The sequence below is a fragment of the Rhamphochromis longiceps genome, linkage group LG18 (assembly GCF_057381845.1).
Source record: "Rhamphochromis longiceps isolate RC_006_pf linkage group LG18, R_longiceps_female_GT1.1, whole genome shotgun sequence".
NCBI classification, from domain to species: domain Eukaryota; kingdom Metazoa; phylum Chordata; class Actinopteri; order Cichliformes; family Cichlidae; genus Rhamphochromis; species Rhamphochromis longiceps.
This window is the reverse complement of record NC_140574.1, coordinates 25,938,814-26,007,768: the sequence shown is the minus strand read 5'-3', so window position 1 is coordinate 26,007,768 and position 68,955 is coordinate 25,938,814. Positions and strand designations below refer to the sequence as shown.

Genomic DNA, 68,955 nt, shown 5'->3' with positions numbered 1-68,955 from the left:
TTGATCAACAACTACTGATCAAAAACCATTGATCAATGGCTATGAGTAGCATTCACAGAGAGTTGGGGAATGGCTGCAATCACAGCACTGAAAGATGCTGAAAGATGTACCCTTAGGCTCCCCCCTCAAATCAGAGATGGTCTTTCCCTTTTCACGTAAATGGCCTCCTTCACACCCCACTCAAACCAGCGTTCCTCCTGGAACGCCAGGAAGTGAACCCCCTCATGTCCACTAGCATGTAGGTGTTAATAGACTGCAGAGTCCTGGCCTGACACTTTCACTCTTTGATGTACCAACAAAAGAACTGTGATAATGCAGGTGGAAAAGTAAAGATGCAACGAATAGAAGTAGTAGTGGAGATACCTTGGGTCAACCAAAATAACAGATGGTGCAAAAGAGAAGTGAAGAAGATTGCATGCAGGGTGGAGTGGGTGGAGGTGACTGTCTTGTAGTGAACTCTGACACAATGATAGCAGCAAGAGAGAAAAGGAAGGTTTACCAGACAGTAGTGATACCAGCTCTGATGTATGGCACTGATAAAAAGACAGGAGCTGGAGGCATCAGAGTTGATTTTCATTAGGAGTGCCCAGGAACCAGATTTGACGAAATGAGTGCATCAGAGATGAAGTCAGAGATCTAAGATGCTGAAAATGGAGCTGCCAAGCAGGGAGAAAAGAGGAAGACCTCAGCTCATGGACGTGGTGCAAGAGGAGATGCAGAGGGTTGTTGTGACAGAAGAGGATACTGGGGACAGGATGATTCACTGTGATCACATATCAGGGAGGTACAGCTGGCAGCAGGACTGATTTGTAAGTCAAAGAAGTTTATAAAGTGAAGCTGACTGATGTGTTGTCTGTATATGTGCGTTATCTGCTCTGTATCCTGCAGCATCTTCTAGCACCTCTGATTCAAATAACAGAGACAACAGTCTTATACCAATAAACAGTAAGTTGCTCACAACCTTTCCACTTAATCAGCATATACATCAAATTCAGTTTATATATTTAATTTAGTTATATGAATGACAACAAGCAGCTGGATTGGAGTTAGAAGCCAGCGTTAATGAATGAATGAATCGTTGATCACTGCAGAAATGATTGATGTTGATTGGTTCAGCACGTTGTACAGGAATTCAAAGATTTGGAAAACTAAACAGCTGAGTAAACAATGATCATTTTGTTACACTCACTTTCTTTTATTTTAGTTCAGTCGTGTGGAGCCCGCCCATACATTGAAAATGCTGTAATTGTGGAAGAAGGTCCAATGCATTTGAAATACCAGTGCAATCGTTATTACAAACTAGCTGGTCCAGAGGCTGTGAGTTGTTACAGTGACGCTCACTGGTCCAAACTGCCCACCTGTGAAGGTATCAAAAAAATAATTTTCACTCTAAAAGTTTATTAAAAATGTTCTTAAAATTCTTTTTATGTTTGGTTTTTACTTCTTGTTGTTTTTGCAGAAGCGTTCTGTGTGGTGGATCCTGCTAGATATGCTCGTTATGGTCTTGTAAAAACTTCACCTGAATACATGCGGGAAGGAGAGACGAAGCCTTTCCCTTGTACAACAAAAGACTATTATATCAATGTTCGGTGCACTAATAGAAGAATATTTCTGAGCACATGTAAGTATATAAAGGATCTCTTGTTTTTCTTTCAGTTTCTTTTTTCCTGTAACAGCTAACATACATGAAACTTCATTCTCCAGGATCTAATTAACACATCATTTCAAGAAGAATAGTAAGAGAAAACCAGTAAATAAACATTTCCCACACAGGAACATAATGAAATAGAAACCTAACATTGCTGATTTGTGAAAGGCTGCAGCTGATGTTTGCCTATAGAGTCGTCCCCAACTTCCAACAGCCAAACTCATGTCATGTCAGAGACATTATTAGACAAATATTGAGATAAATATAGAGATATAGGTATAAATACAAACATAAATATATATATAAATATAAAATATGTGTGCAAATATATGCTATGGTGTACAAAAGTAACAGAGTGCAGTTAGGTGTGTTTAATCCTGTTCTGCATGTGTGGATCTGACCCAAGTGGATGAATTAAAGAGTCTGATAGCAGCAGGAAGGAACGGCCTCCTGTAACGTTCCCCTCAGACAGTGAACTTGAAGAAATCTGTTCCTGAAACTGCTCTTCAGATTGTGCAGTGTGTTATGGAGGGAGTGGGAGTCATTGTCTATGATTGCAAGCAGTCTTGACAGCAAATGATAATATGGAATAAAAGTAAAACATGAAGAATAAAAGCAGTCTGGCTCTTTAAGAACAGAGAGGATTTTCCTCCACAGGTTTATCTTTGAATGCAGTAAATCCGTCCTCACTAATAAAGTTTATTGGGTCTGAGCTTCTAACTGACAAACCCACTTTGTTGCTTTTGTCTCATTATGTTTAGGTTGTCCAACAGCTGACATTTTTTATGTAAGTGTAATTCTTTGATTTACTTTTCAAATATATACATTTCAAAGAAGGATATTAAATTGTGAGTAACATTTACACAGCAGTTTGAAAAATATTGTTTTATTTGTAATTTAATCAGGAAGTGTGCAGAGTATTCAGAGAACCCAACTGACAACACGACCTTTCTGAAACACTTCAACCAGAATCTGCAGAGCAACAACAAAACATGTTTCTTTTCTTTGTACAGTTTTAGTGCTGATTGCTCTTTAAACACCAAACTGTCCATAAATGTTTTGAACTTTGAATGCACTCAATACATGATGTGCACACTGAATCCCTAAATTGTTGACGGCTGGCTGAGGTTTGAATTCAATGTTTCATCATCAGAGACGTCTTTGTTTTGCTTTGTCTGCTAAAAGAGTGGAGCTGGGGGGTTTGTACATACCTAGAACATCTACAAATGACTGTTTAAATATTGAAACTAGTCTTTTAGGCAGTTTTCGAGTAGAGGTTTGGATTGTGAGTTCTACACAATGAACACTTTCATAGATGCTGCAATGTCAAATTCTTCATGTGTGTACATGCACAGACCACATGTGCATGTACATGTACCACAATTTGTTATTCTAATTTTAAAAATGTAATACATATAAATTCAATACAGTTTTTAATAGACACCGTTCAGAACACAGCCTGTGCATGATTCTCATACTTGTATTCGTTTAGTCATAATGTGGAAAATTTTCAGGAAAAAAGCAGATGAGCAAATCTGTAGCTGCCACCTGTCCTCTAGGCTTCACCTCCGCAAAACCTGTGTCTCTGAACTGGATCTCAACAGTATTTGTGGTCTCATAAGCTCTCCTGTGAATTTTAGTTTGCATACTAGTTTGCATGCTTGGAATTATTATTATTACAGGCTTTTCCACAATAGATATAAAAGTAAAAGTTAGTAAACCTCTATTAAAGTCTGTTGTTTCTTAGATTCAGCAATGAAACTGAATTTAAAACAAAACATAGATGACATTCTGTCACCTCGGCAAACACCATGATCTCACTGCCTAAAGTCATTCAGTAACTCTTATTGGAGAGTGTTCATTAACATCTTTCACTAAATATCAAAGTTTTCTACCTGCCCTAGTTTAAATTATAAAAGAAATTATTATGCATGAGAATCTCTAGAATGTTGAATACTTTTCCATTAAACAGTCATCTTCTACTTTAGTTAGGGTTTTTAACAACCATTTATTAAACTTATATTTTGCTTTTGCTTTATTTTTTACTGCAATTTCTGTACAGTAGCTTTTATAGTGTTAAATCAGTATATGCTACAAAATAAAAGCCTTTCCTTTACAGTAGGTTTGTAGGCATTTTATTTTGAATTGCTCCAATCATGGCACTTCAAAGGAACAGCCCGTGATGTCAGAGTGAACATTCTACTGGAAAAATCCTTAAATAGGAGAGAAACTCAACCAACTTTAGTGGATCTCGGATGGCAGAAACACACAACAACCTGGTTGTTAAAACTAAGATAAGGCAGACGCAGAGAAACGCAGACACAAACGCTGAACCATCGACAATGGCAGAAGCACAAACGAAAATGGTCATTGCAACAATGAAAACAACAATCCTGCAAGGACCAAAAAATGAGCTTGAAAAACCCGGAAAACCAAATACTGAAAAATCTCCCGTGGCACAAGCTCAAACAGAAACGGTCAAGAAAACAAAGAAAGCAAAAAAGCGAAAACAGCAAAGAGTGGCTGAAGAGCCAAGAAGACCGTTTACTCAGGCAACATCAGTCCAACATCAGTCCAATCCCAGATTTAGACCCCATCAGGGCGCAGTCCAGTATAATCCATGGGATGAGATTGCTGCTCTCAAACAGCAACTGCAAGCCTCCCAAAACTATCAGAACGACATTTATTGGCAAATGGTTGGTGCTAACAAGAGGGCCTCTTATCACCAGTTTCAGCAGAGCAAACTTCATGCACAAATGTACGACAACAACAGAAATCATGAGGAAACAATTAAAGACCTCATAGAGCAGCTGGAAGAGGCTTCTAGAAATAAGCCCGATAACAAGAGTGAAACAGAGGCTCTCACAAATGACAATCAAGCAATTGAAACTGGATGAGGTGATGCTATCCCTGCAGGACCAAATCAGCCACCCTACCACAGAGCAGTGTGTGGAGTCTGCCACTCCAACCGCAGGCACTTCACACGCCGACTCTGTAGGCCTAAAGTCCTCTAAGGAGGCTGAATTGGAGGTCCAATGTAGGAATCAACGAGAGCAGATAGAGATGCTCCAGAAACAGCTGAAAGAGCAGGCCATTAAACATAGCCAGGAGAAGGAGTCACTCAAGACAGAAATCAGTGACCTGAAATCCCAGCTGCTTTCCAACAAGGCCCTTCATGATTTGAAGGTAGAGTCTCTTGACCAAGAGCTGAAAGAAGCCAAAGCTTCCTACCTTAAAGTCACAAAGAAGCAAAAAGAACAAAATTCTGCCGATGCAAATAAAATGCAAAGATCCGAGCCTCTGAAAGAAAATGGCACTGGAGAAATATAGAGAAAGAGGACTCGCTAGCATCGACTGCAATGTCTCTGCAGGAGACTCTGAAAGAAGAAGACACCCGACGACGAGAAAAGATAGAAAAAGAGGACTGCATTGTGCGTCCAGGAATCTTTGCAAAGGCTACGAGATAAACAGAAAATGCTTACTGCCAAGGTGGCTGAACTCGAAACCGAAGTTAAGAGCCTGCCAGAGATACCGCAAATTAAGAAGAAGAAGTGGAACTGGCTGCTTCGGCTTTTCACCTAATTTGGTCTCAACATCGTGTCCTAAAATTCATATTTATATTTGGGGCTTTTTTAACACCAACCACTTATAAGCCCACTGGCATCAATTTTAGGACAATATGTAAATGGATGGAACTGAAGAAAAAAACACATCTTCCTCCACCTCTGTTCCATCTTAATTTTCACCTCTCTTCTTTTCTCTCCCATCTCCGTCCCTTTAACTCCTGACACCTTCCCCATCTCCCCCCCCTATCTCCCTCTCTCTCTCTTTTTTCACCCTCACCCCCCAACCAGTCCCGACAGTTGACTGCTCCCTCTAGAGCCTGGTTCTGTCATAGGTTTCTTCCTTTTAAAGGGAGTTTTTCCTATCCACTATCGCCAAGTGCTTGCTCAGAGGGGATTGTTGGGGTTTTCTCTCCTCTATTTCCTCCTTTCTATCCCTTTTTTTTTACCTCTTTTTCCCCTTCTACCTTTCTTTTACCCTTTTCTTTACAACCCCCACAATTTCCTCCATCATCTCCCTAACCTGTGTTCACTTTTGAACAGACAGGTTAGGGAGGTGGGGTGGAACAATAAACACAATTGGCTACATTTTAGATGTGACTGATCGATGTATTCGTTCAAGAATAAGTTGTCTTAAGTATAAATACAAGAAATGGGTGATAGCTGCATGTGTTTGTATGTGTGCATAATATGAATACTTTACTTGTTAGATCCAAATCCCAGAAGCAATTAAATAAAACAAGAAGACAAACAAAACAAAAACAAAAATACAAAGAAAAATCAGAGAGCTGTTTTATTTCTTTATAACATTTGTATTAATAAGATATTCTTTTGTGTGTGTTTATAACTCTGAACTGGTAACCAAATTTTCATTTTTTTTGGGTGGGGGGGGGGTGCGCACGTGTGTTTTAATTTATTTTCATACTTATGTTGACCCTGTCTGTGTTTACTTTATGGTTAAATGGAAAAACACACACACAAAAAAGAAGAAGACGATTTTTGAAACGAATTAAAACGTACAGCTCTGCTACCACTTCCAACATAAATGAAGACAGAAAACTAAACAGCAGTGGCGTTTGCAGGGTTACTGAAGTTGGACTACCTGGTATATAATGTTGTGCTACGTGATTGCTAGCGACACAGCTATGTTAGCATAACATTAGCACAGTGAAGCTGGAGGATGAACACCAACTTTTTTTCCACTCGATAAAAGTTAACGTGAGGGATTCTGGTGGTCAGGGACAAATGCAATCGCATAGCAGGATGCTATCCGGTTGTTCAGTGATGACACGACGAATCCTACTTCCGGGCCTAAAGTAGTCTGCGTTTAATATGGCTTTTGTGTTGTTAACATGGTTAATGTTATGTATTTTCTTCTATTTAATCTCAAAAAGCTCCTAAAACAGTCAGTGATCACTGTTGACCTCCCTCGGCTTTTATTACCGCTAATCATTTGTTTAAGCTCAGTTTTTAAACCCTTAGGATGTAACTACAGCCCAGCCCATGCAGCAGTATATTAATGACTAACCTCGTATTGTGGATGGATTATCTCAGTTGTTCTCCTGGCTGAAGTTTGGTCCTTTTACAGCATCCTGCCATGCGATTACATTTGTTCCTGACCACCGAGAACACTCACGTTAACTTTTATCGAGTGGAAAAAAAGTTAGCTTGTTTATATTATGCTAACATAGCTGTGTCGCTAGCGGTCACGTAGCACATCATTATATACCAGCTAGCCCAACTTCAGTAACCCTACAAACGTCACTGCTTTTTAGTTTTCTGTCTTCATTTATGCTGGAAGTGATAACAGAGCTGTACGTTTTAATTTGTTTCCAAAACCCCGCAGTCAGGGCATGCTATATTGTATTTAGATAGAAGCTAGCGAGCTAACTCCCTGCTAACTTCTAACTCCGTTAAATGTCATAAATTCCGTTTTCATGGATGCCTGGATGTTAAACTCAATTGTTACACCTGGTAGAGCAGAACGCTGATCATTTTATTAAAGATGAAAGACTTTAGACAGTTTTTCAACTCTCAGTAATGCTATAGTGATCGTTTGATATATGGACCTGCAGCGGAGTTTAGGTCCAGACACGGCTAGTGACGTCAGACTGAACAACCGGATACAGGGGCCAAACTTCAGTCAGGAGAACAACTGAGATTATTCATCCACAATACAAGGTTAGTAATTAATATACTGCAACAATATGGGAACAGAACAGCTGCGAGAGATTTCAACATTAATGAATCAATGTTACGGAAGTGGAGGAAGCGCAGTTTTTGGCTTTCCCCATATTTCAAAAGTGCTTCATCTCTTTGCTATGACTGTCACCATAATTTGCAGACGATAATAGTTTTAGCCGCCGCCATGCTTTCGACCAAAACAGGCGCAGCTTGATGACATCATCAACATGCGCTATCGCAATAGGGCTTTGGAGTTGACGTCACACCACAGTGCATTGTGGGATCGCGGCGCCATGTCAGAAGGCCACAAATCAAAACAAACACACTGTGTTGGAAGCGGGACTGCCAGAACCTTGCTTAAAATCAACGCAAAAGACAAAGGGCTGTATCGCGACCGATTGCGCCCAGACGCCAAGAGATGGTACTTAGAAAAAATAGCATGCATCGGTAATGTGGACCCATATGAAATAAGGCAGTGGAGTGGAAACCCAGACAGCCTACCGCCGTTGTCCTATCCCGATATCTTCGCTTACCCGGTCTGTGGAGTCAGCGCATACACGGCGAATCATTTTCGGAATTATAAATTCCTGGAGACACACATCTAGTTCACAAACGGTTGGGTACAAGATTTGGCCGTTTTTAAGCCTCCATGTTGTGAGTACGTTGACCATATGACCAAGATACAGCCAGGTTGCCAGCTGTGCGTTGCCATGTAAATAGTTTGCATTTCATGTGTATGTACTTGCTAAGTACAGGTGAACAGATCTTGAATAAAAAAAATAAACATACTTTTCTGTTTCATATTTCATATGCTGGTTTGCCTGCAATAATGCCAAATAATAAGCTACTCCGTCAACATGACGTGATTCTATAGCATCACACATTACGGTGTTTTATCTAATTATCTATGACCTCAGCGCATTCAAAATACACTAAAAGCCTATTAAGAGAGATATGAATTTATTTAGAACTCATCGGAAAGAAAATGCTGCGAGCAAAACAACAAAATAATTTTTAAAAAGAAATGTTCATTTACCTGTTACTACCACACACCAAATCCGGTCATTGGTACTTGCTGGCTTGTGTAGCCACTAGGTAACAAAAGCTCAACACTGCCCCTAGCATCCTAGAGCACTTCTGTTGTCTTTTGTACGTGTTTTGAGTTTTTATGTGCTTCTGAGTTTGTACGTGTTTTGGAGTTTGTACGTGCTTCAGGGTTTGTACGTGCTTCAGAGTTCGTACGTGATTTTAAGTTTGTATGTGCTTTGTCTGTAGGGGCCACCGTAAATATACTTTTATTTATTCACTCCACATAAAATGTAATAAATAAATCATATAATACAAAAATCAACTATTCCCAGTTCAACTTTGAACTATTTAAATTTTCAGCTTTTTCCTTTTACAAATTTAAAGTGAAACAACACAAAACACTGCAAACCACAACACAATTAAATATAAATTATAATATGAAAACAAAAAGAACATGCATATTCTCTGTCATATGGACCTGCATAAATAAACTTTCTGAATCCTTTATCATCTGCAACTGAAAATAGTTGTGGATGATTACTATACCTTTCTAATGTGACGTTGTTGTCCCTGGCTCTTTCTCTGTCTCTCCCTCCTGCTCTGTTCCTGTGCTACTGAGTGTAACTACCGCCCCTCCCCCCTCTTCCCAGCGTAAAGCACAAGGCTCATGCTGAGTGAAGCGGGAAAAAAGTGCGAGAGAGAGGGTGAGAGAAAGAAAAAAAAACAAAAACCCATGGCTCGCGATAAGGACCCGGCTCTAAGAGCCATTTCGTTCGCGACCGACCCATCACTAGTCAAAATCTCTATCGTTGGCCAAATTTATATCGTTTCTATCGTATATCGTTTATATTGCCCACCCCTACACTCATTGTGTAATTAGGATTGGCTTATGTGACAGTACATCACTGCAAGCGCCAGGCACAAAATGCACAAGAGGCTTACATGTATCTAAATCCATATTTTATACCGAAATTTTGTTAACCATAATGAAAATATATACTCCTTAGCATAAATTAACCACTGGATGTAAAATAACATATACAAAAGAAAAAAATCTGAATCACATTTAGTGTTTTAATTCAGTGTCGCAATCATTCTATGACTGAGTAGTTTATAAATCCAGCAGTTAGCAGCACTAACTTCAGCTGCTTCAATTCATTGACATTTGCAAGCAATCCTTGATACACAGCATTTCAGTCAGGTTAAGGTCTGGACTTCCATTCTGTAGATTTGCTGCTGTGCTTGGGGTCATTATCCTGTTGCATGGTCTAACTTAGGAGAAGCTTTAGCTGTCAGACAGACGGCCTCAGGTTTGACGCTAGAAAACTTTGGCATACAGAGGAGTTCGTCAACTGCAAGGTGCCTCTCTCTTGTGGCTGCAGAACAAGCCCAAATCACCACCCTTAAACCAGCATGCTCTACATTTGGGTTGAAATATTTGGACTGTGTTTGATTTTTGCTGAAGGTACTGCTGTGCATTATGGCCAAACCTCCACTTTGGTCTCATCTGTTAAAAAGACGTTTCTCCAGACGTCTCCTTCAAGGGCCCAATCACTTGTGTGTGTGTCCGTCCCCAGCTACTCAAGCAGTTGGTTTAGTTCAGCTCTGGTTTCTAGCAGTCGTCACAACATGTCAAAAGTACTGTTCCAATGAGTGGTACAATCCCAAAACAGAGTTTTGCAACACCTTTTGATCATCTCTTACAGCATGTACCAGTTTTCTTGCTTTAGTTATGACTGAATCAGCAGTTGGGTGTTTCATAGCATCGTTCATTGTGAGTTGGAGTGTGCGGTAGGCACGGCTTTCTGTGGAACTTGCTGTTCATCCCATCTTCTTGCAGCTCAAGGTATTAAAAAAAAGAAAAACAGTTAACATTTAAAGATTATAACATTATGAATGTAGAAGCAACAGTCTAAAAATGTTATTCTATTTCCACTTGAGGTATTTATTTCATTAAATAAAAACTACTTGTTAAACTATGGTCATTAGTTCCAGTTTATTCCAGATTATGCTCCAGGTATCTTAAGTAAGCGGACCTGTAAGCGGCAGAGGAGAGCAGCTTGATGACATCATCACCCGGGGCAGAAGAGAGCAGGTTGCTGACATAAGCAGCTGATAAAGATCTGTGGCTATTCATAGTCCACCAAAGTAATTAAGTAATAAATTTTAAAAAAGGAAAAATTTGAAAATTCATGCCTTTTCAATATTTTCAATATTGAGTATATAGAAACTTTTTAGTGGGCCCAGAAAATATATGGGCTCAAAATGTGGTCATAAATATTTTGTACTTGTAAAAAAGATTTGTATGTGTAAAAAAGACTTGTGTGTGCGTAAAAAAGATTTGTATGTGTAAAAAGAATTTGTGTGTGCGTAAAAAAGATTTGTGTGTGCGTAAAAAAGATTTGTATGTGTAAAAAAGATTTGTGTGTGCGTAAAAAAGATTTGTATGTGTAAAAAAGATTTGTGTGTGCGTAAAAAAGATTTGTGTGTGGACTTAGAAAAAAAAACCCTGCAAGTTACAAGTACGGATTTTGACCCTATTTTTCTTCCTTTCATCTGATTCGTCAATGTCATGTCAATCACAAATGTAACAATCCAATCAGAGAACAGATGGGTTTGGCTGTCGGAGGGGCGCTTTTTTGAACTGCAGGTCCTTGAAGGGTGATACAGTTTGAAGCTGGAGGATCGCTATATAAATATCTGATAGCAGCTAGGTCCCCTAACTTTCAGTAGCTGTTGAAAGGAAAAAGTTGTGGTATATCAGTGGTTAGAAATACCATTATTACTTTAGGATTAGTTTAACACAAAGTCAGGGTTGACCCAGGACCATTGCTGTGAGTCACAGTGCGCAGCATAAAAGTCCTTTCACATCGGACGCAGGATGTGCTGCTAATGCTAACTGCTAACTAAAAGCAAAGGATCCAGAATTTGTTACGCTGGCTGCTGGGCTCTGTGGGTTTTTGCAGCAGATCTACCTGTACTAGATGCACCTGCTCCTTGTCTTTTCTATCTCTGACTTTATGTCCTCTACAAGAGTTTGTTTTTTTTGCTAGTTCTTCAAATGTTCAATAAAAACATGTATGCTAATTCATAACGAAGAAAGCTTTGTAATGAAGACTGTCATTTCCAAAACACTGCCCGCCCCCACCCCGCGGTCCGGAAAACGCTGGGTTGGCATGTAAAAGGGCATTTATTCCCTTCAAAGACCTGCAGTTCAAAAAAAGCGCCCCTCGACAGCCAAACCCATCTGTTCTCTGATTGGATTGTTACATTTGTGATTGACATGACATTGACCAATCAGATGAAAGGAAGAAAAATAGGGTCAAAATCCGTACTTGTAACTTGCAGGGGGTTTTTTTCTAAGTCCACACACAAATCTTTTTTACACATACAAATCTTTTTTACGCTCACACAAATCTGTTTTACACATACAAATCTTTTTTACGCACACACAAATCTTTTTTACGCACACACAAATCTTTTTTACGCACACACAAATCTTTTTTACACACACAAATCTTTTTTACACATACAAATCTTTTTTACGCACACACAAATCTTTTTTACACACACAAATCTTTTTTACGCACACACAAATCTTTTTTACACACACAAATCTTTTTTACACATACAAATCTTTTTTACGCACACACAAATCTTTTTTACACATACAAATCTTTTTTACACATACAAATCTTTTTTACGCACATACAAATCTTTTTTACGCACACACAAATTCTTTTTACACATACAAATCTTTTTTACGCACACAAATCTTTTTTACACATACAAATCTTTTTTACACATACAAATCTTTTTTACAAGTACAAAATATTTATGACCACATTTTGAGCCCATAGAAATAGGACAATTTCTTTGAATTCACAGAAACGTTCTTGTTTTATAATTACTGCACAATCTGGGCAACGAGCTAATTTAATCAGCCAATTTTCTTTGGTCATTTTACACATTTATTTATTCCAATTTATGCTCAAAGAGTATCACTGAAATATTTATTTCATTACAGCAGCATTTTTTTATTATGTGGAAAAACTTAGTTGTACTGTTCAAATAGTCGTTTGTTTTTCTTTCTTACGACGTCTCAGTGCTTTGATTTTTAACTAAACTTATTTTCACCGATGGACAGTTTCACTGGTCGAGCCCACTTTAGATCAGTGGGCTATAGTGCCACACAATGTAAGATGAGTTTGACATCCCTGAATTAGACTCAAACACACTTCACAAGATTAATGTTGGATTCTTTTAATATGTAATACTGAATTTAATAAACACCGGCAGCCTTGCAGAGCACGCTGACAACAAACTAATAGTAATTAATAAAAATGATGCACAGGTTTTAAGACGCTGTAACAAAGCCTATATTCATCAGCATAGCGATGTGTCAGGATCTAACAATTTATATAAACTGCTGTCCTGTGATTCCCCTGAGATGTCACATTTATCCAGAGAAAGCTCCGAGCTCTCAGCCAGCTGTCAATAGAGTGAGAATAGTAGGAAACTAAAACTCATATGTAATTCATCCATTACTATTTTGTTTTTTTAAACAGCTGTCCTTTTACTTAATTTTACTTCAATCTACCCAACACATGTCCCTCAAAAGAAAATATAGAGAGCATGCAAGGATCAATAAGAACTGAATCTTTCACCGCAAAACAAATATCATGATAACAATATTACTGAACACAGTCAACATCCTTTTTGCTTGTTTTGTTTCTGGCTTTAGGATTCAGTCTTTGCTGAACGTCTGTGCGTTGACGTGGCTGCTGTTTGATGTTTCACAATGTTGAACTCTGATTACGGCTGTCCGGGAAGTCAGTTTGAAATCTGGACTGTAAATAACCTCATAGATTTTTGTACAAAAACATTATCTGACAAATGCAGGAGGAAAGAAATAAATACAAGCAGTTCCAACTGAGCGGTGTTTTCTTAACGTTCACTATGTGTACAAAATGTGTGTCTGCGTACTTTGTGTGCATTTGTCAGGACCCCAATTTAAGCTTTATACATTTATAAAATGTGCACGCAGTGTCTATTTGTGAATTGATTTCAACAGCAGCCAGAATTACTCAGCCGTTTGTTTACTGTTTCCCAACTTTTAGGCTTTGATGACTAATTATTAACTGGTTCAGAAGAACAAGGTTCTACTCTGCTCTGCTTTGTGAATTAATTCCTGCAAAATGTGTCTCAGGTCTCTTGGATTTGTCCTGATTTTATTTCCTGGAGTGCTTCTCGGTGAGGACATTTATTTATTTATTTGAAGTTGTTGGTTATATATCTAATGTGCGTTTTTATGGGGCTTGTTTGTTTGTTTTTATTGTATTTCAGCACAGCGCTGTGACGCTCCCAGGCTTCATGCTTATTTTATCCCCGAACAAGAGACTTACTCTGACAGAACCACGATCACTTATTCCTGTGATAACGGATATAAACCTGTAGTGGAGGGTTGGTGGGCAACCAGTACCTGTGAACATGGGCAATGGTCTCATGAACCACAATGCATAGGTAAGTGTTACATATATATGTCTATACTGGGAATGGTAAATGTGCTTAAAAACTTAAATAAATATATATATATTATTAAAAGATTGTGTAATCAGTTGTCTCAAAACATAAGAAATAAGCTAAAAATCAGACTGATCAGCAAATAAAGACAATGTTCAATCTTATGTCAGGATGGTGAAGCTTTCATTTTAACTCTAAAAAAGTTATAAACTAAATAAAAAATAATATTATGAGGTACAGGACATACAAATCAGAGTTTGGGACTCCTAATTCTCTTTGAATTAACCGTTCATGCAGGGACACATTTTGCTGTTTGTGGAGTTTTAAAGTTAAATACCACAAATCACAGAAGTCCAAGCCTGTCAAGAATCATTCTGCCACGAATAAAAGAAAATTGCATTTCTTCCAAGAAAATACGTGTTTGTTAGGTTTTTTGTTTTGTTTAGTTTTTGTCTGTTTGTTCTTTTTTTGTTGTTGTTTTGATTTGTTTTGTTTTGTTTTTTTCCCCTCCACTGTGATTAAGTTGTATTGTTGTTCATGTTGTATAAATAAGAAAACCAATAAAACATAAATTATAATTAAAAAGAAAATACATGTTGCTTGTCTTCATGGTTAAGATGGGAATTTGTCATTGATCGTGACTTTTATGAACACTTACACTAACCCTGAACCCCAACAGTTAATATTGTTAAACTGTTGATGGTGACTTTTGTCTGGTTTTCCTCAGATTTAAAGGAACAATTAAAAAAAACTTTCTTCCAGTAATTCCTTGAATTAACTCTTCACAACGTTTAATGCGACATGTTGCTGTTCGCAGTCAGAAAGTTTTAATTATGAATGTAAAAGTTACTCTGTGAAATCTCAAAGTGTTGATGGTGACTCTGGTCTGTTCTTCCACAGATGAAAGCAGCTGCCTTCCACCAACTATTCCCAATGGAAAGTACCCTAAAAACTCAAATGGCTGGTATGAGGATGGAAGTACACTAACGATAACATGTGATGGAGGATTTGAGCACCAAAACCAGATCAACACCACTACCTGTGGAAATGGAAAATGGTCCTCTGCACCAGTCTGTGAGAGTAAGTCTGCTACATGTTTGACTCCAGTTAGCTGTTCAACACTTTTTTTCTGCTTCTATTCATGACTTTTTATTTTTACAGGAAGTATGAGTGCATGCAGTGCACCTCCTAAAATCCCCCATGCAGTCATCATTCATGGATACCAGGAAGTGTTTGCAGCAGGTTCAGAAGTGCAGTATGAGTGTGAAGACAGATACACTGCACACACCGAGAAATCTGTTTGTATACAGGGAAACTGGACAGCAGTGCCAACATGCAGTAAGCTGACTGTTTAATGAGATCTGCATTTATGTATTTACTTTTTATGAATTGGCAATAATCCACAGTAAGTTTAAAAACAACTGATTACATGACACTTGTATCAGTGCACAAATGAATGAGAATGTTTAGTGAATGATCAGGTGGTCAGAAATATAATAAATAAAAAATAATAAGTATTCTGCAATCAATCGAAGTTTACAGTCTACAAATGATGCACGTTTAAACAGGAAGTGGACTGTCAGTGTCTGTTTACAGTCTTTTCTGCTGTTCATAGTGAAATTTAATAAAATACAAAAAAAACAGATATTTAATACATATTACAGTGACTTTATCCTTTTATTTTTGGGTGTTTTTGAGCAGTAAAAGTTCTTGGATGCATATGTAGTGTGTGTAGAATATGTGATGTATTTTCTGTCTCTCTGACAGAGATTGAAACCAGACCAGGTGGTGAACATACTGAATCAACAGTTACAGAAACAGGAGACGGCAGTGTGATACAGCCAGGACATGGAGGTAGGTTATGATTTACATTATGTCTCACTGGGGGTTAAAAGTTCTCTAGCATGAATACCTTGTTAACATAAAAATGACTGACAAACTTTATAAAATAATAATAGAGAAAATGTTCAAATTGGCCTAATCTCAAAGCAAAATAACTGTTTTGTATCTTTCAGGATCTTCAAATGAGAGAGACACACGTCTTCGTTATACAACAAGTAAATAAGTACATTATTTTCTCCTTGAATTTATTCATGCTGACCAATCAGAATGTTAAGTGCATTACCTCAGCGACAGTTTGGTATGTTTTCAGAAATATTCCTGCGTTTTCATTTCAGTTCAAAGTTGCGGAAACTTCCCTGTTATTGAAAATGCTGTTGCTCAGCAAACTTCACGATACTATTTGATATACCAATGCCAACGTTTGTACAGATTAGTGGGTCCAGAAAGAGTGAAGTGTATCAGCAATGGCACGTGGTCAAACTTACCTGAGTGCAGAGGTATAAACACATCAATGATAATCATTTTTAAGGATCTCTTAAAGCGTTGGGGAGAAATTTTAATTTAATGGTTGTTTCTTGTGTCCAGCTAACTTCTGTGCTGTCAACACCGATGACAATCCTGCATACAAATCTGTGGGAACTGTGCACATAGAAAATGGTAAGGAAGAGAGAGTGGAGTGTGTGAAACCACACAGCTGGTCGTTTGAACATTATTCTAAGGTTCGATGCATCAATGGAAGAGTGGAGGCAACTAACTGTAAGTATTACTGTAAACTCTCTATGTTTGAACGTGTCAGTCAGAAAAGTATTCAGTGCTGTTGCCTACATGTTAACACGTTTTTATTACCTATAAGAAAGAAAACTTTGAAATAAATAAAACAACTGAACATGAATCGTTTTAATAACAACTACATTTTAAAAGCACTTAATGTCTCTGTGTGTCGTCATATCCAACCAAGCTTTTACAACTTTAAACTCCTTTAAACACACAGAAAAAAACTGCAGCAACTCTGCTGATTCACTGATTCGTTGTTGCCTTCATTACTTGTCACCAGAAGTACTGCACAGGCACCTGTCACACCTTGTAGTGTATGCTGCTGCCCTGACAGCTTCCCTTTCCCTGCACTAATGCCTGTGATGTGGAAATTATTAAAATGAGTAACAGATATACACAATAGATCTTATAGACCCAATGAATATGTATTTCTTTAACATACACAGGAAAGCTTTAAACAGAGTTTACTGTGTGATCACCTTTAACGAGGCTGATAAATATGTTGTTTACTTTGTGCCTCGTGTAAACACAGGGGACTATTTTGTAAACAAACATATCCACTTCTATAGAAACTTTGTAGAAACTTGTAGACATGTAGAAAACTGAACACACCTCATCTGCAAATGTTAAGTAATTGAAGTGTTCACACTGAGCTTCTGCATCACTGTTTACAGGTTGTAACAGGGCAGAGCATGCAGTGGTGAGTGTTCCTCTTTAAAAGAATTGCTGTTATTGCTCTGATCTGTCATTTAAAGAGCTTTCATATGAAGAAACACATCTTGGTTTTTTGTTTGTTTGTTTTTTTGGTGGGGGGGGGGGGGGGGGGGTTCTTGTTTTTTGTTTTTACACTTGTAATTTATTCACAAAATATATTTTCTTCTAACCAGAGGTGCAAAACACAGCCGTAGCTGAGGATTTGATCACCACCTTGGAGCTTTTAAAGGAGACACCTGACATATGATCACATCATCACATCTTCATTGTCATCTTGAAGAGTGTGAGAGAAAATGATTTGTGTGCTCATATATGAAACAAACACCGGTGAACTGAATAAAGTCTCAGTATTTACTATCATTACTCCTGCTGCTCTTGATTTCAGGGTGTTCCTGTTCAGGGTGACAAGTTGCTGAAAGTTCTCACATGTGGTTTTCTTTTCTGGAGCCTCCAGACAGTCATACACCTACAAACTCACACATTTCTTTTTGCCGTTTGTTTGTTTTTGCAGTTTTGATTTATTGATCATGGCAAAAAGTTTGAGAAAAACTTCATCACTTTTTACTAGGGATGGGTACCGGTGTCCGGTGCCATGATGGCACCGGTTCTGACATAAACGGTAGTAACCAGACCGAAAAGCAGCGCACATTTCGGTGCTTTATTTCGGTGCTTTTTTTTTCCTGAGCTGTGATACACTTTAGATTCTAGCCAATCATTTTACGTTTCCGAGGATAGTAGGCGGGGCCAGGTACGTACGTTCTGTTAGAGCAGAGCTACAGATTAAAAATGTCCAAGGCGAATCGGTCAAAAGTCTGGCTGTACTTCATAGCAAAATATGCAAACTCAGCAGCCTGCCACAAGTGCTTTAAGCTGATACTGTGATACTGTCAAAGGAGGTAACACCTCAAATCCGATGAAACACCTGGCGACGCATAGCGGTTTTTTTAAAAGCCCAGAAATGCGCCGTATTTGATAGCTTGCTGCGAGACCTCACACCGAGCACATCTACTGCGGGTGGGTTGCCTGTTATGCAACATCCCCCAAAAACACGAAGAGGAGAGTCCTGGCCCCTAGCCCTGCCAGTGTAGCAGAAATGATGATGGTGGCAGCAGCCGTTCTTCTCTGCGTGAGTAGCTAATTTACGTTGAGTAGGCTAACCACGTTATTACATTAATGCATGTAAGGTGAACTAGCAAACATCATCATAGCTACATGCGGCTGTCCTCTTGTTTGATGGCAGATACTCCCTTCACCCTGGCTAAAAAGGCTAAAATGACCAAAGAAAAAGTGGAAAACAGTTAAACATGAGAGGTTTAGGACAAAGTTTGTGTTTTTTTCCATTGTTTAAGCGCTGCTCCCAGCCAAGAGTGATACCATATATGCCCCATAGCTGCAGAAAAGGCTAACATTGTTATATTTTTACAAAAAACAGCTGAACATGAGAGGTTTTTGGACCAATTTTGTGTTCTCCATTCTTTAAGCACCGGTTTGAGCACCGTTTAAGCACCGGCACCGTTTCAAAAGTACCGATTTGGCACCAGTATCGGATAAAACCTAAACGATACCCATCCCTACTTTTTACAAATGTGAAGAATGTTTAAACTATCGAATTGTCAAACAGTTCTGACCAAAGTTACGGGAAAAGCCTCATAAAAATAATAACTTTGTTTTTATTTCTTTACTGTTTTTAACCCTTTAAAGCCGGTCGGAGTGGGCACGCTCTGTTTTGCGTAACTATTTTTAAATCCTGGTAGCACTGCAACCACTTAAGCTAGCGCAATAATTTTTTTTCCATACATCCACGTGAAATACTATGAATACTTTCCAGATGCAGTGTATGTATGACCAACAAATTTTAAAAAAAAGCAGCCTAACACCCACAAAAGCAGATAGATCACTCATTACAGATTTTCCTTATTCAACTTATTCATAAGCTTCATAACAATGCCATGTGTTTACTTCCCCATCGTGCACAACCAGACGAGCCCAGACATATCTGACAGTTCGACACTTTACACTATTTCCTTTGCTTCCTTACCTGAGTGAGTCCTGAAGTGCATTTCCAGACTTGACTTTCACAGCAACTTTCTGCAGTATTTATTTATGCAGACAACAAAAGAAAACAACACTTGCCAAAGTTACAGGCTACTCTGGAAAGGAGAGAGAGAAGCCGGTGACAACAACAACACCACTCCACTAGAGAACAAGCCCGTGGTTTGTATAACATACTTCTGCCAGACTTTCTCTCCCAGATGAGCACTTCTGTAGGGGACTGTCAGGTTATCATGGCATCTAATGCACTTGCCACACTCCTCACACTGGTGTGCTTTCTCACCTGTAATAGAAATGGGTACAGTTAAAATACTGTTTTTAAGTGTTTTAACGCTGTACCATGTGACTGTGTGGAGGCAAAGCCACGAAAGTAACAAGTAAAACTAGAGAATAGCACTGCCGTCCCTTCCATGCTCACCAGAGTGTATTTTCTGATGTTGGGTCAGGTGATCGTGGCGTATGAAGGTTTTCCCACAAACATCACACTCATACCGCTCGTCATCATGGTGGACTCTGAGGTGAAGCCTGTCCAAGGAACATCCATCCATCCATCCATCTTCATCCGCTTTGTCCGGGGCCGGGTCGCGGGGGCAGCAGCCTAAGCAAAGAGGCCCAGACCTCCATCTCCCCAGCCACCTCCTCCAGCTTATCCGGGGGAATACCAAGGCGTTCCCAGGCCAGCCGAGAGATATAATCTCTCCAGCGTGTCCTGGGTCTGCCCCGGGGCCTCCTCCCGGTGGGACATGCCTGGAACACCTCACCCAGGAGGCGCCCAGGGGGCATCCTTGTCAGATGCCCGAACCACCTCAGCTGGCTCCTTTCGATGTGGAGCAGCAGCTGCTCTACTCTGAGCCCCTCCCGGATGGCCAAACTTCTCACCCTATCTCTAAGGGAGAGGCCAGCCACCCTTCGGAGGAAGCTCATTTCTGCCGCTTGTATCCGCGATCTCGTTCTTTCGGTCACTACCCACAGCTCGTGGCCATAGGTGAGGGTAGGGACGTAGATCGACCGGTAAATTGAGAGCTTCGCTTTTACACTCAGCTCCCTCTTCACCACGACGGACCGGTGCAGCGTCCGCATTACTGCAGCTGCAGCCCCAATCCGTCTGTCGATCTCCGGCTCCCTTCTCCCATCACTCGCGAACAAGACCCCGAGATACTTGAACTCCTCCACTTGGGGCAGGAGCTCATCCCCGACCCGGAGTGGGCACTCCACCCTTTTCCGGCTGAGAACCATGGCCTCAGATTTGGAGGTGCTGATCCTCATTCCCGCTGCTTCACACTCGGCTGCGAACCGTTCCAGTGCGAGCTGGAGGCCCTCACCCGATGAAGCCAACAGAACCACATCATCTGCAAAAATCAGAGATGAGATTCTGAGGCCACCAAAGCAAAAGCCCTCCGCCACTTGGCTGCGCCTAGAAATCCTGTCCATAAAAATTATGAACAGAACCGGAGACAAAGGGCAGCCCTGGCGGAGCCCATCACCCACCAGGAACGAGTCCGACTTATTGCCGGCAATGCGAACCAAGCTCTTGCAATGGTTGTATAGGGATCGAATGGCCCGTAGCAATGGGCCAGACACCCCATATTCCCGCAACACCTCCCACAGGACACCCCGAGGGACACGGTCGAATGCCTTCTCCAAGTCCACAAAACACATGTAGACTGGTTGGGCAAACTCCCATGCACCCTCAAGTATCCTGGAGAGGATAAAGAGCTGGTCCAGTGTTCCGCGACCAGGACGAAAACCGCATTGTTCCTCCTGTATCCGAGGTTCGACTAACGGACGAACTCTCCTTTCCAGCACCCTGGCATAGACTTTCCCAGGGAGGCTGAGGAGTGTGATCCCCCTGTAGTTGGAACACACCCTCCGGTCCCCTTTCTTAAAGATGGGGACCACCACCCCGGTCTGCCAGTCCACAGGTACTGCCCCTGATCTCCACGCAACATTGCAGAGGCGTGTCAACCAGGACAGCCCTACAACGTCCAGAGCCTTCAGGAACTCGGGGCGGACCTCATCAACACCAGGGGCTCTGCCACCAAGGAGTTGTTTAACTGCCTCAGTGACCTCGCCCCCGGAAATTGGCGGGTCATTCCCCTCATCCCCAGACTCTGCTTCCTCCTCGGAAGACGTGTCAGTGGGATTAAGGAGGTCCTCGAAGTATTCCTTCCACCGCCTGACAATTTTCTCAGTCGACGTCAGCAGCGCTCCGCCAGCACTATACACAGTGCAGGTAGAGCACCGCTTTCCCCTCCTGAGACGTCTGACGGTTTGCCAGAATCTCTTCGAGGCAGTCCGAAAGTCTTTTTCCATGGCCTCTCCGAACTCCTCCCACACCCAAGTTTTTGCTTCAGCCACTGCCCGAGCCGCTAATCATGCCCGATAGGACTCCTTCTTCAGCCTGGTGGCTCCCTTCACCTCTGGTGTCCACCATTTGGTTCGGGGATTACCACCACGGCAGGCACCAACCACCTTGCGGCTGCAGCTCAATGCAGCAGCTTCGGCAATGGAGACGCTGAACATGGTCCATTCGGACTCAATGTCCCCAGTCTCCCTCGGAATGCTGTTGAAGCTCTGCCGGAGGTGTGCGTTGAAGATCTCGCGGACTGGGGCCTCTGCTAGACGTTCCCAGCACACCCTCACTACGCGTTTAGGTGCACCAGGTCTGTCCAGCGTCTTCCCCCGCCACCTGATCCAACTCACCACCAGGTGGTGATCAGTTGACAGCTCAGCCCCTCTCTTTACCCGAGTGTCCAGAACATATGGTCGCAGATCTGCTGATACGATTACAAAATCGATCATCGACCTACGGCCTAGAGCGTCCTGGTGCCACGTGCACTTATGGACACTCTTATGTTCGAACAGGGTGTTCGTTATGGCCAAACTGTGATTAGCACAGAAGTCCAATAACAGAGCACCGCTCGGGTTCAGATCAGGGAGGCCGTTCCTCCCAATCACGCCCCTCCAGGTCTCGCTGCCGTTACCCACGTGAGCATTGAAGTCTCCCAGCAGGACAACAGAGTCTCCAGGTGGAGCACCCTCCAGCACCCCCCCCCCCCCCCCAGGTACTCTAAGAAGGCTGGGTACTCTGAACTGCCACTCGGCGCATAAGCGCAGATGACAGTCAGGACCCGTTCCCCGACCCTAAGGCGCAGGGAACAAACCCTCTCGTCCACCGGGAAAAACCCCAACGTACCGGCAGCAAGCCGAGGGGATATTAGGATACCCACCCCAGCCCGCCGCCTCTCACCAGGGGCAACTCCAGACTGAGACAGAGTCCAGCCCCTCTCCAGGAGACTGGTTCCAGAGCCCAAGCCATGTGTAGAGGTGAGCCCGACTATATCTAGCCGGTACCTCTCAACCTCACGCACTAACTCAGGCTCCTTCCCCACCAGAGAGGTGACATTCCATGTCCCTATTGCCAGTCTTGGCAGCCGGGGGTCAGTCCTCCAGGGCCTCCGCTCCTGGCCGCCACCCGGCACACAATGCACCCGACCCCTATGGCGCCTCCTGCGGGTGGTGGGCCTGCGGGAGGATGGGCCCATGTCTCCTCTTCGGGCTGTGCCCGGCCGGGCCCCATGGACTAAGGCCCGGCCACCAGACGCTCGCCCTCGGGCACCCTCCCCGGGCCTGGCTCCAGGGCGGGGCCCCGGTAACCCTATCCCGGGCAGGGTAAACTGTTCCCTCGGTGTCCTTTTCATAAGGGTCTTATGAATCGCTCTTTGTCTGGTCCCTCACCCAGGGCCAATTTGCCATGGGAGACCCTACCAGGGGGCAAAAGCCCCCAGACAACATAGCCCCTGGGATCCCTGTGACACACAAACCCCTCCACCACGATAAGGTAGCGATTCAAGGAGGGGAACAGTTTAGCCAATATAGAGAACTATAGCTATAACTATAGCTATAAAAACGGCATATTAATAATTGAGAGTTTGAAACTTTTGTCATCATCAAGCCTCTCCAAAAGTCACTGGACTCACCTGTAGCAGCTGTCACTATGGAAACATCAGCCACAGATACCACAGAGGTCAGGTTTCTCTCCACCCTGAATCATCAAGTGCTCCTTTAAGGTTGTCATGTGATGAGAACATTTCCAGCCATGTTCCAGTTACTCTGGTATGATGATTTTATAAATGTTCAGTTTGGCGCACCTTAAAGTCTTCTTTCTGAAAAATGGGAAAAACACAGATTTTGCCAAATCCTTCCGCCTCATATGAATTTGGTAAAAACAAATGTTCTTACTATACACCTGGAAACATTTTTAGTTGCTAGGCAGCCACGCCAAACCTGTTGGGATGCTGTAAACTCATGTAAAGGAGAATCTAACTGTGCTTTCTTATATTTTCCCTCATTTTCCCTGACATCTGTTTCTTAACAAAAACACAGAGCTTGTAGAGATCTAGCTGACAATCAGAGAATCTCTGATTTTAAATCAAACACACATTAACCAGAAAACCTGTGCTTCTACATGTTTGATGTTTCGTAATGGTGACCTCTGATTACAGCAATCCGGGAAGTCTCTTTGAAATCTGGGATCTGTAAACAACCTCATAGAATTTATCCAAAACATTTTCTGAGAAATTCAGGATCAAATGAATAAACATGGACTTTTTCTGCCATATAAAAGTGAAATACTGAAGTGTTTTCTTGACAATGACTGCGTCTCACGGTCAGAAGGACTAAATATTCACAGTAAATGAGACAACAGGAGTAAAAAAAATATGAGTCTTTGTGCATTCATTTGTCTTTATTTTAGTCCTGTCAAAATTAACGCATCTGGAGTGCAGAATGACTCAAAATTCCTGAAATGTTTCTGTCAACGCCTTTCGGGCAGTTTGTCCAAACAGAGTTACCTTCGCACATGCGCAAATGGGCAGTTGATCTGGTAGTGACGGGCAGCTGAACCAATCAGCTCAATATGGAAAATGATGAACACACATTGGCCCTCTCGATGGGAAATTTGAGTATTAAAAAAATAACAAGACGGAACAGTCGACCAACGTAAAGTATTATTATGCACATTGTGCAAGAAGGAATTTTCTTTTCACTAAAGCACCTCCAGCTTAAAATATCACATTGACGCAACGCATACGTTAGCCGGGGATGCTGCTAGGACTTTGGTTAACGCGTCACTCAGCTTGCTACAAACCACTCACGGAGCATCGGGGACTCAGTAAGTCTACCTCGGAAATATTGACTGACACAATTGCCAAGTGGATTGCAAGAAACTGCATGAATGATGCATTGAATGATATTTAATCGTGATTAATCAAAATGAATCCACAGTAACCCTGTGATGAATCTGGTTAAACATTTGTTTGACAGCACTAATACATATTATATATTAGTGTAAACTAACCTATTAGTATATAGTTTTTTTGTTTTTGTTTTTAAAAGTTGTATTCCACAGGCGAGAACCTGTGCTACAGTTTTCTTTTATTGGTTTGGCGCAGTTTTCACAAGCAATTGGTACATTTTCAAAACTCTTAGTACTTATATCACAACAGATCATCAAAAGTGCTCCTTTTTCAAACATTTCAGCATATTTTCAATTGTGTCAGTACAATACACATAATGACAAAATATCCTTTTCACTACACAAAATAAGTGTTTCATCTAAATAAATGTTTCGTTCACAGTTACTGCCTTTCAAAATGTTATCACTATAAAATTTTTGATTTGCATCTCTTATTATTCAGTTTAATACATTTGTCTGTCATTTAATTCAACTGATCTTAATGTTTAATCAATGAATCATTCATTATGTCCATGGATTTTCAACTTGACTGATTGTTGTCTGGTCATTTGTAAGTTACACATAAGTTACACATTGCTGCAAGAGCTTTCAATCTAGAAACACTATAATTGCTAATTGTTTCCCCTTGATGATCACAATTAGTTACCATATAAGTAGAACTGTGTTTGAGACTTTGCACTGTTCAAATATGGAGCAGGATAGACTCGTAGGGAGAGGAAACCTTCATCGAAGAGGTGGTGGTGCTCCTCGACAGAGAGGTGGTCTTCAGAGAAATGTAGGCAGAAGACAACGCACCATCATCTCTAATGAAGTCCGGGCCATCATTGTTGACCATGTGGTTAACAGAGGCTTTACCATGGCTGAGGCTGCCAGGTTGGTACAGCCTAATTTACAAAGGTCAACTGTCAGCTCTATCATCAGAACTTTTTGCCAAGAAAACCGGTATGTCTGCTATAGCAACTTCACTTCTAAAATATAGTACTCTATTGTATAGATGAACAACATGTAATTGTCAGTTTACAGTAATGTAATTTGTAATACTTCAATATTCACAGTATATGATTGTCCTCAGAATTAACAGGAGACAACCTGGTGGTGGTCGCCCACGTGTTTTGACTGACCAACAGGAGTTGGCTGTGGTGGAAATGGTCAGGGCAAGGAATGACATGCGGCTAAAAAAAACTAACTAAATTATTATTTTAGTGGGTGATGGAGCTGGACGCTGCTGTGAATCATCACAAGTATATTTTTGTTGATGCGGCCGGTTTCAATCTGGCAAAAACTAGACGCAGAGGACGTAACCTTATTGGACAAAGGGCTACCATCCAAGTCCCTGGACAACGTAGGGGAAACATCTCTATGTGTGCAACTATATCTGAAGATGGTGTGGTAGGCTGTAGACCAGTTCTAGGGTCATACAACACTGAACACCTGATAGTTTTTTTTTTTAAATGAACTGGAGCAGGCCTGTCAGGGAGAAGACATCGTCTATGTTGTTGTGTGGGACAATGTCAGCTTCCACCATGCACAGCTGGTTCAGGAATGGTTTCAAACACATCCTCGCTTCATGACCCTCTATCTTCCACCATATTCCCCTTTCCTCAACCCAATTGAGGAATTCTTCTCTACATGGAGGTGGAAGGTGTATGATCGCCATCCCCATGAGCATGTCTCCCTTCTTCAAGCCATGTGTGAAGCTTGTGGTGATATAACTGCTGAGCAATGTCAAGCCTGGATTCGTCATGCCAGGAGATTTTTCCCACAGTGCCTGAACAACGAAGACATCCACTGTGATGTTGATGAAACTTTATGGCCCAATGTTAATGACCAGCTTGATTAATTGTGTAAAAGTGATTAAAAATAAATAAAAATATATTTTGCTTATGTAAATTACTTGGTTTTTTTCTCCCTTTTTCGTGTGTGTATAATTTTTTTTTTATGTCTGAACATAAGTGTAAAATTTTCTGTGTGAAGTTTTACAGTTCAGTTACACTCATTCATCACCAAGGACAATTTGAAACGCTTACCTTGTATTATTTGCTCCTGAATGAAATGATTGGTAAAAGTACTAAGTTGAAAAAAGATCTTACTGTTTTGTTTGGGTGATTAAAGCAAATGTTCTCAAAATATATCACAATGATCATATGTTCTGAAACAATGATTAAGTGGAATGAAAATATGTGCAAATACAATGAAATCATGACATCAGATTTGAAAGAATGACTAGTGGTGTTACAAATGTGATCAAATGTGAGTTTTGTACTGAGAGATTTGAAAATGCACACTTTAGTTATGAAAATAGTACCAACCAATTAAAAAAAACTGTAAAAGATTGAAGAAAACTATACAAATTCTCTTTGAATTTAAGCATACATTCTTTGTGTTTATTCTCCATTTACTTCATTAGTGCATGAATTTTAGTTACAAGTTTAAATATAAAGTTGAAGAAAATGTAATTGTGGCCAGGCTATTGATCAAGTAATTGCGATTAATTACAGAAAATTGTGGGATTAGTTTTTTTTAATTGGTTTGGTCTGTGAGAGCCAGAGATTTTCCTTGTTTGAGGTGACCAAATACTTATTTTCCACCCTAATTTACGAATAAATTCTTTACAAATCCTACCATGTGAATTCATGGATTTTTTTTTCACATTCTGTCTCTCACAGTTGAAGTGTACCTCTGGTGCAAATTACTGACCTCTGTCAACATTTTAAGTGGGGGAACTTGCACAATCGGTGGCTGACTAAATACTTTTTTGCCCCACTGTATATATATATATATATATATGTTTATATATATATATATATGTATGTATGTATGTATGTATGTATGTATATGTGTATGTATATATACACATATACACACACACACACACGAAAAAGGGAGAAAAAAAACAAGTCATTTACATAAGCACAATATATTTATTTTATTTTTATCACTTTTATACAATTAATCAAGCCGGTCATTAACATTGGGCCATAAGTTTTCATCAACATCCCAGTGGATGTCTTCATTGTTCAGGCACCGTGGGAAAAATCTCCTGGCAAGACGAATCTAGGCTTGACATTGCTCAGCAGTTATATCACCACAAGCTTCACACATGGCTTGAAGAAGGGAGACATGCTCATGGGGATGGCGATCATACACCTTCCACCTTAAACTGAATAATAAGAGATGCAAATCAAAAATTTTATAGTGATAACATTTTGAAAGGCAGTAACTGTGAACGAAACATTTATTTAGATGAAACACTTATTTTGTGTAGTGAAAAGGATATTTTGTCATTATGTGTATTGTACTAACACAATTGAAAATATGCTGAAATGTTTGAAAAAGGAGCACTTTTGATGATCTGTTGTGATATAAGTACTAAGAGTTTTGAAAATGTACCAATTGCTTGTGAAAACTGCGCCAAACCAATAAAAAAAACTCTAGTTACATTTTTTTAATCTATTCACAGCAATAGTTTATTTATACAACATGTCTGAGAAATATGGACCAGAGCCAGAGTTACTCAGCGCAATGTTTACTGTGTCCTGACTTCTTAGTTCTTTGGGGGAAATTCCCAACAATTATTAACTCGTCCAGCAGAACACGGCTCTTTACTCTGCCTTCACATCGTGCTTTCATTGCTGCAAAATGTGTCTCAGGACTCTTGGATTTGTCCTCGTTTTGTTTCCTGGATTGCTTCAAGGTAAGAAGATTCAATTCTGTTATAGTTTGTAAATGTGAGACTTATGTGGGATTTTAAACAATTTTCTTTATTGTACATCAGCACAGGGTTGTGATTCTCCCAGACTGGTTCATGGTAACTTTCTCCCCAGACAAGAGACTTACTCTGACAGAACCACGATCACTTATTCCTGTGATAACGGATATAAACCTGTAGTGGAGGGTTGGTGGGCAACCAGTACCTGTGAACGTGGGAAATGGTCTCATGAACCACAATGTATAGGTAGGTCAGTCCTGGGAATGGTGAATGTGCTTTAAAGCTTCAATATAAATTCTGTTCTTAAAAAATGTAATTAGTTTAGATTTGCTAATAAATAGACTCATCTGAGAAAAAGAACAATGAAATCTGATTGTTTCAGTAAATAAATATAAAAAGCAATAAAATCCAATAGCAGGATGGTGAAGTTTAATTTAATGTTTTTGTGCCAAGTGCAAAAAAATTTATTTATAGTAGTTTTAAAGAATTACAAATCAGGAATTTCAGTCTCCCACAAGGAAAAATAAAAAAATATCTTACAGTAATTCCTTGAAATAACTATTCACAAAGTGTTGATGGTGACTCTGGTCTGTTTTTCCTTAGATGAAAGCAGCTGCCTTCCACCAACTATTCCCAATGGAAAGTACCGGCTGGTATACGGCTGGTATGTGGATGGAAGTACACTAATGATAACATGCGATGGAGGATTTGAGCACCAAAACCAGTTCACCACCATTACCTGTGGAAATGGAAAATGGTCCTCTGCACCAGTCTGTGAGAGTAAGTCTGCTACATGTTTGACTCCAGTTAGCTGTTCAACACTTTTTTTTCTGCTTCTATTCATGACTTTTTATTTTTACAGGAAGTATGAGTGCATGCAGTGCACCTCCTAAAATCCCCCATGCAGTCATCATTCATGGATACCAGGAAGTGTTTGCAGCAGGTTCAGAAGTGCAGTATGAGTGTGAAGACGGATACACTGCACACACCGAGAAATCTGTTTGTATACAGAGAAACTGGACACCAGTGCCAACATGCAGTAAGCTGACTGTTTAATGAGATCTGCATTTATGTATTTACTTTTTCTTATTTGGCAATAATCCACAGTAAGTTTAAAAACAACTAATCACATGACACTTGAAGGAATATAGAACATAATCCAGGAAGTAAATGCACCAGTGCATGAATATGATTGGTGGAAATCATCAAGTGTTCAGAAAAATAATAAACATTTGAACTCTGTAGTCTGCAGATGCAGAATGTGTCATGTTTACATCCTGTTCTGCTGCTAATAATCAAAGTTTTAAAAAGTAAATATATAAATATAATCCTAAAACATTAAAAAAACAATAATTTCATTGAAAATTATCATAATTTTTTGAAAGACTGAAAGAGAAAACGTTGACATATTCTGAGTTTTTTAAATTAATGAAAACTTCTCAAAGCTATGACCTGGTTAGGGGCTCTGGTGGCTCTTAGATGGTGTTTTCCTTGTGGCTGCGTACAGAGGAGATGGGGGATGGTCTGTGCTGGCGGACGTTGGTTACTGGCCTGGTAGCCTGGCTGCCCCTGGGTGGGTTCGGGACAGGCGTGGAGGCTTGGGGGTCTGGGTGTGCTCCACCCCCGGGACTGGGGCTCTAGCTGGGCCTTGGGGGCTCGGGTCCTGGTAGTTGTGTTGCTGGGGTTGTGGGTGGGTGGGTGCATGGGGGTTATGCCCCGGTGAGGGGTCTGGGATGCGGGGCCTCCCTGCTACTGCAGATAAGGAGGTGGTCTGCTTGCCTCCACCCCAGAGAGAAGGGTTACATCTCCTGGGTATGGTTTGCCCCTCTGGGGGCAGGGGTACCCGGACCTGGGATATATAGAGTATGTTTGGGGAGTGTGAATGTGTGTACAGTGTCTATTTGTGTCTGTCTCCACGTCGGGTGAGTGCCGAGTATTTGTTTGTGTATATGGGGGTGGGAATGCACGTTTGTGTCTGCGTGCGCCTGTTCATCTGTGTCTATATGTCAGCTTGGGTCTTAGACTCCACCTCTCTGGGAACATCTCAGGCTCTCCGAGGTATGGAGGCCTATCTCCCCTCACCACACTCCCTACCAGTGGCTGATGCCCTCAGACGTTGGTGTGTTGGTGGTTCTTGGTGTCTGGCGCTGGGAGCACATGTATGTACCAACTCACTCCTGGTGGCCGATTGGCGGGGCCTGGCACCTGTGACCCAGCTGGGCCTGAGGCTCGGTCCTCTCTGGCACAGCTGGCTGCCAGCAGAGCCCGCGTGCACATCACTGCAAGCCCCTCTGGCCTCTGCTCCGTGGCTGCTGGGTGACCTGTCGTTTGGGGCTCTCCTCAGCTCTTCCCAGGAGGGTGGCGCGGTTGCCCCCGTGGTGGTCCTCCTTGGGTCCTCGTACTCTGGGGCCTGGATCTCCTCCATACCTGCTTCATGCCCTGGGGGACGGGGCTGTGGCTCCCCACACTCTCTAGCAGATCATTACATGGAGAAACCTTTTGAATACAAATTCAAATTCAAATTTTATTTGTCACACACACACACAACCATACACAGTATGACATGGGGGTGAAATGCTTGTAGCTGTACAATGCCCGACCATTAAATGACAGAAGAAAGTTTTACAATATTTACAATTTACAGTTTACTACAAAATTTACAAATTAACTTAGGAATTTACAGTAAAGAATGTGCAAATAGCAGAAGAGATTATAAAGATAAGGATTATAAATTATAGGAATTATAGGATTATAGGAAATGTGTGGTGGTGCGTGTGGTGACGTGTGTGAGAGTCCAGTCTTATAGTGACGTGTGTGGGAGAGTCCAGTCCTACACCTGGTTCAGGGCCCGAATAGCCTGGGGGAAGAAGCTCCTCCTCATTCTCTCTGTTTTGGCCTTAAGGGAGCGGAAGCGCTTCCCAGACCTCAACAGTGAGAAGAGTCCATTGTTGGGATGGGAGAGGTCCATCATAATCTTCCTAGCTTTGGACTTGCACCGCTTGGTGTAGATGGACAGCAGGTCAGGGAGCTCTGATTGAATGATGCGTTCTGCCGAGCGCACCACCCTTTGCAGATCTCGTCTGTCCTGCTTGGTGCTGTTCCCAAACCAGGTGCAGATGTTTGCCGTCAGGACGCTCTCGATGGTGCAGGAGTAGAAGTTCTTGAGCACCTTCAGTGGCAGATGGAAGTCTCTAAGTCTTCTGAGGAAGAAGAGACGCTGACGGGCTTTCTTAACCAGGGTGTTGATGTGGCAGGACCATGACAGGTCCTGAGTGATGTGGACACCCAGGTATCGGAAACTGTCCACTCTCTCCACTGGCGTGCCACTGATGATGAGGGGTTTGTAATTCCTCGCCTGCTTTGTAGTGAAGTCCACGATCAGCTCCTAAGTCTTGCTGATGTTTAGGAGGAGGTTATTCTCCTGGCACCAGGTCTCCAGGTTCCTAATCTCCTCCAGGTAGGCCATCTCGATGTTGTCGGAGACCAGGCCCACAACAGCAGTGTCGTCAGCAAACTTGACAATGGAGGTGGTGTCGGATGTGGCTACACAGTCATAAGTGTACAGTGAGTACAGCAGGGGGCTTAAAACACAGCCCTGAGGCACTCCAGTGCTGAGTGAGATGGAGGGGGAGACTTGTTTTCCCACCCTCACTGATTGGGGTCTGTCTGTGAGGAAGTTGAGGATCCACTGACACAGTGATGAGCTGAGTCCTAGATCCGTCAACTTGGTGAAAAGTTTAGAGGGAATTATTGTGTTGAATGCTGAACTGTAGTCCACGAACAGCATCCTAACATAATTCCCTCTGCCAGTGTCCAGGTGACTCAGGGATGTGTGGAGCAGGTGAGATATGGCATCGTCTGTGGAACGATTAGTCCGGTAAGCAAACTGAAGTGAGTCGATGGTGGCAGGAAGTGAAGAAGTGATGTGATCTCTCTACAAGCGTGCTGATCCACACAGGTGTACACACGGGTGTTCACAAACACAAACTACACCTTTCTTGGCTGCTACCTCAAAGCACATTGTGCACTGTCGATCTTGCGTACTGCACAATAACATGTAATATTTAGTATCTACTGTTAGCTAGTTTATTGTGATGGTGTTGTATTTATTATGTTGCTCTGTTTTGTTTGTTGTCTCTTCTGTTTTTTGTTTTTTATCTCCATACAGGTGATCCAGGTGTTTTGTTTGGTTTTTCTTTTTTTCTTCTTCCCCCCTTTCTCACCATCTCTTCTCTCCTCTATTTTTCTTTCTCTCTCTCTCTCTTTCTTTCATTCTCTCTCCCTGTCCTATCCCCCAGTCATGTCTGTCCCGTCTGTAACAACCGAAAATCAAATCAAATAAATACATAATTATAATAAAGGTCAGTCAAATGGACCAATATGGCAAAGCCATGATGATCCACTTGGTAAAGTAAATCCGCTTGGCATCTTTCTTGGCCTTCAGACAACAATTCTGATAGTTAATGATCCAAATGGGACAGGCAAAAAGAAAGAAAGAAAGCAAAATAACTGTTTTGTATCTTTCAGGATCTTCAAATGAGGGAGACACACGTCTTCGTTATACAACAAGTAAATAAGTACATTATTTTCTCCTTGAATTTATTGATGCTGACAAATCAGAATGTTAAGTGCATTACGTATAAATGATGACACTGGACGCAGCGTGTTCGGGTGATGTGTTCCAACTTTACTCGTAACCCCGGAAGCTCCCCCCACACACAGCCTTATGGGAACAGTAGTCTACCACTACACCTCCTCCTTCTAGCTAAAGACATACTTCATAACGTCTCAAACAGCTCACTAGAACAGAAATGGGGAACATCATGAAACATGAAAATTATACACATCCCTCATTTGTTCACTTACATTTAAACAAAACACATTATTGTAAACATCTCTGACAGCTTAACCCAGCTTTGAATAGGGCATGAATGGATAACTTCAGAGAATTACACATCCAGTCTTTCAGGAGGTCTCACCACTCGACCAGATCTGGTAATAGTCCCTGTTGGTCTGAGGTGGCTCCTATTTCTCCTCAGAAAACCCCTGTCTGTCTCTACCACATAGGATCTGGGAGCACTGGCAGGTCCAACTACTGCTCCGGTAGTTCCTTCCGTGGTAATCCACACTTTCTGTCCTGACGATAGTTCCGGAAGTGGTCTGACTCTATGTCTGCGGTTGTAGTGTTTTGCCTGCTCACGCCTCCCCTCCTCATCTTTTTTTCGAAAAGCCTGTAGGTCAGGCCACCTTGGCACCAGCTTTGCCACAGCCTGTGGCAGCGTGGTCCGCAGGTGTCTCCCCATAAGCAACTGCGCCGGCGAGAGCCCATGTTCCAGTGGGGTGGCCCTGTACGCTAGCAGTGCTCTGGTGTAGTCACAGTCCTTTTTCCACAAGTCTTTAATGGTACGAACAGCGCGTTCTGCCTCCCCGTTGGCTTGGGGGTACCTAGGGCTGCTCGTTTCATGTGCGAACTGGTACTCTTTGGCAAAGTGCTTGAACTGTTCTGATGAAAATTGTGGCCCGTTATCCGATACCACAGTCTCGGCAACACCATGTCTTGCAAAGGCTTCTTTTACAGCATTAATAGTGACCTCTGCAGTTGTGTGTCTCAGTTCAGCTATCTCAATGTACCTTGAGAAAAAATCAATAATCAGCAGGAAGTGTTTCTTTGACCACTCGAACAGATCCATGCCGACTTTTTGCCATGGGCGGTCGGGAACAGGAGTTGCCAGCATTGGTTCACGGCACTGTAACCTATGTTTTTGACATGTTTCGCACCTGTCTACCATTTGACGTATTTGGGTTGAGATGCCCGGCCACCACACAGACTCTTTTGCTCTGGCCCTGCATTTTGAAATGCCCTGGTGGCCTTCATGCAAATGTGACAAAACCTCCGCTCTCATTTGAGGTGGTATCACAAGTCTCTCCCCTTTCATGAGAAGACCATGGACTAGATTGAAGTCCATTCTGTATTGCCAGTATCCCTTTAACTCTGGATCTAGTTTACCTTTTTCTGGCCAGCCTGTCCCACATTGATACACCACCTTTCTACACAGGTCATCCATTTCCTGCGCCAACTTAATCTCCTCCAGCCTTTTATCTGTTGCTGGGAGATGGGAAACTACACCGTCCACGAAAACCTCCACCTCTTTTTCCAGCTGAAGATCCCCAGCAGAAGGAGGCCCTGCCAGCGGTGCTCGTGAGAGAGCATCAGCAGTGACAAGGTTTTTCCCTGGAACATGGACAATGGTGAAAGTAAAGCGCAGCAGCCTGAGGCGGAATCTCAGGATGCGTGGAGGCAGATCATCCAGGCCTCTTGTGCTCAGAAGAGGGACCAGGGGTTTGTGATCTGTGATTAGAGTGAACTGTAAGCCCATGAGGTAAGATGACAGTCGTTCACACGCCCACGTTACAGCTAGTGCCTCCTTTTCTATCTGCGCGTAGCGTTTCTCTGTGTCTGTGAGACCTCTTGAGATATATGTGACCGGTCGCCAGGAGTTGTCAGACTGTTTCTGAGTGAGAACAGCCCCGACACCGTATGGCGATGCATCTGCAGCGACTCGTGTATCTGCTGAGTTGGAGTACTGAGCGAGCACTTCTGGAGAGCTTAATATCCCTTTTAGTCTCCTAAATGCTGTTTCCTGTGGCTCCGCCCATATCCAGTCATTTCTGTCTTTTAGCAGTTCCTTTAATGGTGTGGTGATTGTGGCTAATTGTGGCATAAACTTGGCAAGATAGTTGGCCATGCCCATGAGACGGCGCACATCTTCCACACTCTGAGGCTGCGGCAGCTGCTGGATTGCTGTTATCTTGTTGGGATCAGCCTCAATGCCTGTTGCTGACACTTTGTGTCCCACAAAGATTATTTGACTTTTAGCAAACTCACACTTCTCATTCAGAGTGAGACCCTCCTTATGAAACATTTGGAGCACACAGTGCAACCTCTGGTCGTGCTCCTGCCTGTCTCTGCCGTATACAAGCACATCATCGGCGTGACAAATCACCCCTTCAAAATCTTCCAGCATCTGTGACATTCGCCTTTGGAAATGTTCCGGCGCCGATGCAATGCCAAAAGGAAGGCGGTTGAACTGAAACCTTCCAAAAGGCGTGATGAAGGTAGTGAGTGGCCTTGACTCTGGCGTGAGCGGAATTTGCCAGAATCCAGACCGGGCGTCGAGCTTTGTGAACACTTTAGCATCTTTCATCATCGCTAGTGTTTGATCTACTGCTGGGAGGATGTGTCTTTCTCTTTTGACTACTGTGTTCAGGGGTGTGAGGTCCACACATATTCTGGGGGGCTTTCCTGCTGGTCTGGGGACCACTACCATGCCAGAACACCACTCTGTAGGCTCAGTGACTTTGGAGATAACACCCATTTCTTCCATTCTGTGCAGCTCATTTCTCACTGCATCTCTGAGGGGAAGAGGAACACGTCTTGGGGCAGATAGGGCTATTGGTACAGCTCCTTGCTCTATCTCAATGTGATAAGGCTCCCTCAGCACGCCTAAACCTTTAAAAACGTCTGGGTATGCTGCCCTGAAGTCTGTCACCGATTCCTCTACTGTGCTTACTCTGTACACAAGACCCAGAGCCTCACACGCTGGCCTGCTTAGCAGTGGCTGTACTAGACCTGACACAAGGTAGACGTCTTGAGAAACACTGCGCCCTTTTACTGCTAGCTGTGCCTCGAAGCAGCCTTTAACATTAAGTGGGTTACTGCCCGGCCCTAGTAACTTCTTTCTGGGTCTCTGCAGCTTACCATCCCTGTCTGGACTGTACAAACCCTCTGGAATAGATGTAACATCCGCCCCTGTGTCAAGTTTAAAATATACATTTTCCCCATTTAACTTGACCTTTTGCACCCAGGGCTGTGACCTCCCAGTCTCTACTTCACCCAAGAACACACAATCCTCGCTGTCTGCATCTTTCTGATTTTCTGTCACTTCGCGTAGTGCTGTAGCTTCACTACTGCGACAGACCGCAGCAAAGTGCCCTTTTTTCTGACATTTTCGACACTGTACCTCTTTGGCTGGACATTCTTTCCATGAGTGTTTGTTCTTGCGACCACAGCGGCCACATTCCTTTCCACTTTGTTTGATTGGCTTTTGTTCCTTCTTCTGCCACGTCTGCGTTTTCCCGCGTGTTGTATTTGTCCGTATTGTGTCCATGTTCAGTGTTTTCTCCACTGCCGCGCTGCTGTGAAGTATTGATTGTTGTTTCTTTACCGTTTCGCTCTGCCTAACTTTCTCAATGGCTTTAGCAAGAGCCAACTCTGAGTCCATTTGCAGCAGCTCGGACAGTCTTTTGTCTTTTATGCCAACTACAATTCTGTCCCTTATGAGTTCGTCTTTGAGTGCTCCAAATGCACAATTTTCTGCAAGTTTGTGCACAGCAGTGATGAACGACTCTGTACTTTCCCCTTCCTGTTGCCGTCTGGAGTTAAACTGTGCTCTTTCAAAAATTACGTTGTGTTTTCCTACGTAATGTTTGTCAAATGCCTCTTTGACAGTTGCATATTTCTTTTTATCTGCATCGCACAGTGGTAAAACTGCCAAAACATCATCAGCAGCGTCTCCCATAGCGTACAGGAGTGCATTAACTTGATACTCGTCTGATTTGTTATCAAGAGCAGTTGCAATGCGAAATCTTTCGAACCTTCTGATCCACTTTGGCCATTCGGCAGGATGAGAAAAGTCAAATGTTTCTGGGGGTGTTATTTGTACCGTGGTCGCCATCGTGACGTGTGGATCCCTGGCTTCCTCGCGTTCAGAATCCAAGCTTTCCGGTGCGCCGACCTCGTCTCCTCCTTCCGACATGTGAAGCTCGTGCTCGACCGCGCGCGCGCACGCGCCCTGTTGCTAGCGCCGGTCACAGCCTCGGCCACGCTTCACCTGCTTGCCGGTCTTGTTCGGGTTATCGATGCGAAAACTTCTCTCGCAGTTAACTGCACCGTACTGTACTCGAAAAAGAAGAAGAAGAAAAAAAAACTGTGGAGACCGCCGTTCGCACTTCTGACACCACGTATAAATGATGACACTGGACGCAGCGTGTTCGGGTGATGTGTTCCAACTTTACTCGTAACCCCGGAAGCTCCCCCCACACACAGCCTTATGGGAACAGTAGTCTACCGCTACACATTACCTCAGCGACAGTTTGGTATGTTTTCAGAAATATTCCTGCGTTTTCATTTCAGTTCAAAATTGCGGAAACTTCCCTGTTATTGAAAATGCTGTTGCTCAGCAAACTTCACGATACTATTTGATATACCGATGCCAACGTTTGTACAGATTAGTGGGTCCAGAAAGAGTGAAGTGTATCAGCAGTGGCATGTGGTCAGACTTACCTGAGTGCAGAGGTATAAACACATCAATGATAATCATTTTTAAGGATCTCTTAAAGCGTTGGGGAGAAATTTAAATTTAATGGTTGTTTCTTGTGTCCAGCTAACTTCTGTGCTGTCAACACCGATGACAATCCTGCATACAAATCTGTGGGAACTGTGCACATAGAAAATGGTGAGGAAAAGAGAGAGTGGAGTGTGTGAAACCACACAGCTGGTCGTTTGAACATTATTCTAAGGTTCGATGCATCAATGGAAGAGTGGAGGCAACTAACTGTAAGTATTACTGTAAACTCTCTATGTTTGAACGTGTCAGTCAGAAAAGTTTTCAGTGCTGTGTTGCCTACATGTTAACACGTTTTTATTACCTATAAGAAAGAAAACTTTTTAATAAATAAAACAACTGAATATGAATCGTTTTAATAACAACTACATTTTAAAAGATCTGAGCACTTAATGTCTCTGTGTGTCGTCATATCCAACCAAGCTTTTACAACTTTAAACTCCTTTAAACACAGAAAAAAACTGCAGCAACTCTGCTGATTCACTGATTCGTTGTTTCTACCTTAATTTGTTGTCACCAGAAGTACTGCACAGGCACCTGTCACACCTTGTAGTGTATGCTGCCGCCCTGACAGCTTCCCTTTCCCTGAACTAATGCCTGTGATGTGGAAATTATTAAAATGACTAACACATATTTTTTCCTATCTGCTTTTAAACCTGAAATTATCCCTGGCATTTCCACTTGGCAATTTCTAGTGGAATCACAATAGATCTTATAGACTCTATTAATATGTATCTCTTTAATCAGAATCAGAAATACTTTATTAATCCTGAAGGAAATTATGGGTTACAGCAGGCAGCGTGCTGGTTGGCATGCGCACTCACAAAGGAACCCTCCGACCAAACATACTTACACAACATCACATTGGGGAGATAGGTCAGAGCGGTAGGCTGATAAGAAAAATAACGAAAATACACAACATGAAGTAAGAGGAGGACATAAAAGCTCCACCCAGACTGAGCTCCTGAGGGGAGAACAGTTTGAGAACAGAAAAAAACACCTCAGCACAAAAGCACATGAATTGTAATACACCATAGAAGCACATGGCAAGCAACAGGGGTGGGTAAGGGGTGAGAGTAAGCCAGTGTAGACAGCGCATCAGGTCCTGCAGCATGCGCTGGGCCCAGACCCGCCGTCTGACCTCGGCCTTGGAGATAAGCATCCGAAGTCGTTTGGAATACAAGATGCGGGACACGGGATGGGGACGAAGAGTCTAAACAGAGTCTGTTATCAGAGAGAGTGTTTTTGATGTTCAGCTCCAGCTGTGAGGCCACAGCTGGCACCGATATGGTAGACGCATGAAATGATGGTGGTTTCCTTTAGTGCAAACAACTGCATGTCCGTCACTGGTCTCTCAATCTCCCGTTGGAGAGCCGTGAGCTTCTCAGAGATGTTATCAATTTTGCGCTCAAAGAGCATACTCTAAGTGCCCACAACAGCATCAAGCTTCTCTTGATCTTATCCATGCTGCGTTTGATGAGCACATTTTGAGAAGTCACAACTTGTGCCACGGTTTCAATCACAGCGGGCAGCCTTGTGGGGCTTTGATCAGCCATTTCCGCTTTCTTCAATTTCCGATAAGCTAGGGCCAAGCCAGCTCCGATCAGCAAGAACCCCGTTATCATGCTTCCGAAAAGGTAGATGTCTTCAATGTCCTCAATCGACAGTCCCGCCAGGCACACGACCCTCTAGTTCCTCCACCCATCCATCGTGTATCCGGTGGGGAACGTCCCTCCAGGACACTCGGGCTCACCCGAGCCCAGGCTTCTCATTGAAAGGAGAGTGTGAATTGCATTTAGGGACCAGTTGATCAAATCTATAATTCCTCTTTAAGGTTTTAACATATGCAGAAAGGCTTTAAACAGAGTTTACTGTGTGATCACCTTTAATGAGGCTGATAAATATGTTGTTTACTTTGTGCCTCGTGTAAACACAGGGGACTATTTAGTAAACAACCATATCCACTTCTATAGAAACTTCTGCCTCATGCAGTGATTTAAACATTATCCCAGTAAAGTCGATTAAACAAAATATTAAACCTGATAAAAACTGTCAGCAGCTTGTAGACATGTAGAAAACTGAACACACCTCATCTGCAAATGTTAAGTAACTGAAGTGTTCACACTGAGCTTCTGCATCACTGTTTACAGGTTGTAACTGGGCAGAGCATGCAGTGGTGAGTGTTCCTCTTTAAAAGAAATGCTGTTATTGCTCTGATCTGTCATTTAAAGATGCTTAAATGCAGAATCACAACTTGATTTTTTTACACTCGTAATTTATTCATAAAACATATTTTCTTCTAACCAGAGGTGCAAAGCACAGCTGTAGCTGAGGATTTCCTCACCACCCTGGAGCTTTTAGAGGAGACGCCTGACATATGATCACATCATCATTTTCATCTTTGAGAGTGTGAGAGAAAATGGTTTGTGTGCTCATATATGAAACAAAAACACAGCTGAACTGAATAAAGTCTCCTCCTCATAAAGACTCCTGCTGCTCTTTACTGTTCTTGTTTTTAGTGTTTATATCTGAAGAGCATCGATTTAAAATCAATCAGTTCTCGTTATAGGAAGTTATAGGAAACAGTAAAGAAATGAGAAGAAGTAATCCTTCTTCTTCTTTTCTTTACTGTTTAAAAACACAATTATTTCCCAAATATCAAAACAAGTGTATTATTAAGATTATTGCAAATTTCATTACACTCATATGCAGTGAATCTTTTTCAACATTCACCTACGGTAATGTTATAAAAACCACGCTGTTGCCTTCCTGTTAACACACACCTGAATGCTCTAGACCTGCAAAAAGCCAAAACCTCTGCTTTGATAGATGTACTTCACAGAACCACATAGTGCTCTGAAGACTCTTTTTTTCACATGACTGTACAGCATTGAAAACACAAAAACATTGCATATGTACAGGTTTTAGTGCGGTTTATGCTCCCACCCAGAATAGGTCTTTTTCTGGGAAGGTAAATGGTAAATGGCCTGTATTTGTATAGCGCTTTTTAAATATGCAAGGAAGGCCTTGCATATTTCAACAGGACAACACTAAACTGCATCCTGCACCATCTTTACAGCATCACTTTGTAGTGCAGGAGTCTGGGTGCTGAATTTGCCTGCAGTTTAACTGAAGGGAAATATTTGAGACAAAACCAAAGACAAAGACGCAACACAGCTAGAATCTTATATCAGACAAATCTCCCAGAGGTTCCAGCTGCTGGTCTCCTCGGGTTCCCAGATGTTTACGGACATCCGAGGAACTGAAGGAGGTCAGGGGTATATTTGCACCAACCAGGTGATTTCCAAAGAGATATTAACTGAAAACTTATCTTTAAAAAGACTTGTCTGTTGGTGAGTCTTCATCTGTAAAAGAAATGCAGTGTATGCCTAATTATTGCCCTCGAATAAAGAGTCATTATATGTTATTCATTGTACACTTGTTTTACTTTATTTAACAAGCTTGAAATTTGTTCATGAAACATCTCAACTTAAAACCAGATGTGTAACTAAAGCTAAACAACAAAGGTTATTCACACCTACAGCTGTTCAAGCTCACAAGTGGCTGAAAGCTCTCCCTTTCACCTACATTACTCTAAATCATAAAACTACATCAAGTTTTTAAAAAGAAATCATTGTGCTTGTTTTTGACAAATTGCACACATGTATACTGCAGTCACAGTTTAGAATTCCTCTAACCACCAGCGATTATTATTTTTATTAGAAGTTTATTGTGTGTTTGGTGAACCAGCATTAATTATTAGAAGTTAGAACCGGCAAACTGTTTGTACTAAAAATAATTACATGATTTGTCTATCAAAAATCTCATCATTCATTTTAAAATGAATCCATTAAAAATGACAGTGACCGTGCTAATAAAAACTCTGATATGAAACGGTAAACACTTCAGTAACAGCAAAAAATCCTGCCTAGACTTGGACTTGCTAAAGTAATGTTTAAAAATGTTTCATTATTACCAGAATGTCTTTTTTTAAGTTTAAATTAAATTTACAGGTTTTTTATCTTAAACATGTCACACAAATCCATCAAAATCTGGTTGGATTTATTTTTTTTGTCCTAAGTTTAGATGGCACGTGAGTCTGACTGCGAGTCACCGCCATGTTAAAATACAAACACACTGCAGAGGTGACTACGTCTTTGGTTCTCCCTACATGATTTCTGTGCCAAGTTTGTTGCGCTTTGCCTTTAAGCTCCAGTTTTTTGCCAAGGAGCGTCAGTGGGCATGATCAGAGGTGGCCAAGTTCTGCACAGAGGAAGATGAATCGAGTCCAAGCAGCGTTCCCAGGTAGGACTGCTCTCGGTGGTCCAGCATCTGATCCGACCTCACGGGGTGGACGATGTTGCCCGGTTGAGGTGTGAGGGTGTACTTCTCTAAGAAGGCCATGTCCGTAGCCTGGTAGCCAGAGTTTTGCTGCTGTCCTTGAGTCTGCAAGCTAATGACTGTGTGAGTCTGTGAGGAGTGAGGTGGAGGCCTGTGAATGGTCAAGTCGCCCTGCGCTCCTCCAGCCATCTGGATGGGAACTAAAGTGACGGGAACGCACACGTTTGTAGGAGCGGGGCTGGTTTGGTGGCTCGACTTGGGCTCGGCATGGTACGTCTTTGAGCTTTCCTCAAAAGTAACCGACACTATTTTTTCTTCACCGATCGAGCTGAGGGGCTGCTCGGCAAAGCGCGTGCTGTGCACGTGGTCGACGTGGTACTTGAGCTTGTCTTTTCTTTTAAAAGTGGCGCTGCAGTGGGGACAGTTAAAGGGACGGACGTCTGAGTGAATCACCATGTGCTTCGTCAAAGTCTTCTTGATCCGAAATGTCTGATGGCACTCGGGACATCTGTGCGGTTTCTCACCTGTTACACATAACACAGAAAGACAGACATTCACGTCTACGGCACCTTTAATTTAATAATAATCATCTTCTGTCCTGATGGACCCTGCATCAGAACACTGACTGTCAGGCTTTCAAGACCCCCCGACTGTTTGTAGAGGCGTCTTTTGTTATCACTTCTCCAAACCCAAAAAGTCTTTATTTCATGGTTCTTCTAAATGTTGTCTACTCGACACAGCTCATACAAATGAAACTGTTAAACAACAAATGCACAGCTGTCAGCAACAGTTAGTGGTCTTGTTATAGTTTCTGCATCCAGGAGTCTGCTCAGATCTGTTTGTGTCAAAGTGACTTAAGTTTTATCATGAGACGGTGAGCGCGGAGCTTACAGACACATCCACGGGGCTTAAAGTGAGATTCAAAGAACAAGAATGACTACTCATCCAGATATCTGTGTCTGCATCCAAAACAGAATATAATCTCCAGTTGAAGCTGCTCATGTTTAAAGGATTCAGTTTATAAAAAAAAGAATAAAACAAGCCTAAAAACACTCATTAAAGATCCACTTCTTTTCTGTTCTCATACAGGAAGTATTTTCATGCAAATGTAGACTTTCCACTAACTCATTTGCTTCCTTACCTGAGTGAGTCCTAAAGTGCATTTCTAGACTTGACTTTCCTTTAAATTCTTTCTTGCAGACCTCACACTGATGCACAGCAGTTTTATACCTGAGAGGAAAAAAATCTGTCATTAACACACAAAGGGAACGTTTACCAAACCTCCAGGCTACTCTGTAAAGGAGATGCAGAGAGAAGCAAGTGACAACAACAACACCACTGCACTAGAGAACCAGCCCGTGGTTTGTATAACATACTTCTGCCAGACTTTCTCTCCCAGATGAACACTTCTGTAGTGGACTGTCAGGTGATCATGGCGTCTGAAGCACTTGCCACACTCCTCACACTGGTGTGCTTTCTCACCTGTAATAGAAATGGGTACAGTTAAAATACTGTTTTAAGTGTTTTACGCTGTACCATGTGACTCTGTGCGGAGAAAAAGCCACAAAAGTAACAAGTAAAACTAGAGAATAGCGCTGCCGTCCCTTCCATGCTCACCAGAGTGTATTTTCTGATGTTTGGTCAGGTGATCGTGGCGTATGAAGGTTTTCCCACAAACATCACACTCATATCGCTTGTCATCATGGTGGACTCTGAGGTGAAGCCTGTCCAAGGAACAGTTTTCTCATTAAAGACAAGTCTACTATGAAGTTATGTTCATAAGGTCATAAGATACCTTTATTAGTCCCACAAGTGGGAAATTTCATAGTAGAAAGTTTGAAACTTTTGTGATCACCAACACCAAACGGCGTCTCCAAATCTCACAGGACCCACCTGTAGGAGCTGCCGTGACGGAAACTTTGGCCACAAATACTACAGAGGTGAGGTTTCTCTCCACTGTGGATCCTCAAATGCTCCTTTAGGGTTGTCCTGTGATGTGGAAACTCAAATATGATCATCTATGACTATTTTTTTAAATAAATAATCATTGCCGTATAACATAGTGCACTCCCACATAAAAACGGGCCATGTGGGAAATGTAACAGGCACAGACAGGTGTACCTTTCTCTTACTGATTTCCCACAAACCAAGCAGGTCCACTTTCTTTTGCCTCCATGTGTGCACTCGATGTGCCTCTTCCTGTTGCCGGTGTCATTAAACTGACGACCACAGATCTCACAGGGGAAAGGACCTGAAAATGAGGCAGGACGAAATCGAGTAGATCAATTGCTACTTCAATATGGGTTACAAAAGTACACCCTGGCACATTCAGATAACCATTCACTCTCACATGAACAAATACAGTCAATTTAGAATCACTAACTTAACCTAAACTAACCCGTCTGCATGTCTTTGGACTATGAGACGAAGTTGAAGCACCTGGAGAAAAACGTTAAAGGTTTGGATTTAATATAGTCTGAAAACATGAAAAACAAAAACTTTATCTCCTGAATATTCTCTATTTAAATACTTATCTGAGATTCAAAAATACGTTTAAATATATAAGTGAAAAAAATAGTTCTCACCTAAGTGGAACTTCTCTTGGTGTTTCAGCCTGGCAAACCTGGATTTAAAGTATTCATCACAGAAGGAGCATTTAAAAGGCCGGTCTTGGCTGTGCAGGATCATGTGCTCCTCCAGATGAGGTTTGCGAGTGAAGGTCTTGAAACAGATCTGATACAGAGAGTTCAAAGGTTACAGGTAGGATTAATTCATCATTACAGCCCATATAAAAGTCATGGGTGTAAACACTGGTTATTTCACAGATATACTAATATAAAGAGTTTCTTTAAATATTGACACAGGAAAACATTGATCAATGAGCTTAATCCATTATTATAACTTTACCACAAGACCACAAACTATCCAGTTTAGCCTACAGCTGCCATCCTGTATAAACTCTGAGCAATAAATTATTATCATTTAGTCTCTTATAAAAGACATTTCACAATAAGTTGTGTAACATGTAAATTTCCATTTTAACAAATGTTACTTGCTGAACAGTCCTTGTCTTTGAAAATAATCTGTCACCTTCCTCTCCTCTCCTTCTTACATCTTTCTCCATTTCTCAGATTAAAACGATCACACACTAACTTTTTTCTCTTCAAACACAACAACTGTTGGAGCAGCAAACAAGAGAGACTGTGTGGCAAACGGCACAGACACTTTGTGTTTGGTGACACCTGTTGAGCTGTCTGAAAAGCTGCATTTGAAATGACATGCCACATAAAAAAATGTATGAATTAAAAAACAAATCATCTTTGTTGATCCTCACTCCTCCTCCGTAGGCCTAGCAGAAGGCTTGAAAATAAGTACTGTAACTTTATTGACATTTGCATGCATGAATGCATGACAGAGACGAGAAAGGAAAACGTGTTCAAAGAGTTTGCAAGTGGGACCACAGTGGTTGTGCGTTCTGGTCTGATCAGTATCTTACCACATCAGCTGCAGACTGCAGAATGAAAAATTAACTCATTTGATAAAGGGAGGGAGAACCTTCAGTTTTCAGGCCCCTCTTCTGTGGAACCAGCTTCCAGTTTGGATTCGGGAGACAGACACGATCTCTACTTTTAAGATTAGGCTTAAAACTTTCCTTTCTGCTAAAGCATATAGTTAGGGCTGGACCAGGTGACCCTGAATCCTCCCTTAGTTATTCTGCAATAGGTGTAGGCTGCCGGGGATTCCCATGATGCAGCTGCTTCTTCAGCCACCTTTCTCACTTACTATGCGTTAACAGACCTCTCTCCACTGAATCATACTTGTTATTAACCTCTGTCTCTCTTCCACAGCATGTCTTTATCTTGTCTTCCTTCTCTCACCCCAACCAGTCGCAGCAGATGGCCCCGCCCCTCTCTGAGCCTGGTTCTGCCGGAGGTTTCTTCCTGTTAAAAGGGAGTTTTTCCTTCCCGCTGTCGCCAAAGTGCTTGCTCATAGGGGGTCATATGATTGTTGGGTTTTTCTCTGTATGTGTTATTGTAGGTTCTTGCACCTTGAGGCGACTGTTGTTGTGATTTGGTGCTGTATCAAATAAATTGAATTGAACTAATATTATTGTTGATTCCACAGACTATCAGTTAAAAAGATAAAGTTCTTAAAAAGTATTTAATTTGATAATAACTGATTGTTTGATTGACTGAGTCTTGGAAATATATTATAAAAAATGGATGTGGGCTCATCAGGAGAAATACATTTGCTAACATCACTGTCAATAACATAAATATTTCTTCAAAACTGAAACCAGTCCTCACAGCACATTTCCAGCTTTCACTCTTCCTCTTCCTTTTGGTAAGAAACTCTTGGATGTGGTCTGGATGAAACCTGACAGGAAAGAGAAGATACTTCATTACACAGCGCAACAGCACAGCAGCAGCTCAGCTGATGTTGGTGTTGTGTGATGTTTGTGCTGCACAAATGACTTAACTATAATATCCGACCTGCACTGGCTCCCTATTAAATTTCGTATTGATTTTAAAATCTTATTGCTCACTTTTAAAATCATAAGTAACACCGCGCCCAGCTATCTTACGGATCTCCTCAGCTTTTATATCCCTGGGAGAGCGCTTAGATCAGCAGGCCAAATGCTCCTGGTGCGACCTAGATCTCGGCTCAAGACCAGAGGTGACCGCGCATTCGCCACTGTCGCACTCTACCTCTGGAATAACCTCCCCCTAGCTATTCGGGCGTCTGATTCAATTCAATCTTTTAAATCTCGATTAAAAACTTATTTGTTTAGTCTTGCTTTCCCCGCCTCCTAGAGCCCACATTTTTAGTGTACTGGAACTTATCTTTATCACTTTGTTAATGTTTATAATGTTTTAACCTTCAGCATTGTGTGCAGACTTCACTGGTGCCTACTATGCCTGGTGTATTATTGGTTACTTATGTCACCCGCCTGTTAGTATATTTTATTTGTATTTTCATATTTGTATTTATTATTGCTCTTAACTCATTCTGTGAAGCACTTTGGCATACCTGTGGTTTTTTAAATGTGCTATATAAATCAAATTGTATTGTATTGTATAATATCTTAACTAGAATTTAAGTAGAGCCAGAGTTTTACAAATATGAGCGCTATAGTGCTGGTGACACTGCTTCAATCGTTTTAATTGTATATTAAATCCAATAACACGGAAACTGAACATGTAAAATGATAGACTGCCAATCTCAGACTCTTCACCACGAGGCTGATCTTTCTGGATTTATTTTTAACTATTAGTGTATATGAATTATCATTCACTGCACTGCACACACCATATACACTGTATGTACATGGATGCAGTGTTATAGCTTCTCTTTTTTGTACAAAGCAAAGCCTAAATACCTCACACACATGTATGCCGATATCTTGAGCTGGTGATGATTTGCAACCAGAGCGACAGGGAGTGGTCCAAACATACTATACTTGCACATTTACATCCATTTTCTTACCCTGGCATCAATCATCCCATGAACATTATGTGAATTTATTACAATACCAAAGTAAAATGGCCATCTCTCACCTCCTGACGTGCTTGGCCAGGGTTTTCTTGCTGGCATGGAGTTTGTTGCAGAAGGGACATTTGTGCTCCTTTTTCTGGAACGGGACGTCGCTGGCGTGCTTCTTCTTGTGTACAGTCAGGTTAGACTTGGTGGAGTAACGCTGCAGACAGATGTCACACTGGAAAGGTTTCTCGCCTGTGTGCACTCGAGTGTGGCTCTCATATTTCCCTGGAAATATGATTTATACTGTATTAGGAACACATCTGGGTCATAAGATAAACACACACTACAGACGTACCTCTACAAGAAAAAAACCCTTTACACTTACAATACAAACACAGCAATGCCTTTTAGAGGCACTCTCTAAAGACACTTTAGAGGCCACAAAAAAATCTATTTATAAACAATGGCCATGTAAGTTTGGATTTTTTTTCCTTTAATAATAAGCACCTTCATTTAGAAACTCTTGTATTTACTTGTGTTATCTTTGTCTAATATTTACATTTGTTTAATGATCTGAAACATTTAAGTGTGACAAACATACCAAAAAACAGGAAATCAGTAAGGGGTTAAATCAGTTGAATAGTCTTCCACACTAGTTGTGTTATCACAAATCCTGCTTTCCTTGGTTAAACAGAATCTAATATTAAACACTTGCTGAACATTACAAACTTACTGTATTATAAATATTATGAAACAGAAGGAACCATGGCCAGGAGATGAGACTCGTATGAAAATGTAGACAAAAAAGAAGACCCTTCGTATGACATAACTTGTTTTACTGTCTAACAGGTTAACCGTGTTAATGGTGTATTTTTTTTTTTTTTTTTACCCATGAAATTATGGGGGGTGAAATGCTGCAATAAAATTTAAAAAGTGCAAACTACAACTCAACTCTATTAACTTTTAGGGTTACAAAGCGCTGATAAATAAACAAAGTTTTACAAAATCAATTTTGACTGATCTTCTATGGAATGACCCTCAAATCTTAGGCTGTGGTAATTCATGATGAGCATTTATAGCTATTATATGTGTGTGCCGACCAAACACTGAATGACATTACAAAAAATAATTATCTCTGGTCTTATCTGTTAACCATGTAAGATAAGAATAACACTAATAATCTAGATCTTATTCCGTGGTTCCCACCTGCACGGTCAAACGTCTTTTCACATTTGGGGCACTTGAGGATCTTCTTGCTGGAGTTCTGTATGATGACTGGAGCCAGACCTTCAGGATACACTGGACTCTGGTTAGAGCTTCCTGCTGCTGCTCCAACATGCATCTCCACCCTGTCAGCAGCCTGCTGCTCTGTCCTCTGTAGATCTGAATTCTGCAGATCTGCACGGCTCTCTGCCTCATCAGCTGTCTCAGCAATAATAGCGGCATTTGCGTCTCCTCTCTCTTCCTCCTCCTCTTCCATATCCATTACATCGTCACCCTGAACTGGTTTAGATGCCTTATTCACATCCAGCTTGGCTGTCACATTCACTTCCCCTTTTCCTTCCAGTCTGTTTTTGTTGTGCTGCCTTGATGATGCAGTGCTTTGTTTTTCCTTGGGAGCACTGCTACTGTACTCACCATCATTTCTTTTATACTTAGTAGGTGTTCTCCTCCTACGAGCTGATCTCCGTGTGGTAGCACTTCCCTGACCTGTCGTCTTTTCTTCCTCATTTGAGGCCTCCTGATGTACATCAGTGTGTACACTCTCAGCCAATTGACCCTGATTGGAGTTATCATGACCGAACAGGTTTCCTTGAACATCAGCTGGACTGTTGATCTCTGTATCAGCTCCTGGCGAGTTATTGGAGGTAGTTTCCACTTTATGAGAAGCTATTGTCTCAACCTGGGTTTGTATTACACTTACAGGTTGTACTTCACCGTCTTTACATAACAGCTTTAATATATCCATCATGTCCAGGAATCGGGCCGCTTCAGTTAGAGCTGGGAGTGCTGTCTCTGCAACAACACACTCAGCGGTGTACAAGAAGCTGAGCAGGTGCTGGAAAACAGAGTCCTCCACGTGCTCCAGAGTCACATGAGTTTTAGCAGAAGGATTCTTGGACAGCTCAGCATGGAAATAGCTGCTCCCATGGGCCAAAACCACCTTGTGAGCACTGTAGGTCTTCCCACCTACAGACACAAACACATCGCAGAACTTCTGCCGGCTCCGGTCCTCATTCAAGAAATTGAGGAGGTTGTTACTGTGCTGTGACATGATCAGATGTCTCATTTGTGGGGCTGACTCCTGTAACGTTTCAGAGTTTGTTGGGATGTTGGATGGAGGTACACCGTCACCACTGGCACTGGCCTGCCTGCCACGTCTGGGACGGAGCATAGTGCTAGGCTTTTTCGTCATTAATGTGTCTGCAGGTCTACAAGGAATCCCTCCTGGAGAGAAGAGGAATGTCATCAGAGCTGGGACTGAACATGTATAGCTGCTGACTACTTGGTTTTTTATTCAGATTTCACAGGAGCACGTTAGTCAAGAGGTTCCACAAATGGTTTGGTATGTAAGTGCAACACAGTGCAGCAAAGCTGACTGTAAAAGGAGACTGTAGTCATACATATGCATAAACACACATAAAAAGATGCTAAGAGATTTCTCGTGCTAATGCGAAACACAAAACCGCTATTCGTTATAAACAATGCATTCAACACATTAAAGGCCTCAGTGGCCTTAAATGTGAAATTAAGCTAACTTAACTCTGCTGCTAATCTAAATTGTTAACTGCCAGGACAGGGGCATTTACATATTCGCTCCCCACCTCAAGGACCCCTAACATTGTGTTATCGGAGTGACGGGCGGGCCCCCCTCCGAGGAGAGTGTTGACAAACGACCTCTGATGTTACCCTGCAAACTATCATTTCATACGCACTCGTATTTTAACCAAACGTCTTACCTAAGAGTTGCGGGACACGTTTACAAGGCACCGCGCACCCCCAGCTTGAATAAGAAATGTGAGAAATAAACGAAGGAATAATAATTTCCTGGATATTTGTAACGCCCCACCAGACACCGAAACAAGCCGTTTGCTCATTGGCTGCTTCAGCTTTTGTTCTCTAACGGTCCATTTTTATCCGCGTAAACACAAGCAGCAGAGAAATAAACCTCAACAATTACGACAGTTCATGCCCGTGTTACTTCATTTTCTATATAATACATGAAAAGTCAAAGACGAAATAAACAAAGGCTGGGGTGTTTTTTGTCGATTATCATCGTGAGCTCATAACACGACGGCATCATGGGTAATGTAGTCCAACAGCTAATGGCATATTGGCTTTCTTTTTTTTCTACTTTCCAACTACATTTATCTGACAGCTAACATTTAAGATTTTTTTTAAACCGTTGACAACATATAAATGCAGTATTTTGTTTTTAAAAATGTAAAAATTCCCAGCCAATTGCAACAAAAATATAATATAAAGTAATATTGGAGGAATCGTGGTGAGATGGTCGGCACTGTTGACCCACAGCAAGAAGGCCCCTGGATGTGAATCCACGATTAGGCTGTGGCCCCTCCAGGTGGAAGAATTTACAGAGTCACCCACCTCCTGCAGGGCAATTTGGTTGTACTGTATATTTAAATTTGAAGTACATTGTTAGCACTGTACTTCTGAATTCACTAAAGTGAATGCATGGCAATACGGAGTATTTTGGTAATATTTTCAGTGAATGAGTTTAAGAGTTCAAAACCCTCATCATAGGGTGGAGTCCTAGGTTTATCAGCCTGAGCCAGACCAATGGTAAAATAAGCAACACAAACAGAGCATCAAGCCCATTAGTTGTACCAGAGACCAAAGTGAATGCTCTTAGAGTTAAATGAATTGTGGTTACGTCAGAGGCATTTAAATGACAAAGATGCTTCCCAGATTAGAAACACTGGCCTCAGTTTGCCTCATTCAAAGACTGGAGCCTTGATCCAACCCACTGCAGCCAAACTGCACTCAACCTGCAGTGCATATGTGTGTGCACGTGCACACATCCATTTGCGTTAGTGTCCATGTTTCAGGACATGTGCATAAAACTGAATTTCAGTTGTGCCCAAACTCTGGCACCTCTGGCATCGCCATCCCTTACATAAGAGGACATTAGAGTTCTGTCCAGGGAACATGCTTGAAGTTGTTCAGATTAGCCTCTTGGGTGCACCCCTCCCTTCCCCAACACGTTTAACGTGTAAGACATTGTAAGTGCATTAGCTTAATCCCTCCTATCTGGCGTGCAGCGATCCATGCATTTCAGTGAACGCACACAAACAGTGGTCCTCAGGCAGTGAAGATGGAGGTGCACATGCAAGTATTTTCACCTGTGTTTGATCCAAAATAACAAACCTGCCAAATATTGAACAGTTTGTAGGATTGTAAGGGACAATGTTGAGATTCAGCGTGTATTTGTGCATGCTGTGGTTGCTTTTTGCAGGTAAATATAACTTGTGTGTTGTTTTCACAGGTCAATATTAGAGTCATTAGTATGTTTTTCTGCTCTCGTTCTCACCTCGTCATTGGCATATTTGAAGTGAAGTGAAGTGTACTGAAGTTTGTACAGCTGATTTTTTTTTGTATGTTTAAAATTAATTCATTTGTGTAGACGCTTTACGTGCCTCTCTGTTTACACAAATATATGTATAAAAAGTTATAATGAACTATAATCTGTTCTCTAGACACCGTCTCCAGCGAGGACATCAGTGGATGTGAACAGCAGCCATGCCAAAACGGTGGTGTATGTGAGAGCCACAATGGAGGATTCAGATGCCTTTGCGCCTCTCAGAGCCAAAACGGGCAGCTGTATGGTGGACAGAATTGCACAGTTGCACTTACAGGCTGTAATGAGAACCAGTGTGAGAATGGAGGAGTGTGTTCTCCCTTATTTGTGAACGATCACCACAGTTACACATGCATCTGCCCTGCTGGCTTCATGAGCCCTAAATGCCAGACTCCTACTGTTTTCTCATTTGAGTCCAGAGGCTATGTGTACATACAGATGCCGCTCCTAGACCAAGAAGCTCCTCTTAACGTCACCTTCAGCTTCAGGACGGAACAACTGGTTGGCACCCTCTTACAACGCAGGGTGGACGATCTGCTCTTCAGCATCGAGCTGATGCACGGGCATCTCTGCCTCCTCAGCCTGAGAGGCCAAGGCTCCAGCACATTGGTTCAAGAGCTTCCAGGATATTTGTCTGACAGCAAGTGGCACACAGTGGAAGCATCTCTGGGTGGCGTGGTCAGTCTCATCAGGCTGCTATGCACTGAAGGAAGCTGCACCAGAGAGTCCAATGCTGAAGTCCAGCTGCTTGAACAGGCCTCCTCTCTCCCTGAGCCCGAAGCAGTTCGTCACAGCCTCTTCATTGGAGCAATCAGTGGGAACTGGACACTGGGCAGGGCAGTGGAGGAAGCAGACTACCCTCCTGCTTTTCTGGGCTGCTTCAGAGATGTGTTTGTAGACTCACGGCTGTTATTGCCGGTTATAGCGCCAGAAGGTTCACACATCCAGGCGAACATCACTGTGGGGTGCAGCGACAAAGACAAGTGTGACGACAGCCCGTGTCAGAACCGAGGCCGCTGTGTTAGCCAAGGCTGGAGGGGTTACCTTTGTGAGTGCCACAGGCCATATGAGGGAAACAACTGTGCAGAGGGTAAGACTTACATATACATTAACATCATTGCAAGCTGTGTAAATTTTTTAATTAGATTCTCAAATAAACTCAAATTGCTTGTTAGTTCCCAGTTTTTCTTCCTATTTGCTCCGCCATCCACAAAAACCTTGTCTGTCCCCGCCTACTGTTCAGGGCTTCTCCTGTGTTTGTTTCCTTACCTGCAACATCAAATACTGCATAAAGTCATGGCATTAAAAAGCTCTGCATCCAGTGTTTTGTTGACCTGTCTCTCCATCCCAGCCTCCTCCCTACATAGTCTTTTTATTTCTTTAGGTACAGAACCTCAAAAAACAAATTTTCTTTCCCACAATGAAACACAGCAATGGAGGTCCTCTTTAACAAATGGCTGTTTCAGTCTGAGGTTATAACTTTTAAAAAATATGTAGGTTTTGTGAGCAAAAGCCTTTTTTGGCCTTGTGCAACTTTTGGTTTAATAGATGTGGTGCGATTTCCATTGAACCACACCCATTAGCGCTAACCTGATCTCTGTTAGGTAACATTTCTGAATCCTGAATAACATTTAATTTAGCTGATGACAAATTATTGGAGATACCCTTTAAATATAGGTGCACTGGTTCAAGTTCAAGCTCAGCCTGAGTCATCTTGCTGCTCAAGTGTCAGTGGTGAGCTGTGAAGAGAAGCACCCTGCAGGATAAAATTAGTCGGCAGACGTTAAAGGAGCTTACGGAGCTGGTAGAAATAGCAGACTGTCAAGTCAAACAGCCATGCTTTTAGAACATACACCTGCATCGAGGATTAAAAAAACGTGGTGTTCAGGAATTGACCGGGAATGCCTTCAGTTTGCCAGATCAGGGAGTCTTATGGACTTGTGTCTTCTTTGGTTGCCAAACTGAGGAGCTCCTCCTTGTAATGACCCGCGAGCCTTCTTCATTGTAAAAACCTTTTACTGAAACAATAACTCGTTTAGTTCCCATAACACTGACAACTGTACAATAATCATGGCATTCTTTTGCTTAAAAATGAGATTAGAGATTATTTGGTGTTAGATAAGACGATACATCTTTTTATCACTTACATAAAGACTGGAGATGCTGCACATTTTTGATTTTACTGGGATTGTACATGTAAGACTTTACTGCTCCTGTTAAGTAAATTATGAATTTCTCTCTTTCTCGTGCTTATACAGAGTACATCACAGCCAGGTTTGGAAACAAAGACCTCGAGAGCTATGCTGTGTTCTCATTGGATGATGACCCAGGTGATACTGTGATCATATCCATGTTCATCCGCACCAGACAGTCCAGTGGTCTGCTCCTTATCATGACTAACACCACAAGCCAGTACCTCCGCCTGTGGTTGGAAGCGGGTATGATCAAAGTTCAGGTCAACAACTTTGAGACCCTGGTCGGTCGGGCTGTGATCAATGACGGCCATTTCCACCTGGTGACTCTGAAACTGGAAGGAGTGGTAGCCACCTTGTTCCAGTCAGCCCAAAGCCAGGGCTTTATACCCATCAGGCTTATCCAGGTCCATCCTGGGGATATGGTTTATGTCGGGGGGCTACCAGACTCAAGGGCATCGGCTTCTTTTGGCGGGTACTTCAAGGGATGCATCCAGGATCTGAGGATTAACAACAAAAGACTGCAGTTCTATCCAATATCAACTCCGGTAGAATCGTACAACCTGGAACAACTCATCAGCGTTGCAGAAGGATGCAGCAGCGACAACGCCTGTGCTGTGAGTTATGGCAGTGCTGCCATATCGATAACGCTGTTGTGCATGAGCTGCTACCCCTTGCGACCCTGGTGTCTGCACTAACACTGAAAGAGTGCTTTATAATTAATTGATACTGTCTTCTCTGCATTAGGTGAACCCCTGTCTTAACGGGGGAGTGTGTTACTCCATGTGGGATGATTTCATTTGCAACTGCCCCCCCAACACTGCAGGGCGGCGCTGTGAGGAGGTGAAATGGTGCGAGCTGTCTCCCTGCCCAGCTGCTGCAATGTGTCAGCCCCTCTCTCAGGGTTTTGAATGTAAGTAACCTGATAACAGGTTCCAGTCATGCATAATGCATGTCCTGAAAGTACATCATCAGGGAGGAATAAAGACTCTTTAAGAATTCATTTCCCATTCATGGCACATGCAAGCATTTGGAAGAATTTACAAGTAATGTGCAAGCGAACTGACATCCACTGAAGACATCATCAGCACTGCACGTCCCTTTAGGGGACTCAATGGTGCACACACAGTTTTAATTACAGCACTGTTGATTACAGCAGGGAACACAGTAGAGGCAGGGATCCTGCATGGGATTCCTCTAAGGCGTGGTAATCCCTGGTCAGATTAACTCTGCTGCCACATGGCTGTGGTAGTTTATGATGACATGTCTTCCTGGAGCAGTCACATGTTCACAGAGGGGAGGGGGAAAACAGTAGCTTTTTAAACAGTTTTTGAGCTAATTTGCTGTTTAAATAAAAACAAACGGTAAGGACAGTGGGGTTATTTCACACTGGATGTTTTTGGAATTATGTTTTCGTTGAAGTTATTAAGGCTCAGTCAGAATAAAGTGGAATCATCTCCTTCTGTACGCCAGTACAAATCAGTTTCCGCTGAGGCAGAGTTGGTATGTTTGTATTTGCTATGCTGCCAGGCTACTGTCAAGTGTGGTTGAACTTACAGAGTCCTGAAAAAAGACATTAGCTTAATTAAACTCTAACCTTGTGACTACACTAGGAACTTCCCGCTCACAGGGTGCACTTTGTAAAAGCAGACCAGACTGTTTTTTTATTAAACATGAGCAGTATGCAGTTCTTAAAGAAACTGGTTTAACGCTTTATAATACAGCGTGCAACTCAGCATGTAATTCCCCTGTAATTTAATGGAATGTCAGTGGTTTTTTTTATTTGATATTACAATGTAATTATAATAACCTACACATTCATAAAGGTAGGAATACTAGAATAATGCTTTTAGAGGACGCAAATAAATAATTGTTGTAAATAAATTGAATAACTCTGTAAGTAATTTTTAGTAATTAGTAAGTAACTTTACATAGTGCCACAATTCTGGGTATTTTACAGGAAAGGGGATAAGTCATACTCTAAGTAATTGCTGCTCTAAGTGCAGCATAATTTCTTGGTAATTTGACAGTAAAACCAATAACATGTCCCAATCTTACATTGTAAGTAGACTGTAGTTTTAAGGGTATTTTATGGAGTGGATTAGCCTTGACTAACCTCAAGGTACTTTACGGGGTTTGAGACACTCCTTTTGAGAGATGTGAACAGTGATTTTGAAAGAAAGAAAATTAAATTCACATAGGCCTGCAAATTTAGATGGCATTTATTTTTTGTTTTAGCATTTGTAAGGGAGAAAAGTTCTTCTCACATCTATATTGGATAACTGAAAAGGAAAAAGGACAATCGAGTAATACAAAATCTACTGTGTACATGTGTTAAAAATAAAGGAAATTGGGAAAAGATTAATTTGCTCTATAATATGGCCCACGCCCCAAAATGTAGAGCATATTTACAATGGGTTGTGTCAAACTTTCAGCCACAGGGAGGACTAAGAGCAATGTGGTATTAGGTTACTCTTCAAGACCTGAAAACATGAGTCTTTAATGTTCAGGGGGGACTGTAGTCTGTATGGGTGTGATGCTTTGAGACTGCAACAAGTAAGCTGCTCCTCCCTGTCTCTGCTACAGGCTTGTCTAATGTGACATTTCGGCTTGGAAGCAGCATTCCACAGTACCGGAGCAATGGAAAGATTAAGCGCAGCCTGACCAGTGTCTCCCTCAGCTTCCGCTCAAGACGGCTTGCTGCCACATTACTGCATGCACACAAGGACTCAAACTACCTGACGGTCTCTCTCCTGAACTCTCATGTGGTCATGGATCTCCAGGTTGGGGGTGACAAGGACAACGTGTCTATTCAAAGCCAGACTCAGTTCAGTGATGGAAAGTGGCACACTGTGAAGCTCAGCTTGGAAACCCAGGCATCGACCTCCAGTTGGATCATGGTCGTGGATGGAGGAAAGGAGGCCATTAGCATGCCCAAAACAGCTGTGGGTGACCTGGAGTTTCTCAGCAAGGAAGCGGACATCTTCCTGGGTGGTCTAAGCCTGAATGCTGGAGTGGATCTGTCTGGCTGTCTGGGTCCTGTCGAGATTGGGGGGCTTCTTCTCCCTTTCCACCCCGATACAGAGCTGAACCTGCCCAGACCTCAGGAGGAGCAGTTTTTGAGGATAAACAGCAATGCTCCCCTGCTGTACGGCTGCTGGGGAGCCAGTGTTTGCACACCTAACCCTTGCAGGAACGAGGGTGTCTGCGAGGACCTGTTTGACCTGCATCAGTGCACGTGTTCCTCCGAGTGGACGGGCCACCTGTGTCAAGACTCGACAGACCCCTGCATCTCCGGGCCCTGTCTCTACGGCAACTGTGTCAGCCTACCTGGAGGGTATAAGTGTGCGTGTGAGCAGGGGTACAGCGGCGAGCAATGTGAGGTAGAAGTCGATATGTGTGAAAAAAGCAATTGCAGCCACGGCGCCACGTGCCTCAAAGGCTTCCAGACGTACTCCTGTCTATGCCCTCAAAATATGACCGGCCAGTACTGCGAGTGAGTTCCTCAAGAGTTGATTTCAGTGTCACCAGACATAGCAATGTCACCAGTTGTGCTGATTTGCAAACTTCTCTATTACAGCGAGAAACTCCCTGAAATCCCATGGTACATCGAGACCAATCCGTAAGTGCTTTTACATCAAATTCAACACACTTCACTTAACCAAGTAAACAACAAATCAACCATTTCTGAATTAAACAGTGTTTACTTTCTCTCTTCTGATGTTTGCCCAGACTTCCTCGGTTGCCCGTGTCTACATGCACGGGTACACGGTGGAACTACAGCTGCTTTAATGGAGGAAGCTGCTCCGAGGCTGATGATGCTTGTTACTGCCTGCCTGGCTTCGCGGGACAATGGTATGACATGCATAATGATAGTTAATTTGCACGCAACTTGTGATTTTAAAAGTCCATTTCAGTGCAGCTACTGCCCCCAGGTGGCCAAAAACAGAACTTTTTTAAATTTTCCTTTCAGGTGTGAGAAGGACGTGGATGAATGTGCCTCTGACCCCTGTATGAACGGAGGTTTCTGTGTCAACTATGTGAACAGTTTTGAGTGCGTGTGCGACATGAATTACTCGGGGATTCACTGCCAAATAGACGTCAGCGACTTCTACTTGTACCTCTTCCTGGGCCTGTGGCAGAACCTCTTCCAGCTCGTGTCCTACCTCGTGATTCGTCTCGACGACGAGCCAGAAATTGAGTGGGGGTTCCAGATCAACGATTAGACCCTCTTTATGATGAATAAAATCAGACCTAGCTCGATGTGAAGGGTTAATCAGCCACAACAGCACATCTACTGGAGGAGATCTGCAACATCTTTGGGCTGTATGAATCAGTTTTATCTCTTCCTGTGGGAACATACACGTCCACAGACATTGCGAGCAAATATATCTACCTACATAGTCTCCGTGGTAAGGGGAAACTGTTCTCCTTTGTGGCCTCTTGTGATTTAGGTTGATAAACCAGGTGTATCTGCATTAATCTACATAATACCTGCAGTATTTAAGTGGTCCGTGTTGCAGATACACAGCTCTTGGTTTCAGTGTGCACTCGTAAACATGAGACTTTTATGAATGTTTGAATTTTTTATGAAGACAATTTTTTTTAAATCTCAGCTTTACAACGAGCTGCTAACGAGGAACAGTGGCTGTTGATATACGTTACGTATTCGTGTAATGTATTGACAGGGTCAGCAATAGAGATGTGTCTGTTGTGAACAGGTTTATTTGGTTATGTTGAACAATACATACTCCATCGTGTTTTTGACAGTGTGTGAATCTGGTTCTAATACTGAAAACTACACTTTAGAGAGCTCTTTGTGTGCCTTAAATATCCACTTTTTGATCTGTGCGACAGCTTTTCTCTCACTGGGTTTTGTAACTGTTCCTCGCATAGTTATAATCAAGTGGATGAAACTGAAATTACAATATATGTATCTAAGACGTATTTACAAATATTTATGTAACGTAATATAAAATAAGTTGTCCTGCATACAGTATCTGATCTTGAAAGGGAACCCATTATGCTTTTCCTTCATTTCTCAAACATAGCATCTACAATTGTAGATGCTCATGTTAAACATGGATAGAGACTGAACTGGTGAGGTCAGCAAATGCAAACGTGAGTTAAACACTCACTTTTATGCATTTTTTTTTCTACTTTTGGCACTGTGTGATGTGATATGCCTAATATGACTATCAGGCACACCTGACGGGCTGCAAAAGGTCCAATATGTGATTTAAAAAAAAAAGGATCATACTGAAATATGAATCATGCAAACCTACTCTGAGTCACAGGAAAAAAACATGTAGATGGAAATGAGCATTAAAGGTCTCTTTTAGGAGAAACAAATATAAATAAATGTGAAATGTTTGGAAAATGACAGTTTTTATTTAAATCCTTTGTATACATATTGCTCATCTGAAACAGGCACATTCAAGAAAACACTACTTCAATTCACTCATCTGGTGATAACAGGTCAAATCTGATGCTAACAATGGTGCCAATAAGATTCACAGAAACATAGTAGCTGCCAAACGGACACAGGACAGGACAGACTCCGTATGGCTCCAGGTAAGTCCACTCGTCTTCTCCTCTCAAAGACATGCTTGATTAAATACTGATCATATGCAGTAGTTACCAAAATGGATGAAAATGTGACCTGACGAGTGAATTATATTTCGCAGCAGGGATCGTATTTTCACATTATATACATAATGTAAGGCCGCTGTGGAGCTGCTACCACAATCACACCCTACACGATGTTGTCTGTGAAGGTTCTCAGTCATCCTTGGACCAGGTCATCGTAGTCCAAGGAGCTTGGAAAGAAAAGCATCTGGACTTCTTTAAGTTGCTTATTATGTTATTTTTATACCAAAACACATCCATCCAACAAGTTAATGACTCATCAGTCCTGTTCATGGAGCTTACAGTCGCAGAGCTCTTTGTAGATCCTCTTTCGTATCTTTGGTATGTCTTTTTGTGAGAAGTGGAGGGGTCTTGTCAGAGCAAGGCATCTAGAATACTGTAAAAGAGCAATATCATGTAGTGAGCAAGCAACAGAAACAAATCTGAAACGATCATGCACGCGAACAAAGTCGCACATACCTCCAGAACAAAAACTCCGCAGTCGTTCTCGTTGGTCTGCTGCGGGACTTTCTGCGAGGAGCAGCAGGGGGAGACAGCACATCGTGTCAGTGAGAGCGAGCGTTCAAACAGGTAACAGTTTAAACCAGGACGACGTACCTCATCGAACGCCACCGTCCAACCGCTTTCAAAAGCAGTTTGCTTCTTTTCTTTTGCTTCGGTCATCAAGTATTTCAGGATGTTCTGTTGAGAGGAAAACGTTTAGATAGAAAAAGTATTTTGTCAAAGTAACTGCGTGTACGTGAAGTGTGTAATTACCCTTCCAACTTTCTGGAGCCCGTTCCCTTGAGAGTCATAAAGGCAGATTTTCTTTTGGACGATGTCGGCAGTCACCAAACACCAGTGAACCTCCAGATGGATAGGCACCAAAAGAAGTCTCTTAGAAAACAAATCCACCTGGACGAGACACACGAGATCACAGCCACCCATCCCACCCACTCCTTAGTTCTTTAGAGACTTTTTTCATACTTTTCATTGCATAGAAATAAAAGTTATGTTAGTTCTTTTTGCTTCTGGGAGAAACATGGCAATAGAAAGCTGCATGACTAACAAGGGTATCACATCATTTCCATCTAAGAGCTCACCTGCTTCGTCCATCGCTTAACACCATCGTATCCTTTGGTCATCAGCTGCCGGTGGAAGAAACTGTTGAGAAAATGGACCTAAAAGCGAAGACAAACAGAAATCATCAGTTTATAACAATTAAAAATACGTAGATTTAAAAGTTCTAGGATCAAACATCGCTTTCAAGTAATAGGATAAATATTGGAACGATATCTACAGTATTGTCTCATATTGGGGTACCAGTACTCCTAGGGGTAGTCCACAGCACTACATGGGCTACTAGCAAGGAACCTGGGGCCTACTGCACCAGCATAAGGTCTAACTGTAGGTCTGTGGATTTCATCTCCATATCTAACAGCACTCAACGCAGCACTGGCTAACAAGCTGAGCCATGTTTGACGCTCAGAGGCTATTCGTCACCAGAGCATCACTGACCGACTGCCTAACCAATCATCCTGGCTGATGCTGCAGAGAGTATCACGTTTGGATGATATCTTCAGACTCAGGTCTGCTACACAAGTTCAGTGAATCTGCTCTCATGTGTGAAAAGCGACGGGTGCCAGTGGTCGACTTGCCCGTTCTGGTGATCTGTGGCACCGAAAGCCAGTCGAGCTGCACGAAGATCATCTGTGAGCTCCAACTAAAGGACATTAGGTTCTCATGTCCTTTAGCCCCACATTAGGTTCCAGCTGCTCTCCTCATAGAGAGCAGCTGGAAGTCATTTTGTGGGGCTCCTGCTCCTCCTTGTACAGAGGAGCAGAAACTGTTCCTGAAACTGGCTTGATTCCCTCTCCAGCTCTCCTCCTCCTCCATGCCTGCCTGCCCGGCAGGGTGACAGCAATACTCCGTCAGCCTTTTACAGCGGAGGGGTAAAAAGCATTTTAAACAGTCTGGAGTAAATAAACTGACCTCGTTAAATAATATAGAAATACATACAGCCTTATAGTCCCTTTAATGAATAAGTCCGGTAGGTGAAATCTTTCCTCGCTTAGCGTTCCGATGCAAGAAAAATTCCAGCATTTTTAGATCTTCATTTAGAGCTTTGTTTAATTACCTTGTGATGGGAAGAATCCATGATCAGTTCCCCGTACATGTTCATAACCTTCAACAGAAACAACAAATGCGTACACACACCCGTTACATTGATCTTAAACATTCACACTCCAGTGAATCCAGTAAAGCATGGCGTGTTTGGTGTTATAGATGATGCTAACCTGGTCGTTGAGCCAGTTCTGATCTGCCAGCGTCAACAAATCGTCCAGAGTCAACGTGTGTTTCTTGTAGACCACCTGAAAAGACCGGACGGGCTTCTGGAGGATCGCAGCTCGGTATCTGGTAACCTCAGAGAGGACTGTGTTTTTCCTGAACAGACACAAACGGGCAACGCTCAGAAAGCTCCCACTTACTCTTTACCACAACAACAGAATTCTGATTTACCTGTCACTTAAACCAGTGTAAAACTTCCCCTTGAGATGCCTCAAGACGTCGTTCTTACGTAATGGGATTAAGCTTCCATATTTCATGTAGAAGTCATCAAGAAACTCTGGAGAAACACAGAAACTCTTAACAAACGGCCCAGAGAAGAAAGTTGCACCAAATGTTAACGATGCACATACCGTGGATGTCCTTCGTCAGTGCGTTCAGGCTGACATCAGTGTGAGGGGATACTGTTTTTTTACTACTGATGGTCTCATCAGTATCTGTGACTGTACTCTGGTCCTGGCCTGGAGTACCAGCAGTCTGTGCTGATGGGCTGCCGACCTCGAGTCTTTGTGCAGGAGTTGTTCCTGGTACCCTGCTCTGTGTGACGTCTTCACATGTGTAACTGTCTGCATTTAATGAAGATTGGATACTATGACAGTGTCTTAAAGGCTCTCTAATTTCACCAATGTGTACCAAAGTTTCTCCTGTAATGGTTTCACCATCAGTACCTGCAGCAGCATCTGTGTTCACATCCTGGTTCTGTCTTTTAAGGGGATCCTCTGAACCTCCAGTATCACATCCAAGAGCTGACACAAGGACTGATGTTTTTGCTGCATTCAGCGCGTGGTACGCTTTCCTTTTATTTTTTTGTGTCTTTAAACTGAGGCCAGGGCCCGAGCCAAAGCGTTTTTTAGCTCTAAATATCCCAAAGTGGCACTTCTCTCTCCACTTCCTCCACATCCAAAGCTGTAGTTTACAGTACAAGCGCCTCTTGGCTCGCCTGGACATGTGAGAGACCCCATTGATTAAAGAAATGGATCCCTTCCTCCTCTTCAAGTATTTCGCTTTGCTCCGCTGGCTCTGTGCTCGGTGCATTTGGCAGAGAGTGAAGAACGCTTTCCGGAGAGCCAAGTGTGAGCGAGGCGGCTCAAATGTAGCAGCATTTAGCAACAAACCAACACACGGAGCTACATGGTTTCCGGGCCATGATCCAGCCGCTGTTAGATGAGACAATTTCACCTTGAAGTGGAAAGGTGAAATAACATGAGGTCTGAAGAATTCACAATTTGACACGATCCTCACAGCTTACTTAGGGGTCCCTGTCCTGGCTTTGGTTTCACAGTCTGACCATCTGCTGCGACACAGAACAAAAGTTTGATTACACATGAGCCTCACTTTGATGAAAAAGGATTTCATAAATAGATCTGATCCTACGGTGAACCGATCAGTGGCTGAACGCTGGTAAATTCTTCTCAGGTAGAGAAGAATTTTAGTAGCAGGCTGCTACTAACAATGTGCATATGGACTAATTACTTACTGCTTCTTTTACCAAGGCAAATGATCTGAACAGGTCTTCCATCACAGTTGTTGCTTTTGCACTTGCATCAGCTCTTTATACTGAGAAGGAGGCCTTTTTCAGAAGTTGTCAGAGGTCTGAGAGTTACAGACCTGCCTGCAGGTGCGCGTGTGCAGCACATGTCCCCACATAGAAAGACACACATTTTTATTTTTACAAGCAATATTATTTTGTTACCTCCAGGCTGTCGGAGCGGGTACAGGTCGCTGTTTTGCCCGCCTTGAATTGCTTTCTTCCAGACACGTGTTTCCAATCACAGACCCTTGCTAAAAAAAAAAAAAAAAAAAAAAAGCCGGCGATGTTTAAAGACACCCAACAATTGCCTGCAACAAACGAGGAGCTAGCCACACACTCACGTAGCCTCGCAGTTTCCCCCTCGTTTGGCTCAATGAAACCTCGAAGCGGAGAAAGCTCTTCGCGGACACGTCCTGTCTGTGTGTGCGTTCACATAAATCAGAGCGTTTTTTATTCAGAACACGGCGTTTGGAGCTAAAACTCTTTAGCTTACTTAGCATTCAGGTTAGCCGATGCAAGATTGGATCACGCAGACGGACGCAACGTGAGCGACGTCTTGCTGTGATTGGTTGTTAGACTTCGGCTTCATCCAATCCGTTGACCGTTAACAGTCACATGTAGTCACGTGCCCCTCTCATCCTGACCAATCAAAACACGATCTTCTTCTTTAGACGTCCGTTTAGTTACATTAAAGTGTGTCACTGCCCCCTGCAGGCCCTCTCTGTGCGTTCAGGGATTTTATTTTATAGAAATTTTATAGAAACAAGTGTTACAACAAATCTTGATAACCCGGGTAAATATACCGTATCTTCAACTTCAACTTATACATCCCTTTACTTTGCAAAATAAGACCACAATAAGTTCTTCTTTCTAGTTTCCATTACTCTCAACACTCTTACCCCTTATGCTTTTTCATCCATCATCCATTTCTGTTTTGTCTTTAAAGTTGATCTTGCAATATCATTAAAACACCAGTCAAAGAAATCATGTCTCATTAATAAATACAAAGCTACAGAAACATCAGAATAAAAAATGTCTTGTTTGCCTTCCAACCTTCTGCAGTCATTGACTATTAAACAATTCCAGAATCCACAAAACTAAACATGAAAATGATAAGCCAAACAAAAACATTATGGACTTCCCTGCAGTCTCTGCACGTAGCAGAGGCTGCAGGAAGTCTTTTAAAAATGAAGTCTCTGCCACAAGATTTCAATTTTAAAAGCAGTTGGGAAAAATCTAAACTATTTTCAGGAGAAGCCAAACAAACTTGGGAGGTTGTTCTTGTGGTAGGCTGCTACTAACAATGTAGCCTAAAGATACAGTTTAAAGGGCTCATTCAAAGCTAAATCTAAAGAAATGGCCGTGGCTCGAGACGTTTGCATGGTACTGTAACATATCTGTGATTTAATGCTGAATGGAAGTGACCGTGTGTTTTTACTAAAGTTATTAAACCTCAAAGCTTTGTGAAGTATTCTAGAGGGAATGGAAAGACTCTGCGGCGGTCCTCAGTCTGCACTTTATTGCTCATTTGAGAAAACATTTGAAATCTTCTCATCAGTATCTCTGTTTGCGGCCTGCTGCTGACCTTGAGTGACACTGGTGTAATAAGCAGATGGTCGCTGTCCCCCCCAAAACCTGGCAAACATCCTGTTTTTTTTCTTTTTTTTAGTATCATTGAGCAAGTCCGCAGATCCCTGCTGACAGTGGGGCCCAGCTCTGTAGATGACCAGCGTGACCTCTGTTGAGGGAGACAGCTGGTTACACAATACGAGTGAACCCAAAGATCTTCTCACATGTAATATTTGATATATATTCACGGCAGACATAGAGACAGGTGTCAGTATATGTTGCAGGAGTGTGACACTAAAACTGATTTGAACTAAAGGCTGCTCGTCCCACGCTAGACTTTGTGAGTTTCCATTTGCTTTGGCAGTTATCCTTTAAAAAAAAAAAAAAAAAAAAAAAAAAGAGCAGCACCATGTGACGCAAGAGTCAGGAGGGATGAACATGGTGTTTAACTTGGCTCTGTTTTCATGTTTAAAGTACAGGATATATAAGCAGCGACCTGCACCAGCTCTGCCTCTCATCTTTACCAGCATCTGCTCGTCTGTGATACCTTATTTTTGTTGCATTTCACACAGAAATGAATCTCCTGAGCTTCACTGTGGTGCTGGGACTGTTGGTGGGGACATGGGCTCAACCCATCGTGCGAAGGCCTCTGTGCGACTCCCCCGAGGCGGAGGAGGCTGCTCTGGTGGCGCAGGATTACCTCAACGCCCAGCACCATCATGGCTACAAGTATGTACTGAACCAGATCGACGACATCAAGGTCTACGCGAAGGTAAGTCAGCAGGTGGAGGTGCTGTTTAGTTACATACAGAAATGTGTGAACACAGTAGAAAAGAATAACGTTTACTGGGCAGAGAAGAAGGATAAACACTAAGTGTAGCAGTCCATACTGCATCATGTTATAGACAGTTTTGTTTATGGTGCCCCTCTCTTTCTAACTTTTTAGGACATTTTCAGACTAAATCAAAAGCAGCTATGTGCTCTATTTTTGCTAATAGGAGCTCTTATATGTTCACCTGCATCTGGAATAATATATACAGCAGAATTTAGTCAATTACCATCTTATGCACTACATTTTTTAAAAGTAATGTAACAATTGTGCAGTGATTTGTATATATTTTTGCTTTTTTAGCCAGACGGAGATGAATACGACATGGAAGTTGACCTGCTGGAGACAGACTGTCACGTGTTGGACCCACTGCCTCTTGCCAACTGCACAGTCAGGCCCAAAGTACAGACGGTGAGACGCAGAAGCTCTCAGGCTTCGACTCCTGTAATTCAGTCGATATTAGTTCTGATCAACCTACTTTGATTCTTCGTTCTCTTCCAGGCGGTAGAAGGAGACTGTGATGTGGTGCTGAAGAAGGTTGGCGGTGTTCTGAAGGTCATTGCATTCAAGTGCAAATCAGAGGGTAAAGATCACAGATGCTGCTCTCATCCAAATGATTACAAAGAACAAACCACAGCAGTGTCCATACATACTGCATGTGTCAATAACCTGTATGTGACTTTCCTGCTCGACTTGTAGTATCCACAGAGGATTTGTGTTTGGGCTGTCCCAGCCTCCTTCCCCTCAATAACACCGATGCGCTGGACTTTGTCCATGCCTCTCTGACAACCTTCAACAACATGACTGTGAACACGACACATGTTCTTCTCGAGGTTGGAAGGTTGTCATCACAGGTCAGACAGTCAGGATACTTTTTACCAGATGTAACACAGCTGCATGCTTTAACCTGCAGCTGTCAGTTCATCAGTGCTGTTTAATACTCTCAGGTTGTGTCTGGTGGGCCCATCTTCATAACAGAATATGTGGTTGTTGAGGGAAACTGCACCGAGGATCCCTGCGTGCCTCTCAGCGATGCCATGGCTGTGAGTACACAGTAGTAAAAGCACTCAGTTTGTTTTCAGGCCTGTTCAGCTGATCTGAGATGGAGAAATGTTCAATCAGGTCACCAGATGTTGAAAATGAACAAAACTGAGAGCTGTGCCTCTCTCTCCAGGCTCGTGGGATTTGTACAGCCAAAGGTACAATCGCCCAGCACAGTGTGGACTGCAAGATGTTCTCCACTCTGGTAAAATACTGCATCTGACTTCTAATATGTTCTGCTTCATGAAGACAAAACAACATTCACCATCTAACGTTCACATAGAAAACATTAAGAACTGTTTTTCTCTCACTGATGTCATTTTTTTAGATTCCCATTGTAGATGCCAACAGCACTGCAGCTGCAGACCCCGTCCTACCACCAGTGGTTCATGTGCACACACACGGCCTGTCACACAAGCACGGCCACAGCCACCACAAACTGACTGCTCTCCACAACCCCCATCAAAACGTCCTGTTATCTGCAGAGTCAGCAGAATCAGATGAAGTTGTACCTGTCGTCCCTGCTGCTGCTGCTCCAGCTGCAGATCCAGCTCCAGCTGCAGATCCAGCTCCAGTTGCAGACCCTGCTCTCGCTGCAGATCCTGCCCTTGCTGCAGATTCTGACTCAGCTGGAGAATCTTTATTGAAGGAAAGCTCACCTAACTTGAAGAAGAGAGATGTATCTGCTGCAGCTGCTGCCGTGGTTGATGCTCCTGCTGTTCAAACAGGACCAGTTACTCTCGTGCCAGTCTGCCCAGGAAGAGTCAGGTTCTTCTAAGTGTCCAAGTCTCACAGACTCTATACTTGCTTTCATTTGTAGCAGAGCACCTTTGATACATTAGCCATTTCCAGTAGATGTAACAAAACACCAACCAATGAGAAATAATTCATTGTTTTAAACTGTCAAATCAGACAAGCTTCTCTGTCAAATTGTCTGTAAAGATGTTGAATAAATCTCAAGTGAATTTACAGGGTTAATGAGGACACACTGATCATTTGTACTGTAGTTCTTGCCGTCATTCTGCAAAGTCCTCTAGAACGATTTCAAAAGTCCACAGTGCTGTTTGCCTGTTGTGTTGACTCATGCCAACGACCCTCCTGTGAACCGGCTGACATTTCTGATACAGCCATGAACAACAGCAGCTTTTCCTCTGCACATCCATGCTCACCACAACTCAACATTTCAGAAATGAATGAAAACACCAGGATACTCATACATCCAAGTATGAAAGAGTTCACACTTCATAATCATAAGAGGCTATTTAAAGATTTCAATGTGAAAATGTTGATAAGATATTTTATCCCATCGACCTGAGTTTCTCAGGTTACAGACAGACAAACATACAGGTCAATGCTGGTGAATATGGGCAAAGTCTATTAGTGAATTTACAAGAATGGATCAATATTCAGAAAGCTGCAGTTCATGGTAAAGGACAAATTAGGTAGACAGCCTCAAAAATGCTGTGAACCCTCTGAGTCTAAAAAGCGATATGATGCCCCCACGGGCTAAACTGATAAGAGAAGCAGCCAAATAAAGAAAAAGTTGTCCTTGGTTACCCACACACGAAGAGATAAGATGATTTTTATGCCCAGCTGCTCTAACACCCACTTTCCAGATGTTTTAGACAGTTGTTTTGAACCCATAAACATCAAATTCTCAGCTTAAAAAAAATTAAAGCACAATTTTGGTTACTGAGC

At 42.3% G+C, this 68,955-nt stretch overlaps 7 protein-coding genes across 10 annotated transcripts in view; 5 read left to right on the top strand and 2 right to left on the bottom strand.

The window, feature by feature from the left end:
- LOC146648455 (complement factor H-like) overlaps positions 1-3,746 on the top strand; it is a 5,200-nt gene extending 1,454 nt beyond the window's left edge. Inside the window, exons 4-8 of the mRNA XM_085390209.1 lie at positions 889-945; positions 1,205-1,366; positions 1,460-1,621; positions 2,410-2,435; positions 2,554-3,746. Of these exons, the coding sequence (XP_085246335.1) occupies positions 889-945; positions 1,205-1,366; positions 1,460-1,621; positions 2,410-2,435; positions 2,554-2,586 (440 nt within the window). The 3' untranslated portion in view covers positions 2,587-3,746. The remainder of the gene's footprint in view (positions 1-888; positions 946-1,204; positions 1,367-1,459; positions 1,622-2,409; positions 2,436-2,553) is intronic.
- A 9,805-nt stretch (positions 3,747-13,551) lies between these two features.
- Positions 13,552-17,644, top strand: LOC146648454 (complement factor H-related protein 1-like). Of its 2 annotated transcripts, XM_085390204.1 has the most exons (10): positions 13,557-13,677; positions 13,771-13,947; positions 14,848-15,027; positions 15,109-15,285; positions 15,715-15,801; positions 15,963-16,004; positions 16,125-16,286; positions 16,375-16,545; positions 17,238-17,263; positions 17,451-17,641. In XM_085390204.1, the coding sequence occupies exons 1-10, from the start codon at positions 13,623-13,625 to the stop codon at positions 17,469-17,471; spliced, it is 1,098 nt and encodes a 365-aa protein (XP_085246330.1). In that variant the 5' UTR covers positions 13,557-13,622; the 3' UTR covers positions 17,472-17,641. The 2 variants fall into 2 exon arrangements, with proteins under 2 accessions (XP_085246331.1, XP_085246330.1); XM_085390205.1 differs by lacking the exon at positions 16,125-16,286 and having other exon boundaries at positions 13,552-13,677; positions 17,451-17,644.
- A 10,534-nt stretch (positions 17,645-28,178) lies between these two features.
- Positions 28,179-40,208, top strand: LOC146648453 (complement factor H-related protein 1-like). Its single transcript, XM_085390210.1, has 8 exons — positions 28,179-28,280; positions 28,362-28,541; positions 28,899-29,075; positions 29,158-29,334; positions 32,823-32,864; positions 37,739-37,911; positions 39,850-39,875; positions 40,007-40,208. The coding sequence occupies exons 1-6, from the start codon at positions 28,226-28,228 to the stop codon at positions 37,837-37,839; spliced, it is 732 nt and encodes a 243-aa protein (XP_085246336.1). The 5' UTR covers positions 28,179-28,225; the 3' UTR covers positions 37,840-37,911; positions 39,850-39,875; positions 40,007-40,208.
- Positions 40,209-41,288: 1,080 nt separating this feature from the next.
- Positions 41,289-50,611, bottom strand: zbtb41 (zinc finger and BTB domain containing 41). The gene is made up of 11 exons (XM_085390203.1): positions 50,482-50,611; positions 48,728-49,969; positions 47,599-47,806; positions 46,348-46,417; positions 44,626-44,773; positions 44,162-44,291; positions 43,934-44,029; positions 43,658-43,764; positions 43,417-43,522; positions 43,182-43,270; positions 41,289-42,564 (listed from the first exon to the last, which is right to left on the bottom strand). Exons 2-11 carry the CDS (start codon positions 49,935-49,937, stop codon positions 41,933-41,935), a joined length of 2,796 nt encoding a protein of 931 aa, XP_085246329.1. The 5' UTR covers positions 49,938-49,969; positions 50,482-50,611; the 3' UTR covers positions 41,289-41,932.
- Positions 50,612-51,864: 1,253 nt separating this feature from the next.
- LOC146648451 (protein crumbs homolog 1-like) lies at positions 51,865-59,613 on the top strand. Its single transcript, XM_085389757.1, has 8 exons — positions 51,865-51,998; positions 52,240-53,211; positions 54,380-54,930; positions 55,061-55,226; positions 56,900-57,809; positions 57,894-57,935; positions 58,046-58,168; positions 58,287-59,613. Exons 1-8 carry the CDS (start codon positions 51,950-51,952, stop codon positions 58,537-58,539), a joined length of 3,066 nt encoding a protein of 1,021 aa, XP_085245883.1. The 5' UTR covers positions 51,865-51,949; the 3' UTR covers positions 58,540-59,613.
- A 71-nt stretch (positions 59,614-59,684) lies between these two features.
- On the bottom strand, positions 59,685-64,388 carry LOC146648450 (sentrin-specific protease 5-like). 3 transcript variants are annotated; one of them, XM_085389760.1, is made up of 12 exons: positions 64,160-64,388; positions 63,981-64,069; positions 62,956-63,581; positions 62,641-62,853; positions 62,462-62,567; positions 62,239-62,386; positions 62,079-62,126; positions 61,045-61,122; positions 60,719-60,856; positions 60,560-60,643; positions 60,422-60,472; positions 59,685-60,338 (listed from the first exon to the last, which is right to left on the bottom strand). In XM_085389760.1, exons 3-12 carry the CDS (start codon positions 63,320-63,322, stop codon positions 60,222-60,224), a joined length of 1,350 nt encoding a protein of 449 aa, XP_085245886.1. In that variant the 5' UTR covers positions 63,323-63,581; positions 63,981-64,069; positions 64,160-64,388; the 3' UTR covers positions 59,685-60,221. The 3 variants fall into 3 exon arrangements, with proteins under 3 accessions (XP_085245886.1, XP_085245884.1, XP_085245885.1); XM_085389758.1 differs by having other exon boundaries at positions 62,641-63,581; positions 64,160-64,387; XM_085389759.1 differs by having other exon boundaries at positions 62,641-63,578; positions 64,160-64,387.
- Positions 64,389-65,881: 1,493 nt separating this feature from the next.
- On the top strand, positions 65,882-68,264 carry LOC146648449 (alpha-2-HS-glycoprotein-like). The gene is made up of 7 exons (XM_085389140.1): positions 65,882-66,159; positions 66,520-66,627; positions 66,718-66,799; positions 66,916-67,070; positions 67,164-67,259; positions 67,391-67,462; positions 67,586-68,264. The coding sequence occupies exons 1-7, from the start codon at positions 65,962-65,964 to the stop codon at positions 68,033-68,035; spliced, it is 1,161 nt and encodes a 386-aa protein (XP_085245266.1). The 5' UTR covers positions 65,882-65,961; the 3' UTR covers positions 68,036-68,264.
- Positions 68,265-68,955: the final 691 nt, after the last annotated feature.

Bases quoted from the DNA above. Each gene is read 5' to 3' on its own strand.
- LOC146648450 (XM_085389758.1), bottom strand. From the start codon at position 63,322: ATGCACCGAGCACAGAGCCAGCGGAGCAAAGCGAAATACTTGAAGAGG. The intron at 62,568-62,640 runs GTATGTGCATCG...GTGTTTCTCCAG, and splicing joins ACTGACGAAGGACATCCACG to AGTTTCTTGATGACTTCTAC. The intron at 62,127-62,238 runs GTTAGCATCATC...TTTCTGTTGAAG, and splicing joins AGAACTGGCTCAACGACCAG to GTTATGAACATGTACGGGGA.
- LOC146648453 (XM_085390210.1), top strand. From the start codon at position 28,226: ATGTGTCTCAGGACTCTTGGATTTGTCCTCGTTTTGTTTCCTGGATTG. The intron at 28,281-28,361 runs GTAAGAAGATTC...ATTGTACATCAG, and splicing joins GTTTCCTGGATTGCTTCAAG to CACAGGGTTGTGATTCTCCC. The intron at 29,076-29,157 runs GTAAGTCTGCTA...TTATTTTTACAG, and splicing joins CTCTGCACCAGTCTGTGAGA to GAAGTATGAGTGCATGCAGT.
- LOC146648449 (XM_085389140.1), top strand. From the start codon at position 65,962: ATGAATCTCCTGAGCTTCACTGTGGTGCTGGGACTGTTGGTGGGGACA. The intron at 67,071-67,163 runs GTCAGACAGTCA...TAATACTCTCAG, and splicing joins TTGGAAGGTTGTCATCACAG to GTTGTGTCTGGTGGGCCCAT. The intron at 67,463-67,585 runs GTAAAATACTGC...TCATTTTTTTAG, and splicing joins GCAAGATGTTCTCCACTCTG to ATTCCCATTGTAGATGCCAA.
- zbtb41 (XM_085390203.1), bottom strand. From the start codon at position 49,937: ATGACGAAAAAGCCTAGCACTATGCTCCGTCCCAGACGTGGCAGGCAG. The intron at 47,807-48,727 runs GTGGGAACCACG...TCATATTTCCAG, and splicing joins AAAGACGTTTGACCGTGCAG to GGAAATATGAGAGCCACACT. The intron at 44,030-44,161 runs GTACACCTGTCT...TCCACATCACAG, and splicing joins GGGAAATCAGTAAGAGAAAG to GACAACCCTAAAGGAGCATT.
- LOC146648454 (XM_085390204.1), top strand. From the start codon at position 13,623: ATGTGTCTCAGGTCTCTTGGATTTGTCCTGATTTTATTTCCTGGAGTG. The intron at 13,948-14,847 runs GTAAGTGTTACA...GTTCTTCCACAG, and splicing joins TCATGAACCACAATGCATAG to ATGAAAGCAGCTGCCTTCCA. The intron at 16,546-17,237 runs GTAAGTATTACT...CACTGTTTACAG, and splicing joins AAGAGTGGAGGCAACTAACT to GTTGTAACAGGGCAGAGCAT.
- LOC146648451 (XM_085389757.1), top strand. From the start codon at position 51,950: ATGTTGAGATTCAGCGTGTATTTGTGCATGCTGTGGTTGCTTTTTGCA. The intron at 51,999-52,239 runs GTAAATATAACT...TCTGTTCTCTAG, and splicing joins GCTGTGGTTGCTTTTTGCAG to ACACCGTCTCCAGCGAGGAC. The intron at 54,931-55,060 runs GTGAGTTATGGC...TCTCTGCATTAG, and splicing joins GCAGCGACAACGCCTGTGCT to GTGAACCCCTGTCTTAACGG.